The sequence below is a fragment of the Ischnura elegans genome, unplaced genomic scaffold (assembly GCF_921293095.1).
Source record: "Ischnura elegans unplaced genomic scaffold, ioIscEleg1.1, whole genome shotgun sequence".
Lineage (NCBI taxonomy): Eukaryota > Metazoa > Arthropoda > Insecta > Odonata > Coenagrionidae > Ischnura > Ischnura elegans.
In genome coordinates, this window is record NW_025791670.1 from 1 (window position 1) to 62,446 (window position 62,446).

The 62,446-nt window shown below is 42.6% G+C and overlaps 8 protein-coding genes, 3 non-coding genes and 1 pseudogene across 11 annotated transcripts; 2 read left to right on the top strand and 10 right to left on the bottom strand.

Annotated features, from left to right (window-relative positions):
• Positions 1-5,895: 5,895 nt before the first annotated feature.
• Positions 5,896-6,014, bottom strand: LOC124173393. The gene has a single exon (XR_006868539.1). It is a non-coding gene; the product is annotated as a 5S ribosomal RNA (ribosomal RNA).
• An 897-nt stretch (positions 6,015-6,911) lies between these two features.
• LOC124173391 (histone H2B) lies at positions 6,912-7,386 on the bottom strand. The gene has a single exon (XM_046552888.1). It carries the CDS (start codon positions 7,321-7,323, stop codon positions 6,952-6,954), a length of 372 nt encoding a protein of 123 aa, XP_046408844.1. The 5' UTR covers positions 7,324-7,386; the 3' UTR covers positions 6,912-6,951.
• LOC124173388 (histone H2A) lies at positions 7,373-7,990 on the top strand. Its single transcript, XM_046552886.1, has one exon. It carries the CDS (start codon positions 7,542-7,544, stop codon positions 7,914-7,916), a length of 375 nt encoding a protein of 124 aa, XP_046408842.1. The 5' UTR covers positions 7,373-7,541; the 3' UTR covers positions 7,917-7,990.
• A 944-nt stretch (positions 7,991-8,934) lies between these two features.
• On the bottom strand, positions 8,935-9,246 carry LOC124173385 (histone H4). The gene has a single exon (XM_046552883.1). It carries the CDS (start codon positions 9,244-9,246, stop codon positions 8,935-8,937), a length of 312 nt encoding a protein of 103 aa, XP_046408839.1.
• Positions 9,247-10,677: 1,431 nt separating this feature from the next.
• LOC124173386 (late histone H1-like) lies at positions 10,678-13,300 on the bottom strand. The gene has a single exon (XM_046552884.1). The coding sequence runs from the start codon at positions 11,469-11,471 to the stop codon at positions 10,749-10,751; it is 723 nt and encodes a 240-aa protein (XP_046408840.1). The 5' UTR covers positions 11,472-13,300; the 3' UTR covers positions 10,678-10,748.
• Positions 13,301-21,834: 8,534 nt separating this feature from the next.
• On the bottom strand, positions 21,835-21,953 carry LOC124173394. The gene has a single exon (XR_006868540.1). It is a non-coding gene; the product is annotated as a 5S ribosomal RNA (ribosomal RNA).
• Positions 21,954-31,383: 9,430 nt separating this feature from the next.
• On the bottom strand, positions 31,384-31,502 carry LOC124173396 (annotated as a pseudogene).
• Positions 31,503-38,226: 6,724 nt separating this feature from the next.
• On the bottom strand, positions 38,227-38,685 carry LOC124173390 (histone H2B). Its single transcript, XM_046552887.1, has one exon. It carries the CDS (start codon positions 38,636-38,638, stop codon positions 38,267-38,269), a length of 372 nt encoding a protein of 123 aa, XP_046408843.1. The 5' UTR covers positions 38,639-38,685; the 3' UTR covers positions 38,227-38,266.
• Positions 38,686-38,803: 118 nt separating this feature from the next.
• LOC124173387 (histone H2A) lies at positions 38,804-39,285 on the top strand. The gene has a single exon (XM_046552885.1). It carries the CDS (start codon positions 38,858-38,860, stop codon positions 39,230-39,232), a length of 375 nt encoding a protein of 124 aa, XP_046408841.1. The 5' UTR covers positions 38,804-38,857; the 3' UTR covers positions 39,233-39,285.
• An 839-nt stretch (positions 39,286-40,124) lies between these two features.
• LOC124173392 (histone H4) lies at positions 40,125-40,536 on the bottom strand. The gene has a single exon (XM_046552889.1). The coding sequence runs from the start codon at positions 40,512-40,514 to the stop codon at positions 40,203-40,205; it is 312 nt and encodes a 103-aa protein (XP_046408845.1). The 5' UTR covers positions 40,515-40,536; the 3' UTR covers positions 40,125-40,202.
• A 1,410-nt stretch (positions 40,537-41,946) lies between these two features.
• LOC124173384 (late histone H1-like) lies at positions 41,947-42,757 on the bottom strand. Its single transcript, XM_046552882.1, has one exon. It carries the CDS (start codon positions 42,738-42,740, stop codon positions 42,018-42,020), a length of 723 nt encoding a protein of 240 aa, XP_046408838.1. The 5' UTR covers positions 42,741-42,757; the 3' UTR covers positions 41,947-42,017.
• Positions 42,758-58,441: 15,684 nt separating this feature from the next.
• On the bottom strand, positions 58,442-58,560 carry LOC124173395. Its single transcript, XR_006868541.1, has one exon. It is a non-coding gene; the product is annotated as a 5S ribosomal RNA (ribosomal RNA).
• Between the last annotated feature and the right edge of the window lie 3,886 nt (positions 58,561-62,446).

The window sequence follows — 62,446 nt, forward strand, 5'->3', positions numbered from 1 at the left end:
GAAATCACTTCTAATCACCTAACCTAAGGTATAACCGAGCCGAGTTCTTTCCCCGCTTATCCGTGTTATCGCGACGAGCACCTACGTCCGAGATGTTCTCTGCCTCGCGGCCCCCCCTGCCCTGCACCCGCGATGCCGAGAATCGTCAGCCGCACGGAGTGTATTCCTGCCTGGAGTCGAAGCGGTCCGCTCCCTCCGAACGCCGAAATGAAATGCAAATCGCGGGCGGAGGAAAGACACCGCTTGACAGTCGTCACTTCACTGGCAGATGATCATTTACGAGGCGGTCGTGTTCCGATCATGTACGTTTAAACGATACTGTGTTTGATGAATGGATTATTTACATATATTCCGTGCTTCGCGTCGTTGGAATACAGTGCGGTGTTTCATTGTTGTAAATGACAACATTTGTTTTTCCGCATTTCACGACAATTGACCGCGGATGAGTCGATAAATCATTCATCGTGGCTAGCGTTCGCATACTTGCGCCGAGTCGCAATCCGGGATAGAAATCCCACCGAGAGACGATATTTCAAATTCCGCTCTGGACGTCCACGGCGAGCGACTGCGAAAAGGCCTCCCGCGCCATCTGTCGGCGGATTCTGAATTACTACTCGATCAGCGGTAGCTGTCGTGAGAAGACGACGCGAATAATTATTATCAGTTATAATTAGTCCATGTTTATCAGCGGTTACTCACATAACGCCGGTTATGTAGTGTTCTTTGTGACGCACAGCAAACGCGAGGAAATGAGTGAAAGTGTCTGTGTCGATGGATGTATAGGAAAAGTGAGTGAAATGCACGAGAATCAATAGTGTGATGAAAACAGCGATTCTGATAGCCGTGCAGGTGAATACTGTGATCCACAACCAGCGAGCCGAGTAAGTACGCTATTACTTATTTAAACACTTTTCACGCTCGTATTCGTTGACTGTGTTGTTCCTTGCGTTTCTCTTTCGTGTGGAAAAGTAAACTGTGTAGTGATTAATTCACTGTTTGACGATGATGACGGTTGATTGATCCCAACGTGTAATTGTGTATCCTAAGAAAACCGAAATTATTCGTGGCGTCCTTAATTGTTACAAGTTGAGTGAATCGTGGCTTAATTTAAAACTGTTTGCCTTTTCTGTGCTAAGGCGTTGATGGTTATCCCTTGCACTTTGTATGTTAGGCACTGTGCACTGTTTGAAATGTTGACGAAAGAGTGGAAGGAAGAATATTTTTCGCTAATTTCTTCCTTAGCAACGGATTGCTGGTTTCACATTAGTGAATACGGAATAATTAAATGGAAGTGTTTAGCGTGTTATATCGTCGTCCTTAAATTTGCATGAGTGAAGTGATTTTAATTGGCAGATCTTGATTAGTAATACGTGTCAATGCTAAGTCTAGCAAGTGCAATGAAAGAACAATTAACGATGTTGACGATTACACGTCCCATTCCTACCGTCAGGCGTCGTTGGTTATTCTTAACGTTCCTTTCGTGGGAATGTAATTCCTTTTGTGCTATTTCATTTTTTCTTGGCAGCGGAATAACGTAAATAATTAGGGCAGGGATATTATAACGTAAATAATTTGGGCAGTTTTATGGTAAGCTGTGATAACTTAACATGTGATTTTAAAAGCGAACTGTTAGCATAACGGAGCCCAAGGAATGTTATCGGACGTAGTAGAGGAATTACTTTTCAAACGTCAAAGGCAAACTCACAAACGTTTCCCAGATTGTACTGCCTCTTTCAGTAATTCCTGATTGCTACATCATTTCCTTCGCCATACGAATGTTAACAGTGACATCCGTACTTGATATATTGGTTTGAAATCGCTTGGAAATCGTCGAAAACCACGTAAGACTCTGCATCATGCGGTACGTTTTGGTGGATATTTTGAGGTACAAGAGTACTCTATATTCCAATTATGCAAATGTTCACCACATTGCGCTTGAATCTTGGCTTAATTTACGATATTATATGCGACTTTAAGGCGGGGATTTGGTCGTTCGATGTGCCATTGTTGTGGAGAACATTAATAGTTCACGACAATTGACAATCGATGGTTCATTAGGTATGGCAAGGATTCGCATATTGCCGCTGCGTTGCGAATAATTATCCCAATTGCTTTCCCACGCGCGATTCCTAATTCCCAACAGCGATGCGCGCAGTGGACTGCTGGAGGTTCCCCCCGCACCATCTAGCGGCCGAATCTGTATTACCACTCGATCGCTCTTGCTGCGGCAGCTGTGGTGAGAAGACGTCGCGAGTAACTAATATCAGTGATAATTGTATAATGTTTATCAGCTGTAACTGACATAACGCCGGTTCTGTAGTGTTCTTTGTGACGCTTGGCAATCGTGAGGAAAGGATTGAAAGTGTCTGTGTCGCTGGATGCATAGGAAAAGTTAGTGAAATGTACGGGAATGAAGTGTGTTGACAACAGCGATTGTGATCTACAGCCGAAGAGCCGAGTAAGTACGCTGTTACTTATTTTTCCACTTTTTACATTCATAATCGTTGTCTGTGTTATTCCTTGGCTTTCTCTTTTGTGTAGAAAAGTGAACTGTGATGTGATTAATACACTGTTTGACGATGATGACGGTTGATTGATCCCAGCGTTTAATTGTGCATCGTAAGAAAACATAAATTACTCGTGGCGTCCTTAATTGTTTCAAGTTGAGTGAATCGTGGCATAATTTAAAAGTGTTTGCCTTTGAATGTGCTAAGACGTTGATGGTTTTCCCTTGCACTTTGTATCTTAGGCACTGTGCACTGTTTGAAATGTTGACGAAGGAGTTGAAGGAAGAACATTTTTCGCGAATTCCTTAGCAACGGATTGTTTGGTTTCACAAAATTTATTACGGAATATTTTAATGGAAGTGTTTACGGTGTTACATCGTGGTCGTATACTCTGTATGTGTGAAGTTATGTGCATTGGCAGATCCGGATTAATAATAAGTGTAATGCTATGTATTTGGACTGCTGTTATGAAAGCAGTCAGCGATGTCGAATAGTGCACACCGCATTTCCACTGTCAGCCGGCGTTGATTATTGTTAACGTGCCTTTCGTCCGAATATAATTCCTTGTGTGATATTTCATAACTTCTTCGCAGTGGAACTACATAATTAATTAGGGCAACGATAACATTCCATGGTAATGCTGTGTTAAGTTGACATGTGACTTGAAAAGCGTAGTGTTAGCATCACGGAGGCCAAAAGAATTTTATCGGATATGGAAAAGGAATTAATTGTAAAACGTCAAATCACAAACGTTTCCTCAGACTCGTGAAATTGGAGACCAGCAAAACGCCATTGTCATATGATTGAATGGAAACCGTGAAATGTTGTAAGTAGCGGCACTCATACGCAAGTTTATTTGTGATTTTGCAAAATTATGTTCATCGTTGGTTATCGGAAATGTGGGAACGCATTGTGCAAAGCGTCGAAGACTATTTTAAGTCCTCGACACTCATTTTCGCACACCGCATGTGTTATGATTTTCGGGAAAAAATGTAAACTGTGCTCTTTCAATGCGTTACTGATTGTTACGAGGTAACCGTAGGGGCTCGAAATTTCAAAAGGTTTCGCCATGGGTGATAATTACTCGATGTCATTACATCAAACTTTATAATCGCTGGTCTTTCCCGGGGAAGGGAATGAGAAATGTGATTGTTGACGTGCTAATTATCCTTAGCAACCGGGTGTTTGCTGGTTTCATTGCAGTTGTTTTCAATTGTTTGAACAAGTACTGACGCTGAAGTTGTTGCACCGATTTGCGTGTGGGAAGTGTACCACTACTAATTGCTTGCATTGAAAAATTCTTATTGTTGCGAATTAAGTATCGATAGTAAGTATCGTACGTTTGCGTTTCATTGTCTTTGATAGGCCGTCGAAATTGTGCTTCGTAGGACGTCGTGCGTTTGATGAGTAACTGTTACAATAAATCTGTAATGGAATTGATGTAATGAATCGTTCACGAAACAACTCCGCGATTAATGTATTTCTCGAATGCATCTGCAAGCTTTTTTTTCGTTTAACCGATTGCAGGCGTGCCATTACAACGTAAACGAGACATAATGAAAGAAAGAAATTGCGTCCTTCATGTTCCGGGAGCACAATTTTATCCATCGCATGACACGCAAGTTCGGACGACAGCATTTTGTTTTGCTTTTCTCCAGGCTCGACACCCCCGATACCGGCTGCCTAGTCAGTGTGCGTGTCGAGACTTGCAGGAACTCAATTCGTATGGGAGTGGAAGTGGTCCGCTAGTTTTGAACGCGAAAATAAAATGCGATACGCCGAGCGACGCTCGGTGGTCGGCAGTTAATAGCATTGCCCGGATTTAATTTCCTTCAGTCAAAATTAACATTCACCAACGATGAGAAATGTGCAGGTTTACAATGATGTGTTCATAGATTGAATTTATAAGTGGTTTTACGTGCGAAACGGACGCAAGCTTTGCGTCTTCGGACGAAAAGGCTATGTGCCATTGCTGTCATTAATAGTAATTGTTCGAGACAGTCAAGATCCGAGGACTCGACAGCGTATGCATTGGCATTGTTGACCTCGGTCGTAAACAATAGCCCGGGTGCGCTCTCCCTCGGGGGATCGAACGTTCAAACTTGTGTTTGCACGCGCCCGGCGAGGCAGGCACCGGACTGCGGAGTGGCCTCCGTCGCACCATCTAGCGGCAGCGCGTGTTACTTTTTGAGCACTCACGATGCAATACTTGTCCCGGGATGCGGATGACGAGATTAATTATTACATTGTTGCAAGTTTGTCAGTGACACCTGACATTACGTCGTTTGTATCTTCCACCTTTTGACGCAACACACGTGTAAGAAAAGGAATGATGAATGATCAATAGCCGATCCGGTTAATGAAGGGAATCGCACGTAGCAGGGTTTTAATTATTACGCTATGAATTAATTTTCGTTTCCAGAAAATCTTAAAGGAGAATACTAATCGTTGAAAGCATTTCACAAATTGACCTTCGTCTTCTTTTTTTAAAGAATTTTTCTCGGCATTTTCTGGCAATGCATAGCTCGTGGTAGCTGAGTTAAAATATTTTTTTAAGTTTAATAGTTGCCAGTTTCCCGCAGTAGTTGGATGTGCTTTAGTGTCTCTCAATTCCGTTATTTCATGTACTCGATATTTGAAAATGTGTTTCTGAAAAATGTCTGTAGCAACGGTGTGCTTGTTACTGTAATGGCGATTTCTTTCAGCTCCCATCGCTTAGTGAATGTCGCCTGTTGTTGTGTCAACTGTTTCATGATCGAAATTATTTTGGGTATGCATTTCATTTTAAAAATGGATTCGCAGGAAATGGAGCATTATGGAATGCAGACAGGAAAAGCAGTTCTCTCAAGGAATAATTTCGAGAAGTACATTGTTCGGCGTTACATTACTTTATGTAAATTTTCCGGGCTTGACTGTTTTAAGCGCGGTTTCTCTACGAATGACAACGAATGTATCAACCTAGGAACAGAAATATATTATCCAAGAGTGGTGAATAAAAAAGTTATATCGATCGTTCGTGGAACAATATAATTTTCGCTGTAATCACCGACGTTTCCTTCATGAGATGTCATTTACTATACTTACGGAATTTACTCGAGCGAAATGATTTTTTTCAGTATGTACGATGTAAGTAACTTACGTGTAGAATACGGAAGGAATGGTATGGGCCTAAGAAATGGCATGGACTGCACAAAGGCAGCGTTCTGCGCGATAAGGAAAAGTTAACTGGGAAAACTGAAGTGGCGTGTTTCAATCGTTTCACTTGAAGGAAGTGGGAGTACTGCCATTTCACGTAAAAGAAAATGCAATGCACATCCTTCAACGCATGCATGTGGTGAATAACTTGTAATTAGTTCTCATAAGGATAGGGGAAAAAAATAAAAAGTGATACCAACAGCACCCGGTGTTCCCAGGCGGTCACCCATCCAAGTACTATCCGGGCCCGACGTTGCTTAACTTCGGTGATCGGACGAGAACCGGTGTATTCAACGTGGTATGGCCGTTGGCGAAGATATGTATGGCTTTTGAAGAATGTTATACTCATTCGGTGATTAGATTCGATAGTTCACTATCTGACTTTGTAACAATTTGGAGTTAAATGTCATACAGGAATGAAATTGAGCATCAACGGCGCATAAATTCCATTTCAAAAGTATCAGTTTCGGAAATGGATCTGTAAGAGTTAGTTTTCATAAATGTTGCGGAAAGGAAGACAGCTGAAGCGCGGACCTCCCGTGACAAAGTAGAGGCTTTCGAAGATGGATTACAATGGGCTGCCAACGTGGAATATGGAGTGAACTGAAAATGATGGAATAACGGACAAACGGTTTGACGTAAGAGAAACTGTCCCACCAGTTTTCTGAGTAACAAAGTGCCTTTTGTTGTCATAACAAGGAAATAACATTAACGATCGTCTCGTGCGGCTGCAAGTAGACAAAATTTGAACGCACTGGACGGATTGTCATGCAACGAGGAACTGTGGAGACGTTACGGAGGACTTTACATATAGCGATAGTAGAAATTCATGTACGCGATAGAGGGAAAGGAAAAACATCTGCCATGAAGATAAGGAAAGAGAAAATAATGTTGCATAAATTATTAATTTGTGGGAACATTGTATCTGTTACGCTCGTGGAAAAACGACTTTTGAACTTGAACATTTGAGAGAGCCCGGAGACACCGTCACACTTCGCTTTGACAATGCGACGGCAACAATCACAGACTGTTGGAATGAAATAACTGATGAATGATCAACAATCTGTTGCTATGGCAACCAAGGATTAATCATAAAAATTAGGACCTTCTGAGCACTAAAAATGAGATATGGACTACCGTTGTGAATTTTAAAGTGGAACTTCGTTTTTGTCGTTGAAGTAAGCAATGGAAACATCACACTGAATGATGTAGGGCCCTAAAAAGGGCCGTTGGGGCGCTACCAAGTAATTTACTTGGAGCTGGTGTACTTGGTCACAGCCTTGGTGCCCTCAGACACGGCGTGCTTGGCCAGTTCACCGGGGAGCAGGAGCCTGACGGCGGTCTGCACCTCCCTGGAGGTGATGGTGGAGCGCTTGTTGTAGTGAGCGAGACGGGAAGCCTCGGCGGCGATCCTCTCGAAGATGTCGTTGACGAAGGAGTTCATGATGTTCATGGCCTTGGAGGAGATACCGGTGTCAGGGTGGACCTGCTTCAACACCTTGTAGATGTAGATTGCGTAGCTCTCCTTCCTCCTGCGCTTCTTCTTCTTGTCTCCCTTGGAGATGTTCTTCTGGGCCTTGCCGGCCTTCTTGGCAGCCTTTCCGCTAGTCTTGGGTGGCATGTTGGTATCAACGTTGCGTAGCAGCGAGATGTATCTGAAAAATCCTGGGTCAGTTTATAACCCGTAGAGGCAGGACCAGCCGATTCGCGATTGGTCGATTAGGCTGAGGCACCGGCCAGCGGCAGCCCAGAATATGTATAAACCACACGGGGAGCTGTCCGCTGTCAACGATTCGTCGTGAGGTCTGCACCGTAGCGCCGAAAACAACTTGATTCATCATGTCCGGACGAGGAAAGGGAGGCAAAGTCAAGGGGAAGTCCAAGTCCCGTTCCAGCAGGGCCGGACTTCAGTTCCCCGTGGGACGTATTCACCGTCTTCTCCGCAAGGGCAACTACGCCGAGCGTGTCGGTGCCGGTGCCCCCGTGTACCTGGCCGCCGTCATGGAGTACCTCGCCGCAGAAGTTTTGGAGTTGGCCGGTAACGCCGCCCGTGACAACAAGAAGACTAGGATCATCCCTCGTCACCTCCAACTGGCCATCCGTAACGACGAGGAGTTGAACAAGCTCCTCTCAGGCGTCACCATCGCCCAGGGTGGTGTCTTGCCCAACATCCAGGCCGTGCTTCTGCCCAAGAAGACCGAGAAGAAGGCTTAAGCGATCTCTTTCTTGGAAGAGAATAAAAAATGGTCCTTTTTAGGACCGCAAACCATCAAGGTCTGTCAGTCTTACGACTATGTCAAAAATTGGTATACTTCCCAAAATACGCACGAAAAATAGTCTAGAAATTACTTTCCATTTGTCATGTAGGTGAATCGAGTTGTCAAGTAGTAATGCTTGTAGATAATTATAATACATTTAATAATATTGACGGGTGAAGTGTAATGAAGTGAAAAAATTGTTGATCTAGTATAGCTTCGCTGTGAAAAAGTAAAACAGTGGAAATGATATGCAATGCAAGGAAAACGTAGCGCTACTATGTAGAAATTTGAAAACATTGTGGCAGCTGTGCGTTTCTTAATTAATGATGCATAACAATGTGTCAAGGAACACATTTGAATGGATATCCAAAGTAGCAAAAAAGTCGCGATACTATGTAGCAAATTTAAAATATGTTGGCAGCAGTGCGTTTCTAAGTAACTGATAGGCGATGTCTAACAATATGTCACAATCACCGCATTCGGCCGAAGAATTGTTACAAAAGCGATGAAGGCATTTGGTCGTTGCTAAGTAACGCAACACACTATCAATAGACGACAATGGCAACGGCTTGTGCCGCTTGAAACTGCAACAATTAGTACTGGGAATGGAACACTGAGCGACCATTATTGTTGAAGTCGCTTAACTTGGATGGATAAAAAAAACACATTGATCGTCCCTCAGCAGTTTACTAAATGAACTTTCAGTATGGATGAACGTATTAGGTTTAATAGCATAATAACTTACTTAATTTTGTGATTAGTGACAAAATAAGTTGTATTCCATTGATGTTCTTTTATTTACACTCCATCATTACCTGATATTTCATTTGTTATCGTTGACATCACATTTCTGTGATTGCGACGTGTTTAAGCAATGGCAAATAATATCCTGCATGTTCTATGGTCCTGAAAAGGACCTTTGTTATTCGATGATGCAGCTGCCAGATGTAATGGGCTGCTGCCACGATGGAAATCTAACCACCGAATCCGTACAGGGTGCGTCCCTGGCGCTTGAGGGCGTACACGACGTCCATGGCGGTAACGGTCTTCCTCTTGGCGTGTTCGGTGTAGGTGACGGCGTCACGGATCACGTTCTCCAGGAACACCTTGAGGACACCGCGGGTCTCCTCGTAGATGAGTCCGGAGATACGCTTGACTCCTCCACGGCGGGCCAAACGGCGAATGGCTGGCTTGGTGATGCCCTGGATGTTGTCGCGAAGAACCTTGCGATGACGCTTGGCGCCTCCTTTCCCCAAGCCTTTTCCTCCCTTGCCACGTCCAGTCATGTTGCTGCTGTCTCGGTGAGAGAGTCGTGGTTGCGCCACGTTCTGCTTTCTTTTTATAACGTCTTTCGACGGTCTCGCACTCTCAGCCAATCACATTTCGGCACATGTAAGAGTCTACACACTCATGCCAATATATTGGGTCGAGAAATCGGCCGCTTCAGTTACTTTCCCGACAGGAAAATGGCACGTACCAAGCAGACAGCCCGTAAGTCGACCGGAGGCAAAGCCCCCAGGAAGCAGCTGGCCACCAAGGCCGCTCGCAAGAGCGCGCCGGCCACCGGTGGAGTGAAGAAGCCCCACAGGTATCGCCCAGGTACCGTGGCCCTCCGAGAGATCAGGAGATACCAGAAGAGCACCGAGCTTCTGATCCGCAAGCTGCCCTTCCAGCGCCTGGTCCGTGAGATCGCCCAGGACTTCAAGACCGACCTCCGCTTCCAGAGCTCCGCCGTAATGGCTTTGCAGGAGGCGTCCGAGGCCTACCTCGTGGGTCTTTTCGAGGACACCAACCTGTGCGCCATCCACGCCAAGCGCGTCACCATCATGCCAAAGGACATCCAGCTGGCACGCCGTATCCGCGGAGAGCGCGCTTAGATCGTCGTCGCTGTCGACTTCTTGTCGGCACAAAAACAAAAGTCCTTTTCAGGACTAGACGTCATACAGACGATTGTTTCCCATTGCTTTCATCGACGAGAATGAAATAATATTTCATAAAGAAAAGCTGAAAGAGAATGAAAAAATAATAAAGTTGTAATTAATGATAATTATAATTAACTAATGAAAAATAGTATAGAAAAATACTGGAAGGTATGAATATAACTTATGAAAAGATGTTTTTTTGCAGATGGAGTGCTTGGCATCCTGGCAGTTTCCTGACGGAAAATGTTATCTTTACAGAATGGCAATTTAAATTTCATAAGTAACGGAAATTTCGAAGTTCTTTCAGAATAACAAAGTCAGGAGTACACTCAATCGTTTATCGAGTTACGACAATGTAGGCATCTCTCGAACTCAAAAAATGTCGTCAGGAGATGTTGCCATGCGCGACGATTGTTTTCCGCCAGCAGTTTTGTCACGGAAAATACTAATGCAACAATGACATTCGCCAAGATTTCATTGTTTTCAACAATCGACCGTCTTGGTTGCAAATATGTGAAACGCAAATACTTCATTCTTTTGAGCAATCAGGCTTTCTGCTGCAGCAGACGTCTCTTTCGAAACTTAGGTTCATAGGTAAATTTTTACTGCCAAAAAATTATCTGACAACCTTCAATGGAAGGTGCATTAATTTGACGTAAAATTAGCGGTTTTGTAGAAGGAATATTGTCCATCTACTCATTTCCTTCAATGGGTAAGGTTTGAAACTTTATTGGGTAAGGTGAAGGAGTTTGGAATTTTGTTTTAAGCATGGAAAATAGTCATCTGTATGACTTGATGGCCCTTAAGAGGGCCTAAATTGAACTTCGCGTACATCGAAGTTCGGTGAACCTGCGAGGTTCGGTCGCTCACTTCTTCTTGGGGGCGGCGGCGGCCTTCTTTGCTGCCGCGGGCTTGGGCTTGGTGGGCGTCTTCTTGGGCTTGGGCGCCTTGGGCTTGGTGGGCGCCTTCTTTGCCTTCGATGGGGACTTTGCTGCCTTCGCCGCTGGCTTGGCTGCTGCGGGCTTCTTCTTGGGCTTGTCTGCTTTCTTTGCCTTCTTCGCAGGAGGCGCGGACTTGGAGCGCTCCTTGGGCGCGGACCGCTTGGTGGCAGCCTTCTCCTTCTTCGCGGGCTTCGGCTTCTTGGCCGCGGCGGTCTTCTTGGCTGCGGTCTTCTTCGCCTTGGCTGCAGCGGGTGCAGCCTTGTCCTTCAGCGTGGTGGAGCTCAGCTTGAAGGACCCCGACGCTCCCTTGCCCTTGGTCTGTACGAGTGTGCCGGAGGTGACGGCGGACTTGAGGTACTTCTTGATGAAGGGGGAGAGCTTCTCGGCGTCGACCTTGTAGGAGGCGGCGATGTACTTCTTGATGGCCTGGAGGGAGGAGCCGCCGCGTTCCTTGAGGCTCTTGACGGCGTTGTTGACCATCTCGGAGGTCGGTGGATGCGAGGGCTTTGCGCGGGCCTTCTTGGAGGCGGCGCCCTTGCTGGCCTTCTTGGATGCTGCGGAGGCGGCGGGCAGGGGCTTGACGGCTGCGGTGCCGGACGGCTGGGCCGCCGGGGGCGCTGCTGCGGCTGCTGCGGTAGCGTCTGCCATGGTCTCGGACGAGAGGTATGAAAATTTTCAAAATTTCGCGTTTCCCACCTTCGAGATATCGTACCATTTCGGAGCGCGTTCGCCGCTGTCGAACTTGTCGTCGGCGTTCTCCTTCGAATCTTTGTACTCGACTTCGTCTCGCACTTTATCGTTTCGGACGGCGCCGGCGGCTCCGACGTCGGCGTCCGATCTCGACGCGCGAGGCGACAGTCCCGGCCGCGCGCGGGCGGCCCGCCGTCGGCGACCGGAACGTCGCGGGCGCCGCGGCGCCCGAGCGAAATACGGCATGTCACCGGCGCGCCTTCCGACCCGATAATTAAAGTGTCGCCGTGGCGTCGCGGGTTCGCGTGGTCGATCGGCGACCTGCCTCGCCGTTTCTCTGAACCTTCCTGCGTGTGCCGGCACGCCGGCGCCGGTCTGGACGGCGCCCCGCGGACGGAGAACGATGGTCGGAAGATGTGCCTGTCGGACGGATCGGCGTCGTGTCGCGACGACTCGATCCGCGGTTGTGCATTCGTCTGTTGCACTTTTCGATCCGAGTTTGCGGCGATTTCGATCGACGATCGAGACGCCACTTCGGCGTCGCCGAAACGCGACTGTTTCCCTCGATCTCGCCTTTTCGCGACGCCGAAATCACTCTTTCCGCGTGCGACTGCGATCGTTCGCGCTGCCGCGAACCCGCGATCCCCGGGAGAAGCGGACGAATGTCCATAATTTTTGTTCTCGTGCCGTTATTCCGCAAACGGCGGCACTCGATTATCGTTTCCCCTTTCCGGCGGGGGCTGAATGTCGCGAGAGTGCTCCGATTGCGCCGCGAATCGTGATATTCGAAGGAAATGGAATGACTCCGTTTGACGCTCCTACGGTTTTCGGTTCGCCCCGTTCGTTTCACTCCGTGCGCTTTCTGTGCCTATTCTGGGGGGAATGTGGTGAATTTGATTCCTGGGCAGGGATTGCGAAAGGTTGGTGAAAAAAAAATTACGCCTCGACGGGAGGGATTGTCGAGTGAGACTGGCTTTTCCATACTCGAGTCGCAGGATATTTCTGGTCTTGCGTGCGATTCTGGAAATTGATGACTGCGATTTTCTGTGTGTGAGAAGGCTGATTTTGAATGACTTTTGTGAAAATGAATTACCGTTCCCTACAACATTGTGACGACGTGGCGCGTTACACGTATTACTTAAATTACCACACGCCACTTCGGGATTGGAAATGATGTGTCTTTCCCGCAGGAAACGTGTATTCGTGAATACGGACGTGCAAGGGAAAAGATGTACTCTTCACATCGCCGATCGATAACTTTCCCTTTGTTCGTTTTTCGTACATTGTTCTGTGGATTAATTCCACTCTCTACGGTAATGTCCAAGTTTGAAACCTAACTTTGCTATTTCCTGAAACGTGGTATTTGTTGTTTCGGCATTCTTACAATTACCTCTTTTGGCAAATCAATTTTCCTTTGAGTTACTTCGTTTGTCAATATTTCCGATGCATTTCACTGTCTGAATGCGGAATTACGAAGGAAAAGAGCGAGTACGACTTCGGAGTTATTCCTTTCGAACTTCACATATCCCTATTGCAATGCATGAAGTGACAATCTGCATGTTATGACGAAATGTCACACGCCTACGACGAATACATCGTGCGCTGTCGCAGTAGCCACGTATGTGGCATTAACGTAGCTATTATTCTGTCGAACTTTGTCTCCAAATAATTAATTGTGTCATTTTTCTGCACGTTTTAAAACGTGCCTCGTGAAAATCCGACCGGAAGTGTGGTTTCCACGCTCACCTGTTGAGTTTAAACGGACACTTTGCAATGTGACGGGCACAGAGCATGGAACATTGTTGAAATTTTCAATTCCGTCGCACTGAAGGTCCACGATAATGTTTGTTTCAATTTATATTCACGTTCTAAAACGTCTCCCGTCCAAATCCCTCGGTAATTATTGCTTTTTATGAATAATTTGGAGTATGGCATTGGAAATTTGTTTTTGTCAGCAACGGATTACAATATATTTCTTAAACCATGGAATCAGTCGCACTGACACTAGTCACGAATAATTGCCTTAATTTCCTTGTCGTTTTAAAACCGGTCCCATCAAAATTCACTGGTTTTTACTGTTCATATGACATAACGTTGATATTGAAAAATCAGCATTTGCTGTCAGACACATAATATGGGATATTTTTCAAAGTATTCATTCTGTGGCTACGGAACTCCGCAATAATGTTCTTTTTGAATACACCTAAGTTTTGAAACGTCTCCCGTCCAAATCCCACGGTATTTATGGTTTTTAGAAATAATTTTGAGTATGAAAATGGAAATTTGATTAACTCATTAGCAACTGTAACACATTTTTAAAACTATTTACTCCGTTGCACTGACACTTGTCACGAATATTTGTCTTAATTTTCTTGTCTTCGCTTACTTACAACCCAAAAAATGGCGTATTTTGAAAGTATTCATTCAGAGACTATGATACTACTCAATAATGTTTGTTTTCACTTTAAGAACGTTTTAAAACGTCTCCCATCAAAATCCCTCGGTAACTATGGTTTTTATAAATGATATTGAGTTTGATTCTAGGAATTTCATGTTGTCAGCCTGAGATTGAAAAATATTAATTCAACCATTAATTCAATCGCTCTGACACTCGTCACCGACAATTGCCTTATTTCTCCTATTGTTTTAAAACTTGTCCCACCAAAATCCGCTGGTTTTCACTGTTTATAGGACATAATGTTGTTACTCAATATATAGCCTCTGCAATATTTCAGTCACTTCAACTGGAATATTTTTTAAACTAATTATTCTAACGATACGAAACTCGACACTAATGTATGTTTTACTATTGTTAACGTTTTAGAACGCATCCCGTCAAAATCCCTCGGTAATTATGGTTTTTATGAATAATTTTGAGTGTGACACATTTAATGTCATTTTGTCATACACACATTGTAACATATTAATTAAACCATTGATTCAATCGCACTGACACTCTTCACCAACAATTGCCTTATTTCTCCTATTGTTTTTAAATTTGTCCCACTGAAATCCGCTGGTTTTCACTGTTTATAGGACATAATGTTGTTATTCAATATTTAGCCTCTGCAATATTTCAGTCACTTCAACTGGAATATTTTTTAAACTAATTATTCTAACGATACGAAACTCGACACTAATGTATGTTTTACTATTGTTAACGTTTTAAAACGTATCCCGTCGAAATCCCTCGGTAACTATGGTTTTTATAAATGATATTGAGTTTGACCCTAGGAATTTCATGTCGACAGCCAGGGAGTGTAACATATTAATTAAACCATTAATTCAATCGCACTGACACTCTTCACCAACAATTGCCTTATTTCTCCTATTGTTCTAAAACTTGTCCCACCAGAATCCGCTGGTTTTCACTGTTTATAGGACATAATGTTGTTATTGAATATTTAGCCTCCGCAATATTTCAGGCACTTCTACTGGAATATTTTTTAAACTAATTATTCTAACGATACGAAACTCGACACTAACGTATGTTTTGCTATTGTTAACGTTTTAAAACGCATCCCGTCAAAATCCCTCGGTAATTATGGTTTTTATGAATAATTTTGAGTGTGACACATTTAATGTCATTTTGTCATACACACATTGTAACATATTAATTAAACCATTGATTCAATCGCACTGACACTCTTCACCAACAATTGCCTTATTTCTCCTATTGTTTTTAAATTTGTCCCACTGAAATCCGCTGGTTTTCACTGTTTATAGGACATAATGTTGTTATTCAATATTTAGCCTCTGCAATATTTCAGTCACTTCAACTGGAATATTTTTTAAACTAATTATTCTAACGATACGAAACTCGACACTAATGTATGTTTTACTATTGTTAACGTTTTAAAACGTATCCCGTCGAAATCCCTCGGTAACTATGGTTTTTATAAATGATATTGAGTTTGACCCTAGGAATTTCATGTCGACAGCCAGGGAGTGTAACATATTAATTAAACCATTAATTCAATCGCACTGACACTCTTCACCAACAATTGCCTTATTTCTCCTATTGTTCTAAAACTTGTCCCACCAGAATCCGCTGGTTTTCACTGTTTATAGGACATAATGTTGTTATTGAATATTTAGCCTCCGCAATATTTCAGGCACTTCTACTGGAATATTTTTTAAACTAATTATTCTAACGATACGAAACTCGACACTAACGTATGTTTTGCTATTGTTAACGTTTTAAAACGCATCCCGTCAAAATCCCTCGGTAATTATGGTTTTTATGAATAATTTTGAGTGTGACACATTTAATGTCATTTTGTCATACACACATTGTAACATATTAATTAAACCATTGATTCAATCGCACTGACACTCTTCACCAACAATTGCCTTATTTCTCCTATTGTTTTTAAATTTGTCCCACTGAAATCCGCTGGTTTTCACTGTTTATAGGACATAATGTTGTTATTCAATATTTAGCCTCTGCAATATTTCAGTCACTTCAACTGGAATATTTTTTAAACTAATTATTCTAACGATACGAAACTCGACACTAATGTATGTTTTACTATTGTTAACGTTTTAAAACGTATCCCGTCGAAATCCCTCGGTAACTATGGTTTTTATAAATGATATTGAGTTTGACCCTAGGAATTTCATGTCGACAGCCAGGGAGTGTAACATATTAATTAAACCATTAATTCAATCGCACTGACACTCTTCACCAACAATTGCCTTATTTCTCCTATTGTTCTAAAACTTGTCGCACCAGAATCCGCTGGTTTTCACTGTTTATAGGACATAATGTTGTTATTGAATATTTAGCCTCCGCAATATTTCAGGCACTTCTACTGGAATATTTTTTAAACTAATTATTCTAACGATACGAAACTCGACACTAACGTATGTTTTACTATTGTTAACGTTTTAAAACGCATCCCGTCAAAATCCCTCGGTAATTATGACTTTTTTTTTAAGTATAATTTTGAGTATGACACATTTAATGTCATTTTGTCATACACACATTGTAACATATTAATTAAACCATTGACTCAATCGCACTGACACTCGTCACCGACAATTGCCTTATTTCTCCTATTGTTTTAAAACTTGTTCCACCAAAATCCGCTGGTTTTCACTGTTTATAGGACATAATGTTGTTATTCAATATTTAGCCTCTGCAATATTTCAGTCACTTCAACTGGAATATTTTTTAAACTAATTATTCTAACGATACGAAACTCGACACTAATGTATGTTTTACTGTTGTTAACGTTTTAAAAGGTATCCCGTCAAAATCCCTCGGTAATTATGGTTTTTATAAATAATATTGAGTTTGACCCTAGGAATTTCATGTCGACAGCCAGGGAGTGTAACATATTAATTAAACCATTAATTCAATCGCACTGACACTCTTCACCAACAATTGCCTTATTTCTCCTATTGTTCTAAAACTTGTCCCACCAAAATCCGCTGGTTTTCACTGTTTATAGGACATAATGTTGTTATTCAATATTTAGCCTCTGCAATATTTCAGTCACTTCAACTGGAATATTTTTTAAACTAATTATTCTAACGCTACGAAACTCGACACTAACGTACGTTTTACTATTGTTAACGTTTTAAAACGCATCCCGTCAAAATCCCTCGGTAATTATGGTTTTTATGAATAATTTTGAGTATGACACATTTAATGTCATTTTGTCATACACACATTGTAACATATTAATTAAACCATTGATTCAATCGCACTGACACTCGTCACCGACAATTGCCTTATTTCTCCTATCGTTTTAAAACTTGTCCCACCAAAATCCGCTGGTTTTCACTGTTTATAGGACATAATGTTGTTACTCAATATATAGCCTCTGCAATATTTCAGTCACTTCAACTGGAATATTTTTTAAACTAATTATTCTAACGATACGAAACTCGACACTAATGTATGTTTTTCTATTGTTAACGTTTTACAACGCATCCCGTCAAAATCCCTCGGTAATTATGGTTTTTATGAATAATTTTGAGTGTGACACATTTAATGTCATTTTGTCATACACACATTGTAACATATTAATTACACCATTAATTCAATCGCACTGACACTCGTCACCAACAATTGCCTTATTTCTCCTATTGTTTTAAAACTTGTCCCACCAAAATCCGCTGGTTTTCACTGTTTATAGGACATAACGTTGTTATTGAATATTTAGCCTCTGCAATATTTCAGTCACTTCAACTGGAATATTTTTCAAACTAATTATTCTAACGCTACGAAACTCGACACTAACGTATGTTTTATTATTGTTAACGTTTTAAAACGCATCCCGTCAAAATCCCTCGGTAATTATGGTTTTTATGAATAATTTTGAGTGTGACACATTTAATGTCATTTTGTCATTCACACATTGTAACATATCAATTAAACCATTGACTCAATCGCACTGACACTCGTCACCAACAATTGCCTTATTTCTCCCATTGTTTTAAAACTTGTCCCACCAAAATCCGCTGGTTTTCACTGTTTATAGGACATAATGTTGTTATTCAATATTTAGCCTCTGCAATATTTCAGTCACTTCAACTGGAATATTTTTCAAACTAATTATTCTAACGCTACGAAACTCGACACTAACGTATGTTTTATTATTGTTAACGTTTTAAAACGCATCCCGTCAAAATCCCTCGGTAATTATGGTTTTTATGAATAATTTTGAGTGTGACACATTTAATGTCATTTTGTCATTCACACATTGTAACATATCAATTAAACCATTGACTCAATCGCACTGACACTCGTCACCAACAATTGCCTTATTTCTGCTATTGTTTTAAAACTTGTCCCACCAAAATCCGCTGGTTTTCACTGTTTATAGGACATAATGTTGTTATTCAATATTTAGCCTCTGCAATATTTCAGTCACTTCAACTGGAATATTTTTCAAACTAATTATTCTAACGCTACGAAACTCGACACTAACGTATGTTTCATTATTGTTAACGTTTTAAAACGCATCCCGTCAAAATCCCTCGGTAATTATGGTTTTTATGAAAAATTTTGAGTTTGACACATTTAATGTCATTTTGTCATTCACACATTGTAACATATCAATTAAACCATTGACTCAATCGCACTGACACTCGTCACCAACAATTGCCTTATTTCTCCTATTGTTTTAAAACTTGTCCCACCAAAATCCGCTGGTTTTCACTGTTTATAGGACATAATGTTGTAATTCAATATTTAGCCTCTGCAATATTTCAGGCACTTCTACTGGAATATTTTTAAAACTAATTATTCTAACGATACGAAACTCGACAGTAACGTATGTTTTACTATTGTTAACGTTTTGAAACGCATCCCGTCAAAATCCCTCGGTAAATACGGTTTTTATGAATAATTTTGAGTGTGACACATTTAATGTCATTTTGTCATTCACACATTGTAACATATTCATTAAACCATTGATTCAATCGCACTGACACTCGTCACCAACAATTGCCTTATTTCTCCTATTGTTTTAAAACTTGTCCCACTAAAATCCGCTGGTTTTCACTGTTTATAGGACATAATGTTGTTATTCAATATTTAGCCTCTGCAATATTTCAGTCACTTCAACTTGAATATTTTTTAAACTAATTATTCTAACGCTACGAAACTCGATACTAACGTATGTTTTATTATTGTTAACGTTTTAAAACGCATCCCGTCAAAATCCCTCGGTAATTATGGTTTTTATGAATAATTTTGAGTGTGACACATTTAATGTCATTTTGTCATTCACACATTGTAACATATTAATTAAACCATTGATTCAATCGCACTGACACTCGTCACCAACAATTGCCTTATTTCTCCTATCGTTTTAAAACCTGTCCCATCAAAATCCGATGCTTCTAACGGTTTATGAGATATAATGTGTATATTGGAAATTCATCCCTTGCAATATATCAGGCACTTGAAATGGGATATTTTTGAAATTACTAACTCTAGGGCTATGAAACTCTACACTTATGAATGCTTCAATATTATCTACGATTATAAACGTCTCCCAACATAATCCCTCGGTAATTAAGATTTTTATAAATAATTTTGTGTATGGCAATTGAAATTGCATTTTGTCAGCTCCTGGGCTTCACATATTTTTTAAAGCTATTAAATCCGTCGCACTGAAATTCGTCACGAATAATTGCCTTCATTTTCCTGTCGTTTTAAAAGTAGCCCCATGGAAATCCGCTGGTTTTTACGGTTTATAGGACATAATGTTGATATTGAAAGTTGAGGTTTAGCAAACGGTCAGGCACAAAATAGGATATTATTGATACTATTAACTCTAAGGCTATGAAACTCCACACTAACGTATGTTTTAATTTTAAGAACGTTTTAAAACGTCTCCCGTCAAAATCCCTCGGTAATTATGGTTTTTATGAATAATTTTGAATATCACAATTGGAATTTCATTTACTCAGCCACACAAATGTCTGCCGTTCCCTTATCAAAAATATGTTTTTTCACGGATTAACACCAGTTCACTTTTAAAACGAAGGAAGATTTAATGCACGTATTCCTGACGAGTTTCATTGCACGACTCATTACAATTTCATTTATATCACATATTATGTAATCTCCAAGCCCTGATGCCACAACTGCACATATCAACATTCCCCCAATCATCATTCTATTCCCAAACTATCCCCATAGACTAACGCTTCCATTGATACACTTCCTAAAACGCATACTCCAGTCAAGTTTTACAATTTCCGAACATCAAATACCAATGTTATTCTGCATAATGCCCCGACAATTAAGACTTGTTTTCAAATTGCAAACTTCACCTATCATGATATCTCTCCTTGGGTATCGATTTCCATCACATAACTTTTCAAATGCTAAGAAAGGTAAACCACTTATTCCTGATCTGTTTAATTGCATAAAACAAACTAATTTCCATAATGACACAGTTTGTGTACTCTCGAAGCGTTGACAACATAACAGCTCATTCCAACATTTAACCATGAAAATTATATTTCCCTAACGACGCCCAGCCTTTAACTAATAACATGATCAGTAATTTATCGAAAGAATTAATGTATGAATTCACTGCATTACGGCCCACATTTCCCTATCGTTTGCCTTTCTTATCAGCAAACTCCTACACATCGGCCAACTTCAGCCTGAACAAACAAATGATGTATTGGTTGTATTTGCAATGCAACGACATAATTACCACATTCACATGAAAGTATGCACTTCCAATATCTTCGCGTTAACACATTTTCTCACTCACACGCAATAACGGATTTTTTTTCCGAATTTTTCCTCTGTCGCCTTCCAACACTTCACTTTGCGCCGCCTTTCTTCTACCATACATTTCACAAACACGGGGACAACATCGACACGGGGACTTCACTTGCACATTAGGGAACACTTGTCACAGTGTTTGCGACGAGTACCACTTCCAAATTGCGTTTTAATACCTAAAATTTTTACTCAAATTCCGTGAGGTTCTTGTGTGATGCAAGAATCCTAGCCGATAGTTCCGCAACTGCCACTAGGGCGCACCACCTCCCGAGACACGGTTCCGTGAAACGGCAGGCGATGAGTCCAGCATACGATACAATGTATTATACCATCCGAGAATGCCACGTTTAACCAAGAAATGTAACTAATTCCACGTCAATGAGTGCTGCGCTGTCATTACCCGTACGCCTGTGTTGTTGATTCTCGTCTTGCCTCGTTGCCAAGGTAATGGCGTATTGTTGATCGAGCATCGAAATTTCGTGCTTTCGCGAAAACGTACCGTGGGATGGTTAGGGAGATGTACCGTTGAACATCGATGGTATGATAACAATCTTCAAACCTTATCTTTTCTGAAAATGACCGTTATTAATTACTTGGGTAGTTTAAACTATTTTTAATAATTCAATGAAAAACCCTCTGCACGCCATCTCCCAATGGACACCGGGAAGCGGAAGCCGATTTCCATGCCTTTAGAGTATGTAATCCCGCTGTGATAACCGAGGATCGAAGGAAAGTGTCGCGTGGCATGCAAATTAAAATTATTCCCAAACCTATTTCTCTCATTCACCACATATCGGAATCAACGAAACTCTCGCATTAGGGAATAAATTCCGAGGAAGTGATTGCAGTAATGACTGAAAATGGATTTTTCCCAAAGCCTTTCCTCTCCAACGCTACATTAATGTCACTCTTGAAACACGCGAATAAAATATGTAGAAAATATTTCACATAGTGACATTTCTTTCTCAAAAGAAATTTTCGCGGCATATTCCGGCTCTGCATTGCTCGCGGTAGGTGATTGAAAATATTTTTTTTAAACAAGTTGAAGAATAAAAGTAATGCCAACAGCACCCGGTATTCCCAGGCGGTCACCCGTCCAAGTACTATCCGGGCCCTACGTAGTTTAACTTCGGTGATCGAACGAGAACCGGTGAATTGTACGTGGTGTGGCCGTTGGCGAGTACATGACCGAATCCTCAAAAAGTTATCATGACTTGAGAATCGAAGGAAGATCTGGTTTCTTCGCGGTTGTATCTGCTTTTGTTTCTGTTGAATAGTTACCATTTCCAGACAACAGTCCCTTGATGCTTAAGCAATTCTCAATTCCGTTATATCTTTTGGTCCATCTTTGAAAATGTGTTTATGAAAAATGTCTTTCGTAACGGTGTGCTTGTTGGTGTAATGGCGATTCGTTTCAGCTTTAATCCATTGGTAAATGTCGCCTGTTGTTGTTTCGACTGTTTAATGATCGATGTAACGCAAGGGATGCATTTACTTCTTCAAAGAAATTTTCTGGCAAAAGATGATTATGTAATGCGTAACGAGGGAATTAATTTGAGAAAGATAATTCTTGTCGTTCCAATTTCTTCATCTACATTTTCCGGACTTGACGGTGTTATGCTCTTTGTTGGTTAAGCAATGTGTAAAAAATCGTTTTCACCATTCTTGGAACAAAATGTTTTTCCCTACATTCATACATTTTTCTTTATGTCATTTATCTATCTCCCAATGCCAACACACTGCCACGGAGACAGGAATTCGTGGTTTTACTCCGAGTTATATTACGGAATAGGAAATTATTATCCTTCCTCGCTTATCGCGCTTCACTCTTTTTCCCAATTGCGATTATGAGGTGGCATTACTGCCCCTGTGATGCGAACCGATTTCGTAACATTTACGTGGAGGAATGACGAACGATAGTGCGCCCCTTCAAAAAAACTGTCCGTTGGCAGGGAGCCGACCTCGATTCAAAGTTCTCCCCTACCGACAGTTGCTTACGTCACACGCTGCCGCTTCTCGGTCGGGGAGACGTACCTTCCCCCACCACCATTTCCGACCGTGGGAACAAGAGTCCCCTTCATGTTCCCATACAGGCGGGCGACTGGCATTTGCTTTCGTGAAACGTATGCCCGACGGAAATATTTCCAACCCTAAAATTTCACTTGCGCTATGGAAACACTTCATTGGACGTGTACACCGATCATTGATTGATAAATTCCTCGACATGACTATTGCGTGAAAGTAATGAAAGTGTACTGTTGACGAAGGAACGGTATACATTGAGCGTTTTTTCTTTTTTTCAAGTATTACACGTTATCTCGAAGCCTTGCAAAACCCTACTTCCATTAATGGCAGTCGATTACCTTTCCAACATTTTTAATGGTGCTATGCCATGAAAGTATGTGTTGCTGTCATTGGAGTGATTATCCTCGCCTGCAAGTCTTTCGATACGGCAGGTATTGAATGATGCCATGAATAGAAAACACTTACTCACTTTTTACGTCGACGGGAAACAAACGAAGGAGGCCATTGCGTCTTTTGAAAAATTCGCCCGTTGGAACTTCTTTTTTTCTTCCCGGCGTCCCCTGCCCCACTCGCTGCGTTTAGGTTCGTGGTGGGGGAACCCGTCCCCCACCACCCGGATCCAAGCGTGGGAACTACCCCACACACGGGTTCCCAGGAAAGTTGTCTTCGCGGATTCTTTCCACGTGGCGGTACTTCGCACGAAGAGAGAGTGCGTTACAAAAAATTTGTGGACGAATAAAACTTTGAAACGGTATGGAGGGAAATGTTTATAACTGACTGCACGAAATGGATTACGTCGCACTGGTTTTTTCTGAAACAGTCTTCATCAATGAATTAGAGAATGGAGGGATACAAATACATCTTCCACTAAGGACGCTGAATAATCTGATTCGCCAAGTAATACTTTCCAACTGCAACGAAAGAAAATGCTCGTGACGAGGGAGCATAATTTTAGACGATTCCGGCATTTAACGCGACTCCGGTGTGTATGGAAAAGGTGTTTGCGATATTCCGTGTCCACCACGGCTAAAAATTTATTTCAAAGTCACGGGGGACTGCATTGGGAATGATGCATCACATTTTAGAATTTTCTTTCATTCCCGTGATTTAATGAAGGGGAAAATAGGGCGCTCTGGGATTTTCTCACCCGCGCGGTTACCCGAAGGAATGTTTCTTATTTCAGTAGCCGCCTTTCCGTCGGCCGATGTGCGCAGAGAAAGTCTGTGATCGCCGGGAGAAGCACGCCGCACCATCTAGCGGCGGCGGCGGAACCATACTCGGACAGTTCGCAGCCAAGTGCGAAATAGGCGACCAGCTTGTTATTAGTTTAATTTATGGTATATTAATACGAGACGCAGTCATTCACTAGTAACCGAAGAAGGGGAGAATATCAATAACATTCTCGCTTTTTCTGCATTCCCTTGCAAACCATTCCTAATTAACATGCTGAAGTAACACAATGGCAAGAATGGGTTTCCAATGCGGTGCACGAAAAAAAATTATGTTAGAATTATGGAGTTATGACTAAATTTATCAAAGTTTTCGGTTCACGAGGGACATCAAAATATTTGGTAGAAATCAGCAAAGGATTTGGGTAAAGTGTATGAAATTGGATTGCTATTTGTCAACTTACAGGCCCACAGAATTTTTTTTTCCCGTGTCTTATATGTCTTCGGGAGGCAATTTATATTAAGCAGACAAACATTCCCCTATTAATAAAAATTAGCAGTACTTGCAAGAAGTGGCATTTTTGATAAGGCGAATTCCATGATTTTCCACCGTTGGTTGCTATGTTACGTCCGCACGTAACGTTGAAAGAATTAGCGATGCAAAGTTTTCCATTATTTGCTGTACTCGCGTTACGTCTTGCATTGAAATGTTTATGTGTAGCAAACAGCCAACAGGAAACCAAATAACTTCGTTACTAAGGGTAACTATATCGTTCAGCGCTCAAGCGAAACTGCTCAATGTCACGAAAAGCTTTCCAAATAATTGAGTTATGCTTTGAAAATCATTGTGGAAGAGACGAGTGTGTTCATTAACATATACTCAAGGCAGAAGGCACGGAAATTTATTGCTACGGATTAAGTCGTTCCGTGCGTTTTAATACAGTGTAGAGAAATGTGGTTTGCCTACTCATAAGATATTAATTAATCGGTTCTCTCCCTTTACTGACTAAATGTACGGCTATACTCCGAAACTCTGCGAACTTTTCTCGTGTACTGCGAATATGTACAACTATGGGAGTTCGGTTTAAGGATAAGTCGTTGACACTGGCAGACAGTGACGATATCACTTATTGAGAAGAGGAAGGATATTTGACGTATGTAGGGTGCAATCGAGGAAGGAAAGTAGACCTGACTACTCACGAGGAATAATTAATTCGCATAAGGAAATTCTTCGATCGCTCGCGAAAGGATGTAATTTCCGCTTCACTCCGATGGCAAAGAGACTGGAGAACGATTGTCATTCACCGTGGCATGCAAAAATGTAGTAAGAACTTACGGTACGTTAGGGAAAATGTAAAATTGAATCGTGGGACAACTGCGGGCAGCAACTCGGGCACGAAACATTTTCAGAGTAGGAAGGAACGGTGACAAACAGTTAAATCGCTCACTGCATTCGTCGCGGAATCGATATGCTAATGAAATGGTCCGGTATTTACGGCTAATCAATGAATCACTTCTAATCACCTAACCTAAGGTATAACCGAGCCGAGTTCTTTCCCCGCTTATCCGTGTTATCGCGACGAGCACCTACGTCCGAGATGTTCTCTGCCTCGCGGCCCCCTGCCCTGCACCCGCGATGGCCGAGAATCGTCAGCCGCACGGAGTGTATTCCTGCCTGGAGTCGAAGCGGTCCGCTCCCTCCGAACGCCGAAATGAAATGCAAATCGCGGGCGGAGGAAAGACACCGCTTGACAGTCGTCACTTCACTGGCAGATGATCATTTACGAGGCGGTCGTGTTCCGATCATGTACGTTTAAACGATACTGTGTTTGATGAATGGATTATTTACATATATTCCGTGCTTCATATTCAGTGCTTCGCGTCGTTGGAATACAGTGCGGTGTTTCATTGTTGTAAATGGCAACATTTGTTTTTCCGCATTTCACGACAATTGACCGCGGATGAGTCGATAAATCATTCATCGTGGCTAGCGTTCGCATATTTGCGCCGAGTCGCAATCCGGGATAGAAATCCCACCGAGAGACGATATTTCAAATTCCGCTCTGGACGTCCACGGCGAGCGACTGCGAAAAGGCCTCCCGCGCCATCTGTCGGCGGATTCTGAATTACTACTCGATCAGCGGTAGCTGTCGTGAGAAGACGACGCGAATAATTATTATCAGTTATAATTAGTCCATGTTTATCAGCGGTTACTCACATAACGCCGGTTATGTAGTGTTCTTTGTGACGCACGGCAAACGCGAGGAAATGAGTGAAAGTGTCTGTGTCGATGGATGTATAGGAAAAGTGAGTGAAATGCACGAGAATCAATAGTGTGATGAAAACAGCGATTCTGATAGCCGTGCAGGTGAATACTGTGATCCACAACCAGCGAGCCGAGTAAGTACGCTATTACTTATTTAAACACTTTTCACGCTCGTATTCGTTGACTGTGTTGTTCCTTGCGTTTCTCTTTCGTGTGGAAAAGTAAACTGTGTAGTGATTAATTCACTGTTTGACGATGATGACGGTTGATTGATCCCAACGTGTAATTGTGTATCCTAAGAAAACCGAAATTATTCGTGGCGTCCTTAATTGTTACAAGTTGAGTGAATCGTGGCTTAATTTAAAACTGTTTGCCTTTTCTGTGCTAAGGCGTTGATGGTTATCCCTTGCACTTTGTATGTTAGGCACTGTGCACTGTTTGAAATGTTGACGAAAGAGTGGAAGGAAGAATATTTTTCGCTAATTTTTTCCTTAGCAACGGATTGCTGGTTTCACATTAGTGAATACGGAATAATTAAATGGAAGTGTTTAGCGTGTTATATCGTCGTCCTTAAATTTGCATGAGTGAAGTGATTTTAATTGGCAGATCTTGATTAGTAATACGTGTCAATGCTAAGTCTAGCAAGTGCAATGAAAGAACAATTAACGATGTTGACGATTACACGTCCCATTCCTACCGTCAGGCGTCGTTGGTTATTCTTAACGTTCCTTTCGTGGGAATGTAATTCCTTTTGTGCTATTTCATTTTTTCTTGGCAGCGGAATAACGTAAATAATTAGGGCAGGGATATTATAACGTAAATAATTTGGGCAGTTTTATGGTAAGCTGTGATAACTTAACATGTGATTTTAAAAGCGAACTGTTAGCATAACGGAGCCCAAGGAATGTTATCGGACGTAGTAGAGGAATTACTTTTCAAACGTCAAAGGCAAACTCACAAACATTTCCCAGATTGTACTGCCTCTTTCAGTAATTCCTGATTGCTACATCATTTCCTTCGCCATACGAATGTTAACAGTGACATCCGTACTTGATATATTGGTTTGAAATCGCTTGGAAATCGTCGAAAACCACGTAAGACTCTGCATCATGCGGTACGTTTTGGTGGATATTTTGAGGTACAAGAGTACTCTATATTCCAATTATGCAAATGTTCACCACATTGCGCTTGAATCTTGGCTTAATTTACGATATTATATGCGACTTTAAGGCGGGGATTTGGTCGTTCGATGTGCCATTGTTGTGGAGAACATTAATAGTTCACGACAATTGACAATCGATGGTTCATTAGGTATGGCAAGGATTCGCATATTGCCGCTGCGTTGCGAATAATTATCCCAATTGCTTTCCCACGCGCGATTCCTAATTCCCAACAGCGATGCGCGCAGTGGACTGCTGGAGGTTCCCCCCGCACCATCTAGCGGCCGAATCTGTATTACCACTCGATCGCTCTTGCTGCGGCAGCTGTAGTGAGAAGACGTCGCGAGTAACTAATATCAGTGATAATTGTATAATGTTTATCAGCTGTAACTGACATAACGCCGGTTCTGTAGTGTTCTTTGTGACGCTTGGCAATCGTGAGGAAAGGATTGAAAGTGTCTGTGTCGCTGGATGCATAGGAAAAGTTAGTGAAATGTACGGGAATGAAGTGTGTTGACAACAGCGATTGTGATCTACAGCCGAAGAGCCGAGTAAGTACGCTGTTACTTATTTTTCCACTTTTTACATTCATAATCGTTGTCTGTGTTATTCCTTGGCTTTCTCTTTTGTGTAGAAAAGTGAACTGTGATGTGATTAATACACTGTTTGACGATGATGACGGTTGATTGATCCCAGCGTTTAATTGTGCATCGTAAGAAAACATAAATAAGTCGTGGCGTCCTTAATTGTTTCAAGTTGAGTGAATCGTGGCATAATTTAAAAGTGTTTGCCTTTGAATGTGCTAAGACGTTGATGGTTTTCCCTTGCACTTTGTATCTTAGGCACTGTGCACTGTTTGAAATGTTGACGAAGGAGTTGAAGGAAGAACATTTTTCGCGAATTCCTTAGCAACGGATTGTTTGGTTTCACAAAATTTATTACGGAATATTTTAATGGAAGTGTTTACGGTGTTACATCGTGGTCGTATACTCTGTATGTGTGAAGTTATGTACATTGGCAGATCCGGATTAATAATAAGTGTAATGCTATGTATTTGGACTGCTGTTATGAAAGCAGTCAGCGATGTCGAATAGTGCACACCGCATTTCCACTGTCAGCCGGCGTTGATTATTGTTAACGTGCCTTTCGTCCGAATATAATTCCTTGTGTGATATTTCATAACTTCTTCGCAGTGGAACTACATAATTAATTAGGGCAACGATAACATTCCATGGTAATGCTGTGTTAAGTTGACATGTGACTTGAAAAGCGTAGTGTTAGCATCACGGAGGCCAAAAGAATTTTATCGGATATGGAAAAGGAATTAATTGTAAAACGTCAAATCACAAACGTTTCCTCAGACTCGTGAAATTGGAGACCAGCAAAACGCCATTGTCATATGATTGAATGGAAACCGTGAAATGTTGTAAGTAGCGGCACTCATACGCAAGTTTATTTGTGATTTTGCAAAATTATGTTCATCGTTGGTTATCGGAAATGTGGGAACGCATTGTGCAAAGCGTCGAAGACTATTTTAAGTCCTCGACACTCATTTTCGCACACCGCATGTGTTATGATTTTCGGGAAAAAATGTAAACTGTGCTCTTTCAATGCGTTACTGATTGTTACGAGGTAACCGTAGGGGCTCGAAATTTCAAAAGGTTTCGCCATGGGTGATAATTACTCGATGTCATTACATCAAACTTTATAATCGCTGGTCTTTCCCGGGGAAGGGAATGAGAAATGTGATTGTTGACGTGCTAATTATCCTTAGCAACCGGGTGTTTGCTGGTTTCATTGCTGTTGTTTTCAATTGTTTGAACAAGTACTGACGCTGAAGTTGTTGCACCGATTTGCGTGTGGGAAGTGTACCACTACTAATTGCTTGCATTGAGAAATTCTTATTGTTGCGAATTAAGTATCGATAGTAAGTATCGTTCGTTTGCGTTTCATTGTCTTTGATAGGCCGTCGAAATTGTGCTTCGTAGGACGTCGTGCGTTTGATGAGTAACTGTTACAATAAATCTGTAATGGAATTGATGTAATGAATCGTTCACGAAACAACTCCGCGATTAATATATTTCTCGAATGCATCTGCAAGCTTTTTTTTCGTTTAACCGATTGCAGGCGTGCCATTACAACGTAAACGAGACATAATGAAAGAAAGAAATTGCGTCCTTCATGTTCCGGGAGCACAATTTTATCCATCGCATGACACGCAAGTTCGGACGACAGCATTTTGTTTTGCTTTTCTCCAGGCTCGACACCCCCGATACCGGCTGCCTAGTCAGTGTGCGTGTCGAGACTTGCAGGAACTCAATTCGTATGGGAGTGGAAGTGGTCCGCTAGTTTTGAACGCGAAAATAAAATGCGATACGCCGAGCGACGCTCGGTGGTCGGCAGTTAATAGCATTGCCCGGATTTAATTTCCTTCAGTCAAAATTAACATTCACCAACGATGAGAAATGTGCAGGTTTACAATGATGTGTTCATAGATTGAATTTATAAGTGGTTTTACGTGCGAAACGGACGCAAGCTTTGCGTCTTCGGACGAAAAGGCTATGTGCCATTGCTGTCATTAATAGTAATTGTTCGAGACAGTCAAGATCCGAGGACTCGACAGCGTATGCATTGGCATTGTTGACCTCGGTCGTAAACAATAGCCCGGGTGCGCTCTCCCTCGGGGGATCGAACGTTCAAACTTGTGTTTGCACGCGCCCGGCGAGGCAGGCACCGGACTGCGGAGTGGCCTCCGTCGCACCATCTAGCGGCAGCGCGTGTTACTTTTTGAGCACTCACGATGCAATACTTGTCCCGGGATGCGGATGACGAGATTAATTATTACATTGTTGCAAGTTTGTCAGTGACACCTGACATTACGTCGTTTGTATCTTCCACCTTTTGACGCAACACACGTGTAAGAAAAGGAATGATGAATGATCAATAGCCGATCCGGTTAATGAAGGGAATCGCACGTAGCAGGGTTTTAATTATTACGCTATGAATTAATTTTCGTTTCCAGAAAATCTTAAAGGAGAATACTAATCGTTGAAAGCATTTCACAAATTGACCTTCGTCTTCTTTTTTTAAAGAATTTTTCTCGGCATTTTCTGGCAATGCATAGCTCGTGGTAGCTGAGTTAAAATATTTTTTTAAGTTTAATAGTTGCCAGTTTCCCGCAGTAGTTGGATGTGCTTTAGTGTCTCTCAATTCCGTTATTTCATGTACTCGATATTTGAAAATGTGTTTCTGAAAAATGTCTGTAGCAACGGTGTGCTTGTTACTGTAATGGCGATTTCTTTCAGCTCCCATCGCTTAGTGAATGTCGCCTGTTGTTGTGTCAACTGTTTCATGATCGAAATTATTTTGGGTATGCATTTAATTTTAAAAATGGATTCGCAGGAAATGGAGCATTATGGAATGCAGACAGGAAAAGCAGTTCTCTCAAGGAATAATTTCGAGAAGTATATTGTTCGGCGTTACATTACTTTATGTAAATTTTCCGGGCTTGACTGTTTTAAGCGCGGTTTCTCTACGAATGACAACGAATGTATCAACCTAGGAACAGAAATATATTATCCAAGAGTGGTGAATAAAAAAGTTATATCGATCGTTCGTGGAACAATATAATTTTCGCTGTAATCACCGACGTTTCCTTCATGAGATGTCATTTACTATACTTACGGAATTTACTCGAGCGAAATGATTTTTTTCAGTATGTACGATGTAAGTAACTTACGTGTAGAATACGGAAGGAATGGTATGGGCCTAAGAAATGGCATGGACTGCACAAAGGCAGCGTTCTGCGCGATAAGGAAAAGTGAAATGGGAAAACTGAAGTGGCGTGTTTCAATCGTTTCACTTGAAGGAAGTGGGAGTACTGCCATTTCACGTAAAAGAAAATGCAATGCACATCCTTCAACGCATGCATGTGGTGATTAACTTGTAATTAGTTCTCATAAGGATAGGGGAAAAAAATAAAAAGTGATACCAACAGCACCCGGTGTTCCCAGGCGGTCACCCATCCAAGTACTATCCGGGCCCGACGTTGCTTAACTTCGGTGATCGGACGAGAACCGGTGTATTCAACGTGGTATTTTTTTTTTTTTTTTAAATATTTTAATGTCAGAAACAAAAACAATACAAAATAGGACATAATACAAGTCACTTCAATGCCCTTAATAATTTTTTTACATACAAAAAGTAGAAAAAAAGAAAAATTTTGAATGTATAAAAAAAACTTTTCATACAGATTATGACCATTTTTTTTTAGCTCTCTTTTCTTCTATTATCTTGAAGTAGGAGGCCTGGGGATTCGAACGTCCGGTCTCACTCACTGCACTTCACTCTTCACTGGCCGGACGTCGATCCACCAGGCCACCGTCACTTTCATTCATTCACACTTAAAACACGTCCTATGAGCTTTTTATAAAGTCCAATATGGTCATATGAAACAAAAATTTTATTATTATTTTTTTTTTTACCGGAATTTCTTATTATCTTGTAACACTTACAGTTACAAATTTTTAAACAATTATACATTCCACAAAGTTTATAGTATACATTACACCATTCCTTGACAAATTAACACAATAAAATATTTTGGAGGCCTGGGGACTCGAACACCCGACCGACCATCTCCTCCGTTTGCCGGCCGGGCTTCTATCCACCAGGCCACCGCGGTCTCTTAACCAACCCCAAGAAATTTCTCACTACATACGTGGTAGGTCTTTATGATCCATTTTATTATTATTAAATGCATAATTCAGATTCAATATTACAATTTAGGTGAACATATAAAGCACTCAATGAACCAATGTTTACACAGGAAAGAGGTTTCCTTTTTTTTTTTCAGGGTCAAAATTAATTTCATACATTAGTAATACACTTTAAAAGAACAATATACATAATCTTTCTTTCCTAAAGTTAAACATTAAGCAGTACATTTTAGCCGGAGTAAAACTGAAGTAATAAGTTTTTAGCATCCTTGTTTAAAAATATAATTTCTTTTTCATTTACCTTTTTATTTACTTCCCCACTTCGATTTATTATATCATAAATGTATCTACCAATTATGAACACTATCACTTCATTTTTGTACGATGGGAACACTTTAAAGTTTAACGATAAAATATTCCAACTATCTGTATCTCCATCACCAAATAGATTTATATTTTTAAATGCCCTTTTAATTTTTTTCCATTCTTCCCTAACACTTAGACAATTTATGAACTTGTGCTTTAAATCTTCCACCATATTACACTGAGTACATTTACCCGATAACTCTTTCCCTATTTTAAACAATTTTTCTTTCGTGATTACTAAATCATTTACAACATTAAAAATCGCTATTTTATACTCCATTGGCATATTTACCTTTTTTAAATTTTCCCACGTTTTCTTATTTGGTCTTTGTTTTATGCTAATGTCCTGTCTGAGACTGATTAGGTATTTGTAAACCTTTTTTGTAACAATCAGCTCAGCCATTTCCATCTTTGGGATGATCGCTTTCAAATCTTTCACATAGATTTTGAAGATTTCCGTGGATTCCATCACGTTAAGCGATTTTTTTAACAGAGCTTTTTTATAGTCGTTCTCTCCATCTATGGTCTTTACGATGGCAGCGTAAAATAGGGCTTTCGCCTTGCTGGGGAAATCGATGAGGCCTATTCCCCCCTCACCCCATTTCTGAATGGCTCTTTGTTTAGTAATTTTAAAGATATATTCTTTCCATGTGAAGTAATTTATGTATTTTATGATGCTAGCGGCAATGTCGTTTGGGGGCGGTAATACGTGGCCAACATACCACATTTTGCTCAGAATTTTTAAATTTAGTAAAGCTACCCTTTGTAAAATATTTAATTTTCTATCGTTTAATCGAAAGCATTCTCCTACCATATAATTTTTAAGGGATTCCCAGTTTTTTCTTACTGTATTCCCAATATCCCTCTCCCAATGAATCCCTAAAATTTTAATTGTTGCATTTTCCTTCCAAAAGTTGGTACTGAAGGTACCTTCACTTCTTAAATTTAAAAAACTGGTTTTGTCCCTATTCACATTCATTCCACTCATCTTACAATATTTTTCCAAAACCTCACTTATTATACTATGATGCTGGGCTTCCCGTGCCAAAATGGTCACATCGTCAGCGTATGCTATTGCCGGCAGCATTCTATTATCAATGCGTATTCCCAGCCCCCTTTGCATCAGCATATCCAACAGGGGATTTAGCTGAATGCAGAACAGCAACATTGAGAGAGGACAACCTTGCCTCAGAGATTTTTGGACTGGAATCCAATTTGTATATACCGATGGTTTAATTTTAATTTTTACCTGGGAGTCATTATAAAGGGTTTTTATTAGGTTTATGATACTAGTCGGAAATTCCATTTTCCTCATAACCTCAAAGAGGAAATCCATGTTTACTCTGTCGAAGGCTTTTTCAAAATCTACCCCTATCAGCTGTAGATTCCCCTCTTCTAAAGTATCCTTTGATGTTATAATGTCCCTCATTATTCCCGTTGCGGTAATGATATTGTCACCTCCTGTTTTAACCGCAAATTGTAGTGGATGCATGAATTCTTCACTCTTTAACATTAATCTATTTTTTATAATTTTTGCCAAAACCTTGTAGTCCGTATTTAAAACGGTGATTGGGCGATAATCTTTTATATTTTTCGGGGATTTACATTTTGGAATCAAAATTACTTTCCCCTCTCTCTGGGACTTTGTTAAAACACCTTTCCTAATGTTATAGGTGAGGGCCTCAAATAAACTGTTTTCTATTAAAGTACTAAAGATTATGTAAAATTCCGACCCAAGGCCGTCAGTTCCTGCCGCTTTCCCTGCTTTTAATTCCAAAATTGCGCCCCTTAAATCCCCCAACGTAAAATCCCCTTCTATATTTTCGATTCCATCTTCAGAAAGTTTGTGCTCTAAGGTAAAGTCTTTCTTTTCAATTTTACTGCCCACCGAGAGCGTATTTTGGAAATAATTACACACAAAATCTTTTATCTCATTCTCATCTGTTAAGGTAATGTTGTCGTTTGGGCTATAAAGACTTTTTATTTCTGTTTCCATTCTTTCTTTATGTTCTCTCACGAAGTGAAACAAAGATTTATTTTCTCCCTCCATATAATCCTTACTGTTTTTAACAGTGCGAAAGTCCTGTCTTTCTTTCTCCAGGTATTCTATTTTCTTTTTTATTTTATATGCCATCTCTAGGTTATCCCTTAAGCTGAGACAGCCTCTCAGGGCTTTTTTATAAAAATTTAGCAAAGATTTAATATTCCTTATTTTCTTTATACCCTGTTGAGCGTAAAATTCCCTTGATTTTGTTTTTAAGATTTCCCATTTCAACCCCGGGTTTAGATGTTCAAATCTGCAATTCCACTCCCTCCATTTATTTCTAAAGATCTCTTGCAGATTTTTGTCCTGCAAAAGATTAATATTTACTTTTTTATCACGGCCCAGTTTCGTATGTGAAAGGTTGTTATTTATTGATACTTTTAAAATGACCAAGTTATGGTCACTGCATGTTACTGAGAGGCTTTCCTGTGTCTCCAGGCTAATATCCGAGTTTTTTTTGAGGTAGAATCTGTCTATTCTCGTGGCATATGTTCTTGTGATTAAAGTATAATCTATTTTTTCTGAAGCGTCTACTAGCTCATTTGTGTCTACTGCGTTTATAGTGTTGAGTAAACTTTTTAATTCTTTGTTCAACGGGTAAATTATTTTTTTATCATTATTATAACTATCTTTTGCCTCTGTTATCGCATTAAAATCTCCCCCCAAAATTGTCTTTTTCGTGAACCCATTTAAATAAAAAGGCAAGGTAGTTGAGAAAAACTCCTTCCTCTCTTTGTACAATCTACTGCCCGCCGGAGCATACACATTTATGATTTTTACAAATTTAAATTCCACTACTAGTATTCTACCGTCCGGGCTTAAACAAACATCAATAGGTTTCAAATTATTTTTAAATAAAAGCCCAGTTCCCCTGTTACCGTTAGAATTACATATAATTTTACAATTAGCAATACAACCACTCCAACAATCAGCAGGAATAACCTCCTGCAACAATAGGATATCAAAGTTGTTCACCAAGAAACAATTTATTACCTCCTGCACCTTATTCAATGCGGATATACCGCGTATGTTTAAGGACCCGACTTTTAATTTATTCATTAGGACTCTTTTGAGAGTCCCTAATAACTAAGCCCTTGACTATAGGAGCACTTCTCCTTTTCGTTTTCTGTTTATCCCAATAATCATCATCCTTATGATCCACTTTTGAGATCGTTTCTTCACGATTCTCAGCTGTTTTGGACTCGACACTCTCGTTCAACAGCTGATCGCCTCGGAGCTCTTTTTTCTCAGCGACCAACTCACAAACGCCACTCTCCTCATAAACAGGTTTTTCCCCCTCCGTTCCCTTCCCATCCCGCAGCTCGACGCACGTGGCGGCCAGAGCGCACTCCTCCTTCCCCTCACCCGGCTTCTCCCGCGGTCGACCAAGCGTGACGGCAGATGCACTTTCCTCCCCGCACACACTTCCCTTCCCCTCCGCCTTCTCACCACCAGGATTTCCCGTTATGTCGGCCGAGACACACTCTTTCCTCTCTCCCCCTCCGCCCCCTGCCATTCCAGTGACCCAGTCCATGTGGAAAATTCCAATGTCTGAGTCCCCCTCCTTCTCACTCGAGGACTCCTTACCCTCCCCCAAGCGGTTCTGAAAGCCAGGTACCTTATTTCGCGTCATGGAAAATTCCACGCTTTTCCCGTCAATTCTCATTTTTTTAGTGACATTTTGATCTTTGCTTATAATTTCTAAATCACCGTTCGTGCAAGAGGATGAGTCCGAAACACCACTAAGATTCCTCACTCTCCCTTCCCTCTTTCCCCTTTCCCCTCTTCTTGCCCCCTTTTTTTTCTCTTGAGACAAGTCCTTATTTATCAAGCCCTCACTCCCTGCACTTGTCTTTTTAATTGTACCCAGTGTTTTAATACCACTCCCTTCCCCTCCAAAATCAGCTTGTCTATAGCTAACTTCCATCTCCTCTTCCTCCTCTACTGTGATTGACTTAGCGGCATCACTATAGCCCCTTTTTAACACAGTATTTAAATTTGGACAATTAATACGTAAGTGTTCGGTGCTACCACATCTGGAGCAGGTTTGAATCTGCCCATCATAATATATCACCGCCCTTTCCCCAGACACATTAATATAACTTGGGATGTTTTTTTCTACAATCATTTTAACTGATCGGTTTCCATTCCATTTCTTGAATCTGTGCTCTCCCCCCCATCTTGACTCAGAATAATCCAAAATTTTTCCGTAGTCTCCCAAAACACCACATACCTGCTCTCGGGTGATCTCAAAGGGCAGCATGCATATCCTCACGTATGATGCCCTTCGCGTGGCCGGCTCTACTCTCACGAGTCCTCTTTTTCGATGTTTGGATGGGTAGGGCACAAGACCTTCCGCTTCCTGAAGTATCCTCTGCATCGCTTCCTCGGTTACCATCTTGAGGAACACCGACTTCTTAAATGGTCCAAACTGAATCCCGACGATCTCTTCGTCCTTCACGCCCAACTCTTCTTCAAGGAAAATCATGAGCTCATAGCTCGTTAAATCGTTAACCACTTCCGCAAGATTTATCTTGATTGTTGCTACTCTTTCTGTCGGCATACTGACAGACTTTCACGCCGTCGCGTTTCCGCGCACTAGCAAAAAAACAACTTTTAAAAGCGCAAAAACTGCGCCGCAAGATCGCAAAAACAAAACACGATCGCCTTTTCCCAGGCCAGCGGAGCCCGGCGATGCCTAAGCAAACGCCGGGCAGAGAGAAAACCGGTCTCGCTTCGGTGTGCGCTCGAGCGTGTCGACGGAGCTCGTCGCAGACACGTCCGTCCGGTATGGCCGTTGGCGAAGATATGTATGGCTTTTGAAGAATGTTATACTCATTCGGTGATTAGATTCGATAGTTCACTATCTGACTTTGTAACAATTTGGAGTTAAATGTCATACAGGAATGAAATTGAGCATCAACGGCGCATAAAAAATTTCCATTTCAAAAGTATCAGTTTCGGAAATGGATCTGTAAGAGTTAGTTTTCATAAATGTTGCGGAAAGGAAGACAGCTGAAGCGCGGACCTCCCGTGACAAAGTAGAGGCTTTCGAAGATGGATTACAATGGGCTGCCAACGTGGAATATGGAGTGAACTGAAAATGATGGAATAACGGACAAACGGTTTGACGTAAGAGAAACTGTCCCACCAGTTTTCTGAGTTACAAAGTGCCTTTTGTTGTCATAACAAGGAAATAACGTTAACGATCGTCTCGTGCGGCTGCAAGTAGACAAAATTTGAACGCACTGGACGGATTGTCATGCAACGAGGAACTGTGGAGACGTTACGGAGGACTTTACATATAGCGATAGTAGAAATTCATGTACGCGATAGAGGGAAAGGAAAAATATCTGCCATGAAGATAAGGAAAGAGAAAATAATGTTGAATAAATTATTAATTTGTGGGAACATTGTATCTGTAACGCTCGTGGAAAAACGGTTTTTGAACTTGAACATTTGAGAGAGCCCGGAGACACCGTCTAACTTCGCTTTGACAATGCGACGGCAACAATCACAGACTGTTGGAATGAAATAACTGATGCATGATCAACAATCTGTTGCTATGGCAACCAAGGATTAATCATAAAAATTAGGACCTTCTGAGCACTGAAAATGAGATATGGACTACCGTTGTGAATTTTAAAGTGGAACTTCGTTTTTGTCGTTGAAGTAAGCAATGGAAACATCACACTGAATGATGTAGGGCCCTAAAAAGGGCCGTTGGGGCGCTACCAAGTAATTTACTTGGAGCTGGTGTACTTGGTCACAGCCTTGGTGCCCTCAGACACGGCGTGCTTGGCCAGTTCACCGGGGAGCAGGAGCCTGACGGCGGTCTGCACCTCCCTGGAGGTGATGGTGGAGCGCTTGTTGTAATGAGCGAGACGGGAAGCCTCGGCGGCGATCCTCTCGAAGATGTCGTTGACGAAGGAGTTCATGATGTTCATGGCCTTGGAGGAGATACCGGTGTCAGGGTGGACCTGCTTCAACACCTTGTAGATGTAGATTGCGTAGCTCTCCTTCCTCCTGCGCTTCTTCTTCTTGTCTCCCTTGGAGATGTTCTTCTGGGCCTTGCCGGCCTTCTTGGCAGCCTTTCCGCTAGTCTTAGGTGGCATGTTGGTATCAACGTTGCGTAGCAGCGAGATGTACCGCCACGGCAACGGAGTCAGATTATATTCCGTAGAGTGGCGACTCGGCGATACGGGATTGGTCGATGAGGCTGAGCCGTCGGCCAGCGGCAGCCCAGAATATGTATAAACCACACGGGGAGTGTGCAGATCTCAACGATTCGTCGTGAGGTCTGCACCGTAACGCCGAAACCAGCTTGATTCATCATGTCCGGACGAGGAAAGGGAGGCAAAGTCAAGGGCAAGTCCAAGTCCCGTTCCAGCAGGGCCGGACTTCAGTTCCCCGTGGGACGTATTCACCGTCTTCTCCGCAAGGGCAACTACGCCGAGCGCGTCGGTGCCGGTGCCCCCGTGTACCTCGCCGCCGTCATGGAGTACCTGGCCGCCGAAGTCCTGGAATTGGCAGGCAACGCTGCCCGTGACAACAAGAAGACGAGGATCATTCCCCGTCATCTTCAGCTGGCCATCCGCAACGACGAGGAGTTGAACAAGCTCCTGTCTGGCGTCACCATCGCCCAGGGTGGTGTCTTGCCTAACATCCAGGCCGTGCTTCTGCCCAAGAAGACCGAGAAGAAGGCTTAAGCGTTCTCTTCTTACGAAGAGAATAAAAAAATGGTCCTTTTTAGGACCGCAAACCATCTAGGTCTGTCAGTCTTACGACTATGTCAAAGAATTTGGTACTCTTCCCAAAATATGCACATAAAAAGTCTAGAAATTACTTTCTGTTTCTCAGGTGGAGAGCTCGTGGATCGAGTTGTCGAGTGGTTATAAAATTTGAAAATTATATCATAATAGAACGATAGCAAGTGTGACGAAAGCATACCAACACCGAAGAAAAAGCTCTGTGGAAAAAACAGAGTAAGAGAAACTGTGATGATGAATGAATAGTAATTAAGGGATTAGTATTATGATGGGGGAAAAACATGTTGCAATACCATAGCTTCGCCTTGTAAAAGGAACATTTGAATGGATATCCAAAAAGTCCGAATGCTATGTAGCAGTTGGAAAATATGTTGGCAGCAGTGCGTTTCTAAGCAACAGATAGGCGATGTATAACAATGTGTCATAATCACCGCATTCGGTCGAAGAATTGTTTGAAAATCGACGAAGGCGTTTGGTCGTTGCTAAGTAACACTATCAATGGACGACATTGTTAACGGCTTGTGCCGCTGTAAAATGTAACAATAACTACCGGAAATAGAACACTTACTGACCATTATTGTTGAAGTCGGTAATATGGGTTGGATTAAGAAATAGAAACAAATTGATCGTCCCTCAGCAGTTTACTCAATCAACTTTCAATATGAATGAAAGTATTTGGTTTACTAGCATAATAGTAACTTGTCATGTGACAATTCCATCAATTTTTTTTTCTTTACTCAACCAGTACCTTAGTTCTCATGTATTATCGATGACATCACATTTCTGTGATTGCGACGAGTGTAAGCAATGGCAAATAATATCCTGCATGTTCTATGGTCCTGAAAAGGACCTTTGTTATTCGATGATGCTGCAGCTGCCAGATGTAATGGGCTGCTGCCGCGATGGAAATCTAACCACCGAATCCGTACAGGGTGCGTCCCTGGCGCTTGAGGGCGTACACGACGTCCATGGCGGTCACGGTCTTCCTCTTGGCGTGTTCGGTGTAGGTGACGGCGTCACGGATCACGTTCTCAAGGAACACCTTGAGGACACCGCGGGTCTCCTCGTAGATGAGTCCGGAGATACGCTTGACACCTCCGCGGCGGGCCAGACGGCGAATGGCCGGCTTGGTGATGCCCTGGATGTTGTCGCGAAGAACCTTGCGATGACGCTTGGCGCCTCCTTTCCCCAAGCCTTTTCCTCCCTTGCCTCGTCCGGTCATGTTGCTGCTGTCTCGGTGAGAGAATCGTGCTTGCTTGACTTTCGGCTTTCCATTTTATAACGTCTTTCGACGGTCTCGCACTCTCAGCCAATCACATTTCGGCACATGTAAGAGTCTACACACTCATGCCAATATATTGGGTCGAGAAATCGCCCAGGTTAGTTACTTTCCCGACAGGAAAATGGCACGTACCAAGCAGACAGCCCGTAAGTCGACCGGAGGCAAAGCCCCCAGGAAGCAGCTGGCCACCAAGGCCGCTCGCAAGAGCGCGCCGGCCACCGGTGGAGTGAAGAAGCCCCACAGGTATCGCCCAGGTACCGTGGCCCTCCGAGAGATCAGGAGATACCAGAAGAGCACCGAGCTTCTGATCCGCAAGCTGCCCTTCCAGCGCCTGGTCCGTGAGATCGCCCAGGACTTCAAGACCGACCTCCGCTTCCAGAGCTCCGCCGTCATGGCTTTGCAGGAGGCGTCCGAGGCCTACCTCGTGGGTCTTTTCGAGGACACCAACCTGTGCGCCATCCACGCCAAGCGCGTCACCATCATGCCAAAGGACATCCAGCTGGCACGCCGTATCCGCGGAGAGCGCGCTTAGATCGTCGTCGCTGTCGACTTCTTGTCGGCACAAAAACAAAAGTCCTTTTCAGGACTAGACGTCATACAGACGATTGTTTCCCATTGCTTTCATCGACGAGAATGAAATAATATTTCATAAAGAAAAGCTGAAAGAGAATGAAAAAATAATAAAGTTGTAATTAATGATAATTATAATTAACTAATGAAAAATAGTTTAAATGAATACTGGAAGGTATGAATATAACTTATGAAAAGATGTTTTTTTGCAGATGGAGTGCTTGGCATCCTGGCAGTTTCCTGACGGAAAATGTTATCTTTACAGAATGGCAATTAAAATTTCATAGGTAACGGAAATTACGAAGTTCTTTCAGAATAACAAAGTCAGGAGTACACTCAATCCTTTATCGAGTTACGACAATGTAGGCATCTCTCGAACTCAAAAAATGTCGTTGGGAGATGTTGCCATGCGCGACGATTGTTTTCCGCCAGCAGTATTGTCACGGAAAATACTAATGCAACAATGACATTCGCCAAGATTTCATTGTTTTCAACAATCGACCGTCTTGGTTGCAAATATGTGATACGCAAGTACTTCATTCTTTTGAGCAATCAGGCTTTCTGCTGCAGCAGACGTCTCTTTCGAAACTTAGTTTCATAGGTAAATTTTTACTGCCAAAAAATTATCAGACAACCTTCAATGGAAGGTGCATTAATTTGACGTAAAATTAGCGGATTTGTAGAAGGAATATTGTCCATCTACTCATTTCCTTCAATGGGTAAGGTTTGAAACTTTATTGGGTAAGGTGAAGGAGTTTGGAATTTTGTTTTAAGCATGGAAAATAGTCATCTGTATGACTTGATGGCCCTTAAGAGGGCCTAAATTGAACTTCGCGTACATCGAAGTTCGGTGAACCTGCGAGGTTCGGTCGCTCACTTCTTCTTGGGGGCGGCGGCGGCCTTCTTTGCTGCCGCGGGCTTGGGCTTGGTGGGCGTCTTCTTGGGCTTGGGCGCCTTGGGCTTGGTGGGCGCCTTCTTCGCCTTCGATGGGGACTTTGCTGCCTTCGCCGCTGGCTTGGCTGCTGCGGGCTTCTTCTTGGGCTTGTCTGCTTTCTTTGCCTTCTTCGCGGGAGGCGCGGACTTGGAGCGCTCCTTGGGCGCGGACCGCTTGGTGGCAGCCTTCTCCTTCTTCGCGGGCTTGGGCTTCTTGGCCGCGGCGGTCTTCTTGGCTGCGGTCTTCTTCGCCTTGGCTGCAGCGGGTGCAGCCTTGTCCTTCAGCGTGGTGGAGCTCAGCTTGAAGGACCCCGACGCTCCCTTGCCCTTGGTCTGTACGAGTGTGCCGGAGGTGACGGCGGACTTGAGGTACTTCTTGATGAAGGGGGAGAGCTTCTCGGCGTCGACCTTGTAGGAGGCGGCGATGTACTTCTTGATGGCCTGGAGGGAGGAGCCGCCGCGTTCCTTGAGGCTCTTGACGGCGTTGTTGACCATCTCGGAGGTCGGTGGATGGGAGGGCTTTGCGCGGGCCTTCTTGGAGGCGGCGCCCTTGCTGGCCTTCTTGGATGCTGCGGAGGCGGCGGGCAGGGGCTTGACGGCTGCGGTGCCGGACGGCTGGGCCGCCGGGGGCGCTGCTGCGGCTGCTGCGGTAGCGTCTGCCATGGTCTCGGACGAGAGGTATGAAAATTGACGACGCTCTGGAAATTAATCAGCGCAATCATTTTGCGCCGTCAGCGACTACTCAGCTCACTGCGGGCTCTTCAGTCGCGGGATGCTGCATTCTAAAATAAAAAATTTTTTCGAAAAAACACCGGAGTGCCGTTTCCGCTATCGTACCATTTCGGAGACGGCACTTCGGAGGCGGAAATTTTTGATTTTCGCAAAATTACCGCCGCTCTTGCGCTGGTGGTAGGTCTTCTTCTTGTCCCGTGCTCGCGCGCGGGCGCCGGTATTTGTCCCATGGCATGACGTGAAATGCGGCAATGTGCCGTATTTCGCCATGAGACGAATGTTGCAGTCGGGAGTAGAAATCCTGCGCGCGAGCGCGGAAGACTTCTTCGAGCGGCGGCGTTTTCGCGATGATGTGGAGTGCATCGTTGGTCGTGGTCCAGCCGAGGCGAAGCGCAGAGCGGAGGCACTTCCTGTCGGCAACTTGTAGTGAATGAAGAGCGCCCTTGGTGGCAAGGCCGCTCCACGCTGGGGAAGCATAGTCGATGATCGGGCGTAGAATCATTTTGTGGAGCAGCAGTCGGCGATGAGTCGGCAGGCTGACGTTTCCGAGCATTGATGAAAGTTGTCTCCTGCGGGCTAACATGACGGCGGCCTTGCGTCGCGAGTGTGGCTTCATGGAGAGGCGTCTGTCAAGACAAACGCCAAGGTAATCAGCAGTGTCTTTCCACGGCACTTCAGTCACGCCGACGAGGAGTTCGCCGGGCTCCTTCAGTGCGCGTGAAAAGACGATGGCTTGCGTTTTCGATGAGTTTACTGCCAGTCGCCAGCACTCGTACCACTCGACTAGATCGTCTGTTGCTCGTTGAAGATATTCCACCGCCTTGAATTGTTTGGACGATCTAGCGAGTAGTGCCGCGTCATCTGCATACAATGCCGCCGTCACGTTTGGCCCGAAATTGCTCGGAAAGTCCGCCGTGTAGATATTGAAGAGCAGCGGCGAAAGAACAGATCCCTGCGGGACGCCTGCTCTAATTCGCCGCTGCGCCGATGATGCCGTGCTCCATGCCACGTAGAATTCTCTCTCCCGGAGCCATGATGCGATGATCTTGAGGCACCATTTCGGATAACCGAAACAATGCAGCTTCCAAAGGAGACCCTCGTGCCACACCTTGTCGAACGCCTTGCTGATGTCGAAAAAGGCTCCTGCCGTATGACGGTTGGTGTTATATCCTTCGACGATGAAATTCAGCAGGCGAGCGACTTGGTGGGTCGTAGAATGCTCGCTCCGGAAGCCGAATTGATGGTCCGGGAGGATGTCTAATTCTTCTGTGACGCGGCGCAGATGGTGAATGATGAGTTTCTCGAACAGCTTTCCCAGCGTGTTTAATAGAGATATCGGCCGGTGATTTTCAACGCGGTTAGGCGCTTTCCCCGGCTTTGGAATGCAAATCACTCGTGCATTTTTCCATTGAGTGGGAAAATGCCCGAGTGACATGCAAGCGTTGAAAATGCAGAGGAGAACGAATGCCATGGAGCGCGGCATCATTCTAAGTGCTGCTCCGGGGATGCCGTCCGGTCCAGGCGCCTTCTTGGGGTTGATTTTCTTCACCGCTTGCCGTAGATCGCCGGCCGACAGTGCAGGGGCTTTTTCTCCTTTGTGGCGGATATGCCGCCGCGAGGCTGCAGGTGGCTGCTTGCAGCTGGTGTTTTCCTCCTCGCGTGCAAGCCGTGTTGTTGTGATGCCGGTGTCCTCCTCTGGGCGTGGGAATGCCTCAAGCGGTGCTCGTGAGAACTCGTTCGCCGTAGGCGGCGAATTCTCAAAGGCCGAGTTGCGTCGGTGGCACGTGCGCGGCGGCTCCTTTGATGTCCCTTTGTCGGCTGTGCTCGCCGCTCGGTCGGTCGGGCCGCAAGGGGCGGGGGGAGTGCTGACGTCAGCGCGCTCGGCCAGCTGCAGCTGCGTTGTCCTCTCGGCCGGGCAGCGGTCGGCTTCCTCTGTGTTGTCGTCCTCTGATGTTTCTTCTCTGTTGGGCTCTCTCCACCGCTCCCTTTGATGTGCCGGCAAAGGCACGGGCCGCTCCAAGGGGCAAGGCGCACCGGCCTTTGGTGGAATTGGAGTGAAAATATTCTCCAGGTATTCTGCCATCGCGTCAGCTTTCGATTGATTAGAGAAAACCGTGCCGAATTCCGTCTTTAGCGGCGCTTCTTCTGATGTCGGCTGCCGCAACGCTCTTGCCATCCGCCAAAGCGAGCCGTCTTGCAGGTTTAGAGATGCGATCTTTGCATCCCATGTTGTGGATCTATGCTCGCGAATGGCGTCTCGCACTTGATGCCGCATCGCATTCGCTCTGGCTTTGTCCTCCGCGCGGCGCGTGCGTTGAAATTTTCGCCGCAGATGATTTTTAGTACGGATGAGGCAAAGAATGTGTTGCGGCAGCACGAGATGGTTCCATCGGCGGACGGTTTTGATCGGCACGGCTTTCTCTAATGCTGCGTTGATGATGTCCGTCAGCTGGGCGACATGAGAATCTATGGCATCCGGTGAATCAAGCGGGATGGTTGGCAGGTGGTGTTGAATGCCAGCCGCGACTTCCTCTCGAAAAATCTCCCAGTCGGCGCTGCGAAAATCTTTGATCGTTTTCTCTGGCAATGCAACTGGACGGCGATTGAGATGTAATATCACGGGTAGATGATCGCTGTCCAGCGCATGAATTGATTTTGCGCATAACGCCGACGGGAGATTGTGAATCGCGATGTCGAGCACGTCGCCAGATCCGTCATTGTTGAAGTGGGTTGCTGTGCGCGGCCCGCTGACGGCGAAACCGCGGTCCATGGTCCATCGGTGCAGTTGCAGGCCTTTCGGGTTGTCCACCGTGGAGTACCAGGAGCGATGTTTGGCATTAAAATCGCCAGCGGCGATTGTGGCGGCGTTGTTGTGGAAGAGAGCGTCTAAATCGTTCGCTCGCAATTTAGATTGCGGCGGACAATAGGCGCTAATTAGTCTCAGCGGGCCGTCGGCTAACTCCACGGTGATGGCAGTGGCTTCTAATGATGCTGGTGGATTACTGAAATGACAGATTTGTGCTTTGATGTGTTCCGCGACAATGATCGCGGTGCCTCCCCCCTTTTTATCGCCACCGCGATCATTGCGGAACACTTTGTAGTTAGGAACAGTCCATCTGAAGTGAGGTTTGAGGTGCGTTTCTTGAATAAGGGCTGCGTCGCATTTCTGCCGGGCCAGAAATGCGAGCAGCTCCGGCGTCTTCCTCTGAATGCCGCCCCCAGCATTCCAGGAAGCAATGACGAATGCATTTCTCAATGGCGGTTTAAGGGCCATTGCGAAGTGCATTCATAACTGCAGGAAGTTGCTCAAGCGTTGCCGCGAAGAGCGCAATATTGGCCTGCAGCTGAGCAGTGATGCTGGCCAATGTCTGGAAGAATTGCGTGAGCGGCTGCTCCGCGAGTGTGGGTGCAGGTTCCGTCGCGGCGCGGGCTGCGGCGGCGTCCTTCTTTCTGGTATGACGCTTCGGAATGCGGATGGATTCCGCAGTCTCTGGCGGTGGAGCGGGTGCGGGTTCCTGCAGCGGTGGGAAGCCCACATCCAAGCGGCGCCTGGGTGCGGTACGCGGCTGCGGTGGTGGACGAGAGCAATTGCCTGACTTCCAGGCGTTTTGCACTCCTAAGAATTGCATGTTGGAGGCGGGGAATGTGGGTGCTGGAGCGCGTGGTCTGGTGGGTGCGGGTGGTGCGGCATCAGCGTCGGCGTCGGAAGACTCCGAGTATGAGTCCGCGTCACTGCTGCTGGATGCGGCGCCACGAAGAGCGGCTCTTTTGCGCTGTTTTCTTCGCTTCCTTCTCTCTCGTTCACGCTCTCGTTCACGTTCCTTTCGTTCCGCGAATGATTCACGAGCGTTCGCCTTCTGCTGCTTCCGCTGCATGAAGACTGGGCAGTCTTTCGAAAAGGCAGGATGTTTTCCTTTGCAGTTGGGGCAGCAAGGTTGTCCGTCTTGCGGGCAGTCACGAAGAGCGTGTGGGCCGGAGCAGCGCACGCATTTCGCGGCCGCCGTGCAGCGATCTGATCCGTGACCGAACCGTGCACAGCGGTAACAGATCTGTGGATCCTTATGAATGTATCTCGTGATGTGGCAGTCTTGGTGTCCAATTTCCTTGATTTTGAGGATGCGGTCCGTAGGCCAAGCATCCGAGGGAATGAGAGAGACGATAAAAACCGGCTGGGGGCGGTTTTCACGTCTGATTTGACGAATGCGGCGCGCTTGAATCCCCATGTCGACCATGTCCTCAAGGATGTCGTTCGCGTTCTGGTGAGCTGGAAAGCCCCGGATCGTGAACGAAATGAGTCGTTCGTCGGTGGAGGCCCAGGTGGCCATTTGAGCTTTGTTTTCTGTGAGCGCTTTATGCAGCGTTGCGTAGTCGTTTTGATTATTGAGCAGAACTTTAGCATCCTGACCAACGTATTGGATTCGGAAGTCTTTGCCCTTGATCGTGGCACGCACAAAGTTGCGGAATAACGTGGTGTCGTCTACGTCATACACAATCAGAGCGGGAAGTCTTCTTTTGGATGTCTGATTCGCGGATGTTGATCGCGCGGGTCCAGCGGATGCTGGGGCTGCGGCGGATGCCGGATTGATAGCGTCGGCAACGGCTGGGTTATTTCCGGAAACATCTTCAGGCGGGGTAATCTCCATTTGAGTAGGAGAAGACCTGCCGGAAGAAGCTTGCGCTGGCTTGGTATTTTTTGAATTTTTCCCTGATTTTCTTATGTCGGTTCCTTCATTTTCGTCCTCGGAGAGGATCGCGAACCTATTCTGCGTTAAAAAAGGCTCTGCGGATGCCTTGATTCTTTTGATCGCGGCCTCGTCAGCCGTTTTGAAAGGACGCCGCTTGAGCGTGCCGTTTTCGGAAAAGATAGTGCCGATCACAACTGCTTTGTGCGGCCGCACGGGAATAAACCCCGCTTCCTCCATGGATGGGGAAGGAGTGGGAGCATTGGTATTTTGGTCATGGTTTGAACTTGCCTCTTGCGAGGCGGTTTGGGAAGTGCCGAGAGCATCGCCCTCGAGGGAGGTCATTGTCCCTTTGTCGGCAATCCCTTTCGGGGATGCCGCCAAAGAGGCCGAGGAGAGAGAGGTCCAAGCGGTCGTGGGTCGGGTACGGGAGAGTAGGGGAAACCAGGAGGAGCGTAGTCTTTATTTTTTCGGAACGAACGGAGCGCTAGAAAAACACGTCTGTCTCGCACGGAGGTTTGAGAGCAACTGATCGGTATGAAAATTTTCAAAATTTCGCGTTTCCCACCTTCGAGATATCGTACCATTTCGGAGCGCGTTCGCCGCTGTCGAACTTGTCGTCGGCGTTCTCCTTCGAATCTTTGTACTCGACTTCGTCTCGCACTTTATCGTTTCGGACGGCGCCGGCGGCTCCGACGTCGGCGTCCGATCTCGACGCGCGAGGCGACAGTCCCGGCCGCGCGCGGGCGGCCCGCCGTCGGCGACCGGAACGTCGCGGGCGCCGCGGCGCCCGAGCGAAATACGGCATGTCACCGGCGCGCCTTCCGACCCGATAATTAAAGTGTCGCCGTGGCGTCGCGGGTTCGCGTGGTCGATCGGCGACCTGCCTCGCCGTTTCTCTGAACCTTCCTGCGTGTGCCGGCACGCCGGCGCCGGTCTGGACGGCGCCCCGCGGACGGAGAACGATGGTCGGAAGATGTGCCTGTCGGACGGATCGGCGTCGTGTCGCGACGACTCGATCCGCGGTTGTGCATTCGTCTGTTGCACTTTTCGATCCGAGTTTGCGGCGATTTCGATCGACGATCGAGACGCCACTTCGGCGTCGCCGAAACGCGACTGTTTCCCTCGATCTCGCCTTTTCGCGACGCCGAAATCACTCTTTCCGCGTGCGACTGCGATCGTTCGCGCTGCCGCGAACCCGCGATCCCCGGGAGAAGCGGTCGAATGTCCATAATTTTGGTTCTCGTGCCGTTATTCCACAAACGGCGGCACTCGATTATCGTTTCCCCTTTCCGGCGGGGGCTGAATGTCGCGAGAGTATTCCGATTGCGCCGCGAATCGTGATATTCGAAGGAAATGGAATGACTCCGTTTGACGCTCCTACGGTTTTCGGTTCGCCCCGTTCGTTTCACTCCGTGCGCTTTCTGTGCCTATTCTGGGGGGGAATGTGGTGAATTTGATTCCTGGGCAGGGATTGCGAAAGGTTGGTGAAAAAAAAATTACGCCTCGACGGGAGGGATTGTCGAGTGAGGCTGGCTTTTCCATACTCGAGTCGCAGGATATTTCTGGTCTAGCGTGCGATTCTGGAAATTGATGACTGCGATTTTCTGTGTGTGAGAAGGCTGATTTTGAATGACTTTTGTGAAAATGAATTACCGTTCCCTACAACATTGTGACGACGTAGCGCGTTACACGTATTACTTAAATTACCACACGCCACTTCGGGATTGGAAATGATGTGTCTTTCCCGCAGGAACGTGTATTCGTGAATGCGGACGTGCAAGGGAAAAGATGTACTCTTCACATCGCCGATCGATAACTTTCCCTTTGTTAGTTTTTCGTACATTGTTCTGTGGATTAATTCCACTCTCTACGGTAACGTCCAAGTTTTAAACCTAACTTTGCTATTTCCTGAAACGTGGTATTTGTTGTTTCGGCATTCTTACAATTACCTCTTTTGGCAAATCAATTTTCCTTTGACTTACTTCGTTTGTCAATATTTCCGATGCATTTCACTGTCTGATTGCGGAATTACGAAGGAAAAGAGCGAGTACGACTTCGGAGTTATTCCTTTCGAACTTCACATATCCCTATTGCAATGCATGAAGTGACAATCTGCATGTTATGACGAAATGTCACACGCCTACGACGAATACATCGTGCGCTGTCGCAGTAGCCACGTATGTGGCATTAACGTAGCTATTATTCTGTCGAACTTTGTCTCCAAATAATTAATTGTCATTTTTCTGCACGTTTTAAAACGTGCCTCATGAAAATCCGACCGGAAGTGTGGTTTCCACGCTCACTTGTTGAGTTTAAACGGACACTTTGCAATGTGACGGGCACAGAGCATGGAACATTGTTGAAATTTTCAATTCCGTCGCACTGAAGGTCCACGATAATGTTTGTTTCAATTTATGTTAACGTTCTAAAACGTCTCCCGTCCAAATCCCTCTGTAATTATTGCTTTTTATGAATAATTTGGAGTATGGCATTGGAAATTTGTTTTTGTCAGCAACGGATTACAATATATTTCTTAAACCATGGAATCAGTCGCACTGACACTAGTCACGAATAATTGCCTTAATTTCCTTGTCGTTTTAAAACCGGTCCCATCAAAATTCACTGGTTTTTACTGTTCATATGACATAACGTTGATATTGAAAAATCAGCATTTGCTGTCAGACACATAATATGGGATATTTTTCAAAGTATTCATTCTGTGGCTACGGAACTCCGCTATAATGTTCTTTTTGAATACACCTAAGTTTTGAAACGTCTCCCGTCCAAATCCCACGGTAATTATGGTTTTTAGAAATAATTTTGAGTATGAAAATGGAAATTTGATTAACTCATTAGCAACTGTAACACATTTTTAAAACTATTTACTCCGTTGCACTGACACTTGTCACGAATATTTGTCTTAATTTTCTTGTCGTTTTAAAACCGGTCCCATCAAAATCCACTGGTTTTTACTGTTCATATGACATAATGCTGATATTGAAAATTCAGTCTTCGCTTACTTTCAACCCAAAAAATGGCGTATTTTGAAAGTATTCATTCAGAGACTATGATACTCCTCAATAATGTTTGTTTTCACTTTAAGAACGTTTTAAAACGTCTCCCATCAAAATCCCTCGGTAATTATGGTTTTTATAAATAATATTGAGTTTGACCCTAGGAATTTCATGTCGACAGCCAGGGAGTGTAACATATTAATTAAACCATTAATTCAATCGCACTGACACTCTTCACCAACAATTGCCTTATTTCTCCTATTGTTCTAAAACTTGTCCCACCAGAATCCGCTGGTTTTCACTGTCTATAGGACATAATGTTGTTTTTCAATATTTAGCCTCTGCAATATTTCAGTCACTTCAACCGGAATATTTTTTAAACTAATTACTCTAACGCTACGAAACTCGACACTAACGTATGTTTTACTATTGTTAACGTTTTAAAACGCATCCCGTCGAAATCCCTCGGTAATTATGGTTTTTATGAATAATTTTGAGTATGACACATTTAATGTCATTTTGTCATACACACATTGTAACATATTAATTCAACCATTAATTCAATCGCACTGACACTCGTCACCGACAATTGCCTTATCTCTCCTATTGTTTTAAAACTTGTCCCACCAAAATCCGCTGGTTTTCACTGTTTATAGGACATAATGTTGTTATTCAATATTTAGCCTCTGCAATATTTCAGTCACTTCAACCGGAATATTTTTTAAACTAATTATTCTAACGCTACGAAACTCGACTCTAACGTATGTTTTACTATTGATAACGTTTTAAAACGTATCCCGTCAAAATCCCTCGGTAATTATGGTTTTTATGAATAATTTTGAGTATGACACATTTAATGTCATTTTGTCATACACACATTGTAACATATTAATTCAACCATTAATTCAATCGCACTGACACTCGTCACCGACAATTGCCTTATTTCTCCTATTGTTTTAAAACTTGTCCCACCAAAATCCGCTGGTTTTTACTGTCTATAGGACATAATGTTGTTTTTCAATATTTAGCCTCTGCAATATTTCAGTCACTTCAACCGGAATATTTTTTAAACTAATTATTCTAACGCTACGAAACTCGACACTAACGTATGTTTTACTATTGTTAACGTTTTAAAACGCATCCCGTCGAAATCCCTCGGTAATTATGGTTTTTATGAATAATTTTGAGTATGACACATTTAATGTCATTTTGTCATACACACATTGTAACATATTAATTCAACCATTAATTCAATCGCACTGACACTCGTCACCGACAATTGCCTTATTTCTCCTATTGTTTTAAAACTTGTCCCACCAAAATCCGCTGGTTTTTACTGTCTATAGGACATAATGTTGTTTTTCAATATTTAGCCTCTGCAATATTTCAGTCACTTCAACCGGAATATTTTTTAAACTAATTACTCTAACGCTACGAAACTCGACACTAACGTATGTTTTACTATTGTTAACGTTTTAAAACGCATCCCGTCGAAATCCCTCGGTAATTATGGTTTTTATGAATAATTTTGAGTATGACACATTTAATGTCATTTTGTCATACACACATTGTAACATATTAATTCAACCATTAATTCAATCGCACTGACACTCGTCACCGACAATTGCCTTATCTCTCCTATTGTTTTAAAACTTGTCCCACCAAAATCCGCTGGTTTTTACTGTCTATAGGACATAATGTTGTTTTTCAATATTTAGCCTCTGCAATATTTCAGTCACTTCAACCGGAATATTTTTTAAACTAATTACTCTAACGCTACGAAACTCGACACTAACGTATGTTTTACTATTGTTAACGTTTTAAAACGCATCCCGTCGAAATCCCTCGGTAATTATGGTTTTTATGAATAATTTTGAGTATGACACATTTAATGTCATTTTGTCATACACACATTGTAACATATTAATTCAACCATTAATTCAATCGCACTGACACTCGTCACCGACAATTGCCTTATCTCTCCTATTGTTTTAAAACTTGTCCCACCAAAATCCGCTGGTTTTTACTGTCTATAGGACATAATGTTGTTTTTCAATATTTAGCCTCTGCAATATTTCAGTCACTTCAACCGGAATATTTTTTAAACTAATTACTCTAACGCTACGAAACTCGACACTAACGTATGTTTTACTATTGTTAACGTTTTAAAACGCATCCCGTCGAAATCCCTCGGTTATTATGGTTTTTATGAATAATTTTGAGTATGACACATTTAATGTCATTTTGTCATACACACATTGTAACATATTAATTCAACCATTAATTCAATCGCACTGACACTCGTCACCGACAATTGCCTTATCTCTCCTATTGTTTTAAAACTTGTCCCACCAAAATCCGCTGGTTTTCACTGTTTATAGGACATAATGTTGTTATTCAATATTTAGCCTCTGCAATATTTCAGTCACTTCAACCGGAATATTTTTTAAACTAATTATTCTAACGCTACGAAACTCGACTCTAACGTATGTTTTACTATTGATAACGTTTTAAAACGTATCCCGTCAAAATCCCTCGGTAATTATGGTTTTTATGAATAATTTTGAGTATGACACATTTAATGTCATTATGTCATACACACATTGTAACATATTAATTCAACCATTAATTCAATCGCACTGACACTCGTCACCGACAATTGCCTTATCTCTCCTATTGTTTTAAAACTTGTCCCACCAAAATCCGCTGGTTTTTACTGTCTATAGGACATAATGTTGTTTTTCAATATTTAGCCTCTGCAATATTTCAGTCACTTCAACCGGAATATTTTTTAAACTAATTACTCTAACGCTACGAAACTCGACACTAACGTATGTTTTACTATTGTTAACGTTTTAAAACGCATCCCGTCGAAATCCCTCGGTAATTATGGTTTTTATGAATAATTTTGAGTATGACACATTTAATGTCATTTTGTCATACACACATTGTAACATATTAATTCAACCATTAATTCAATCGCACTGACACTCGTCACCGACAATTGCCTTATTTCTCCTATTGTTTTAAAACTTGTCCCACCAAAATCCGCTGGTTTTTACTGTCTATAGGACATAATGTTGTTTTTCAATATTTAGCCTCTGCAATATTTCAGTCACTTCAACCGGAATATTTTTTAAACTAATTATTCTAACGCTACGAAACTCGACTCTAACGTATGTTTTACTATTGATAACGTTTTAAAACGTATCCCGTCAAAATCCCTCGGTAATTATGGTTTTTATGAATAATTTTGAGTATGACACATTTAATGTCATTTTGTCATACACACATTGTAACATATTAATTCAACCATTAATTCAATCGCACTGACACTCGTCACCGACAATTGCCTTATCTCTCCTATTGTTTTAAAACTTGTCCCACCAAAATCCGCTGGTTTTTACTGTCTATAGGACATAATGTTGTTTTTCAATATTTAGCCTCTGCAATATTTCAGTCACTTCAACCGGAATATTTTTTAAACTAATTACTCTAACGCTACGAAACTCGACACTAACGTATGTTTTACTATTGTTAACGTTTTAAAACGCATCCCGTCGAAATCCCTCGGTAATTATGGTTTTTATGAATAATTTTGAGTATGACACATTTAATGTCATTTTGTCATACACACATTGTAACATATTAATTCAACCATTAATTCAATCGCACTGACACTCGTCACCGACAATTGCCTTATTTCTCCTATTGTTTTAAAACTTGTCCCACCAAAATCCGCTGGTTTTTACTGTCTATAGGACATAATGTTGTTTTTCAATATTTAGCCTCTGCAATATTTCAGTCACTTCAACCGGAATATTTTTTAAACTAATTATTCTAACGCTACGAAACTCGACTCTAACGTATGTTTTACTATTGATAACGTTTTAAAACGTATCCCGTCAAAATCCCTCGGTAATTATGGTTTTTATGAATAATTTTGAGTATGACACATTTAATGTCATTATGTCATACACACATTGTAACATATTAATTCAACCATTAATTCAATCGCACTGACACTCGTCACCGACAATTGCCTTATCTCTCCTATTGTTTTAAAACTTGTCCCACCAAAATCCGCTGGTTTTCACTGTTTATAGGACATAATGTTGTTATTCAATATTTAGCCTCTGCAATATTTCAGTCACTTCAACCGGAATATTTTTTAAACTAATTATTCTAACGCTACGAAACTCGACTCTAACGTATGTTTTACTATTGATAACGTTTTAAAACGTATCCCGTCAAAATCCCTCGGTAATTATGGTTTTTATGAATAATTTTGAGTATGACACATTTAATGTCATTTTGTCATACACACATTGTAACATATTAATTCAACCATTAATTCAATCGCACTGACACTCGTCACCGACAATTGCCTTATTTCTCCTATTGTTTTAAAACTTGTCCCACCAAAATCCGCTGGTTTTTACTGTCTATAGGACATAATGTTGTTTTTCAATATTTAGCCTCTGCAATATTTCAGTCACTTCAACTGGAATATTTTTTAAACTAATTATTCTAACGCTACGAAACTCGACACTAACGTATGTTTTACTATTGTTAACGTTTTAAAACGCATCCCGTCGAAATCCCTCGGTAATTATGGTTTTTATGAATAATTTTGAGTATGACACATTTAATGTCATTTTGTCATACACACATTGTAACATATTAATTCAACCATTAATTCAATCGCACTGACACTCGTCACCGACAATTGCCTTATTTCTCCTATTGTTTTAAAACTTGTCCCACCAAAATCCGCTGGTTTTCACTGTTTATAGGACATAATGTTGTCTTTGAATATTTAGCCTCTGCAATATTTCAGTCACTTCAACTGGAATATTTTTTAAACTAATTATTCTAACGCTACGAAACTCGACACTAACGTATGTTTTATTATTGTTAACGTTTTAAAACGCATCCCGTCAAAATCTCTCGGTAATTATGGTTTTTATGAATAATTTTGAGTGTGACACATTTAATGTCATTTTGTCATTCACACATTGTAACATATTAATTAAACCATTGACTCAATCGCACTGACACTCGTCACCAACAATTGCCTTATTTCTCCTATTGTTTTAAAACTTGTCCTACCAAAATCCGCTGGTTTTCACTGTTTATAGGACATAATGTTGTTATTCAATATTTAGCCTCTGCAATTTTTCAGGCACTTCTACTGGAATATTTTTTAAACTAATTATTCTAACGATACGAAACTCGACACTAACGTATGTTTTACTATTGTTAACGTTTTAAAACGCATCCCGTCAAAATCCCTCGGTAATTATGGTTTTTATGAATAATTTTGAGTATGACACATTTAATGTCATTTTGTCATTCACACATTGTAACATATTAATTAAACCATTGATTCAATCGCACTGACACTCGTCATCAACAATTGCCTTATTTCTCCTATCGTTTTAAAACCTGTCCCATCAAAATCCGATGCTTCTAACGGTTTATGAGATATAATGTTTATATTGGAAATTCATACCTTGCAATAGATCAGGCACTTGAAATGGGATATTTTTGAAATTACTAACTCTAGGGCTATGAAAATCTACACTTATGAATGCTTCAATATTATCTACGATTATAAACGTCTCCCAACATAATCCCTCGGTAATTAAGATTTTTATAAATAATTTTGTGTATGGCAATTGAAATTGCATTTTGTCAGCTCCTGGGCTTCACATATTTTTATAGCTATTAAATCCGTCGCACTGAAATTCGTCACGAATAATTGCCTTCATTTTCCTGTCGTTTTAAAAGTAGCCCCATCGAAATCCGCTGGTTTTTACGGTTTATAGGACATAATGTTGATATTGAAAGTTGAGGTTTAGCAAACGGTCAGGCACAAAATAGGATATTATTGATACTATTAACTCTAAGGCTATGATACTCCACACTAACGTATGTTTTAATTTTAAGAACGTTTTAAAACGTCTCCCGTCAAAATCCCTCGGTAATTATGGTTTTGATGAATAATTTTGAATATCACAATTGGAATTTCATTTACTCAGCCACACAAATGTCTGCCGTTCCCTTATCAAAACTATGTTTTTTCACGGATTAACACCAGTTCACTTTTAAAACGAAGGAAGAGTTAATGCACGTATTCCTGACGAGTTTCATTGCACGACTCATTACAATTTCATTTATATCACATATTATGTAATCTCCAAGCCCTGATGCCACAACTGCACATATCAACATTCCCCCAATCATCATTCCATTCCCAAACTATCCCCATGGACTAACGCTTCCATTGATACACTTCCTAAAACGCATACTCCAGTCAAGTTTTACAATTTCCGAACATCAAATACCAATGTTATTCTGCATAATGCCCCGACAATTAAGACTTGTTTTCAAATTGCAAACTTCACCTATCATGATATCTCTCCTTGGGTATCGATTTCCATCACATAACTTTTCAAATGCTAAGAAAGGTAAACCACTTATTCCTGATCAGTTTAATTGCATAAAACAAACTAATTTCCATAATGACACAGTTTGTGTACTCTCGAAGCGTTGACAACATAACAGCTCATTCCAACATTTAACCATGAAAATTATATTTCCCTAACGACGCCCAGCCTTTAACTAATAACGTGATCAGTAATTTATCGAAAGAATTAATGTATGAATTCACTGCATTACGGCCCACATTTCCCTATCATTTGCCTTTCTTATCAGCAAACTCCTACACATCGGCCAACTTCAGCCTGAACAAACAAATGATGTATTGGTTGTATTTGCAATGCAACGACATAATTACCACATTCACATGAAAGTATGCACTTCCAATATCTTCGCGTTAACACATTTTCTCACTCACACGCAATAACGGATTTTTTTTCCGAATTTTTCCTCTGTCGCCTTCCAACACTTCACTTTGCGCCGCCTTTCTTCTACCATACATTTCACAAACACGGGGACAACATCGACACGGGGACTTCACTTGCACATTAGGGAACACTTGTCACAGTGTTTGCGACGAGTACCACTTCCAAATTGCGTTTTAATACCTAAAATTTTTACTCAAATTCCGTGAGGTTCTTGCGTGATGCAAGAATCCTAGCCGATAGTTCCGCAACTGCCACTAGGGCGCACCACCTCCGAGACACGGTTCCGTGAAACGGCAGGCGATGAGTCCAGCATACGACACAATGTATTATACCATCCGAGAATGCCACGTTTAACCAAGAAATGTAACTAATTCCACGTCAATGAGTGCTGCGCTGTCATTACCCGTACGCCTGTGTTGTTGATTCTCGTCTTGCCTCGTTGCCAAGGTAATGGCGTATTGTTGATCGAGCATCGAAATTTCGTGCTTTCGCGAAAACGTACCGTGGGATGGTTAGGGAGATGTACCGTTGAACATCGATGGTATGATAACAATCTTCAAACCTTATCTTTTCTGAAAATGACCGTTATTAATTACTTGGGTAGTTTAAACTATTTTTAATAATTCAATGAAAAACCCTCTGCACGCCATCTCCCAATGGACACCGGGAAGCGGAAGCCGATTTCCATGCCTTTAGAGTATGTAATCCCGCTGTGATAACCGAGGATCGAAGGAAAGTGTCGCGTGGCATGCAAATTAAAATTATTCCCAAACCTATTTCTCTCATTCACCACATATCGGAATCAACGAAACTCTCGCATTAGGGAATAAATTCCGAGGAAGTGATTGCAGTAATGACTGAAAATGGATTTTTCCCAAAGCCTTTCCTCTCCAACGCTACATTAATGTCACTCTTGAAACACGCGAATAAAATATGTAGAAAATATTTCACATAGTGACGTTTCTTTCTCAAAAGAAATTTTCGCGGCATATTCCGGCTCTGCATTGCTCGCGGTAGGTGATTGAAAATATTTTTTTAAACAAGTTCAAGAATAAAAGTAATGCCAACAGCACCCGGTATTCCCAGGCGGTCACCCGTCCAAGTACTATCCGGGCCCTACGTAGTTTAACTTCGGTGATCGAACGAGAACCGGTGAATTGTACGTGGTGTGGCCGTTGGCGAGTACATGACCGAATCCTCAAAAAGTTATCATGACTTGAGATCGAAGGAAGATCTGGTTTCTTCGCGGTTGTATCTGCTTTTGTTTCTGTTGAATAGTTACCATTTCCAGACAACAGTCCCTTGATGCTTAAGCAATTCTCAATTCCGTTATATCTTTTGGTGCATCTTTGAAAATGTGTTTATGAAAAATGTCTTTCGTAACGGTGTGCTTGTTGGTGTAATGGCGATTCGTTTCAGCTTTAATCCATTGGTAAATGTCGCCTGTTGTTGTTTCGACTGTTTAATGATCGATGTAACGCAAGGGATGCATTTACTTCTTCAAAGAAATTTTCTGGCAAAAGATGATTATGTAATGCGTAACGAGGGAATTAATTTGAGAAAGATAATTCTTGTCGTTCCAATTTCTTCATCTAAATTTTCCGGACTTGACGGTGTTATGCTCTTTGTTGGTTAAGCAATGTGTAAAAAATCGTTTTCACCATTCTTGGAACAAAATGTTTTTCCCTACATTCATACATTTTTCTTTATGTCATTTATCTATCTCCCAATGCCAACACACTGCCACGGAGACAGGAATTCGTGGTTATACTCCGAGTTATATTACGGATTGGAAATTGTTATCCTTCCTCGCTTATCGTGCTTCACTCTTTTTCCCAATTGCGATTATGAGGTGGCATTACTGCCCCTGTGATGCTAACCGATTTCGTAACATTTACGTGGAGGAATGACGAACGATAGTGCGCCCCTTCAAAAACTCTGTCCGTTGGCAGGGAGCCGACCTCGATTCAAAGTTCTCCCCTACCGACAGTTGCTTACGTCACACGCTGCCGCTTCTCGGTCGGGGAGACGTACCTTCCCCCCACCACCATTTCCGACCGTGGGAACAAGAGTCCCCTTCATGTTCCCATACAGGCGGGCGACTGGCATTTGCTTTCGTGAAACGTATGCCCGACGGAAATATTTCCAACCCTAAAATTTCACCTGCGCTATGGAAATACTTCATTGGACGTGAACACCGATCATTGATTGATAAATTCCTCGACATGACTATTGCGTGAAAGTAATGAAAGTGTACTGTTGACGAAGGAACGGTATACATTGAGCGTTTTTTTTTTTTTCAAGTATTACACGTTATCTCGAAGCCTTGCAAAACCCTACTTCCATTAATGGCAGTCGATTACCTTTCCACATTTTTAATGGTGCTATGCCATGAAAGTATGTGTTGCTGTCATTGGAGTGATTATCCTCGCGTGCAAGTCTTTCGATACGGCAGGTATTGAATGATGCCATGAATAGAAAACACTTACTCGCTTTTTACGTCGACGGGAAACAAACGAAGGAGGCCATTGCGTCTTTTGAAAAATTCGCCCGTTGGAACTTCTTTTTTTCTTCCCGGCGTCCCCCTGCCCCACTCGCTGCGTTTAGGTTCGTGGTGGGGGAACCCGTCCCCCACCACCCGGATCCAAGCGTGGGAACTACCCCACACACGGGTTCCCAGGAAAGTTGTCTTCGTTGACCCAAGAATTTCCCCACCCCCGGATTCTTTCCACGTGGCGGTACTTCGCACGAAGAGAGAGTGCGTTACAAAAAATTTGTGGACGAATAAAACTTTGAAACGGTATGGAGGGAAATGTTTATAACTGACTGCACGAAATGGATTACGTCGCACTGGTTTTTTCTGAAACAGTCTTCATTAATGAATTAGAGAATGAGGGATACAAATACATCTTCCACTAAGGACGCTGAATAATCTGATTCGCCAAGTAATACTTTCCAACTGCAACGAAAGAAAATGCTCGTGACGAGGGAGCATAATTTTAGACGATTCCGGCATTTAACGCGACTCCGTGTATATGGAAAAGGTGTTTGCGATATTCCGTGTCCACCACGGCTAAAAATTTATTTCAAAGTCACGGGGGACTGCATTGGGAATGATGCATCACATTTTAGAATTTTCTTTCATTCCCGTGATTTAATGAAGGGGAAAATAGGCGCTCTGGGATTTTCTCACCCGCGCGGTTACCCGAAGGAATGTTTCTTATTTCAGTAGCCGCCTTTCCGTCGGCCGATGTGCGCAGAGAAAGAGTCTGTGAATCGCCGGGAGAAGCACGCCGCACCATCTAGCGGCGGCGGCGGAACCATACTCGGACAGTTCGCAGCCAAGTGCGAAATAGGCGACCAGCTAGTTATTAGTTAATTTATGGTATATTAATACGAGACTTAGTCATTCACTAGTAACCGAAGAAGGGGAGAATATCAATAACATTCTCGCTTTTTCTGCATTTCCCTTGCAAACCATTCCTAATTAACATGCTGAAGTAACACAATGGCAAGAATGGTTTCCAATGCAGTGCACGAAAAAAAATTGTGTTAGAATTATGGAGTTATGACTAAATTTATCAAAGTTTTCGGTTCACGAGGGACATCAAAATATTCGGTAGAAATCAGCAAACGATTTGGATAAAGTGTATGAAATTGGATTGCTATTTGTCAACTTACAGGCCACAGAATTTTTTTTTCCCGTGTCTTATATGTCTTCGGGAGGCAATTTATATTAAGCAGACAACATTCCCCTATTATTCATGGTTAAATAAAAAACACAGTACTATTCCACAACCTTATATTTTTGCAGTCTACTAGTTTCAACGTTACAACGTCATTATCAAGACTAACTGTTAACTAATGTTAGTCTTGATAATGACGTTGTAACGTTGAAACTAGTAGACTGCAAAAATATAAGGTTGTGGAATAGAACTGTGTTTTTTATTTAACCATGAATATCTCATCGTTCCACCAAGTAACGCCTAAATCTGTTGATTATATTCCCCTATTAATAAAAATTAGCAGTAGTTGCAAGAAGTGGCATTTTTGATAAGCGAATTCCATGATTTTCCACCGTTGGTTGCTATGTTACGTCGCACGTAACGTTGAAAGAATTAGCGATGCAAAGTTTCCATTATTTGCTGTACTCGCGTTACGTCTTGCATTGAAATGTTTATGTGTAGCAAACAGCCAACAGGAAACCAAATTACTTCGTTACTAAGGGTAACTATATCGTTCAGCGCTCAAGCGAAACTGCTCAATGTCACGAAAAGCTTTCCAAATAATTAAGTTATGCTTTGAAAATCATTGTGGAAGAGACGAGTGTGTTCATTAACATATTTCCCAAGGCAGACGGCACGGAAATTTATTGCTACGGATTAACTCGTTCCGTGCGTTTTAATAGAATGTAGAGAAATGTGGATTGCCTATTCATAAGATATTAATTAATCGGTTCCCTCCCTTTACTGACTAAATGTACGGCTATACTCCGAAACTCTGCGAACTTTTCTCGTGTACTGCGAATATGTACAACTATGGGAGTTCGGTTTAAGGATAAGTCGTTGACAATGGCAGACAGTAACGATATTACTTATTGAGAAGAGGAAGGATATTTGACGTATGTAGGGTGCAATCGAGGAAGGAAAGTAGACCTGGCTAATCACGAGAAATAATTTATTCGGATAAGGAAATTCTTCGATCGCTCGCGAAATAATGTAATTTCCGCTTCACTCCAATGGCTGGAGAACGATTGTCATTAACCGTGGCATGCGAAAATGTAGTAAGAACTTACGGTACCGTTAGGGAATATGTGAAATTGAATCGTGGACAACTGCGAGCAGCAACTCGGACACGAAACATTTTCAGAGTAGGAAGGAACGGTAACTAACAATTAAATCGCTCACTGCATTCGTCGCGGAATCAATATGCTAATGAAATGGTCCGGCATTCACGGCTTATGAATGAATCACTTCTAATCACCTAAGGTATAACCGAGCCGAGTTCTTTCCCCGCTTATCCGTGTTATCGCGTTTTCTCTTTCCGTACTGCGATCGTGAACCCAC

Excerpts from the sequence above, each read along its gene's own strand:
- LOC124173391 (XM_046552888.1), bottom strand. The coding sequence starts at position 7,323 with ATGCCACCCAAGACTAGCGGAAAGGCTGCCAAGAAGGCCGGCAAGGCC.
- LOC124173388 (XM_046552886.1), top strand. The coding sequence starts at position 7,542 with ATGTCCGGACGAGGAAAGGGAGGCAAAGTCAAGGGGAAGTCCAAGTCC.
- LOC124173385 (XM_046552883.1), bottom strand. The coding sequence starts at position 9,246 with ATGACTGGACGTGGCAAGGGAGGAAAAGGCTTGGGGAAAGGAGGCGCC.
- LOC124173386 (XM_046552884.1), bottom strand. The coding sequence starts at position 11,471 with ATGGCAGACGCTACCGCAGCAGCCGCAGCAGCGCCCCCGGCGGCCCAG.
- LOC124173390 (XM_046552887.1), bottom strand. The coding sequence starts at position 38,638 with ATGCCACCTAAGACTAGCGGAAAGGCTGCCAAGAAGGCCGGCAAGGCC.
- LOC124173387 (XM_046552885.1), top strand. The coding sequence starts at position 38,858 with ATGTCCGGACGAGGAAAGGGAGGCAAAGTCAAGGGCAAGTCCAAGTCC.
- LOC124173392 (XM_046552889.1), bottom strand. The coding sequence starts at position 40,514 with ATGACCGGACGAGGCAAGGGAGGAAAAGGCTTGGGGAAAGGAGGCGCC.
- LOC124173384 (XM_046552882.1), bottom strand. The coding sequence starts at position 42,740 with ATGGCAGACGCTACCGCAGCAGCCGCAGCAGCGCCCCCGGCGGCCCAG.